This window comes from Callithrix jacchus, chromosome 3 (assembly GCF_049354715.1).
Source record: "Callithrix jacchus isolate 240 chromosome 3, calJac240_pri, whole genome shotgun sequence".
NCBI lineage: Eukaryota > Metazoa > Chordata > Mammalia > Primates > Cebidae > Callithrix > Callithrix jacchus.
This window is the reverse complement of record NC_133504.1, coordinates 178,717,251-178,789,339: the sequence shown is the minus strand read 5'-3', so window position 1 is coordinate 178,789,339 and position 72,089 is coordinate 178,717,251. Positions and strand designations below refer to the sequence as shown.

The 72,089-nt window shown below is 40.7% G+C and overlaps 1 long non-coding RNA gene across 2 annotated transcripts; it reads left to right on the top strand.

The window, feature by feature from the left end:
- Positions 1 to 25,126: 25,126 nt before the first annotated feature.
- Positions 25,127 to 60,806, top strand: LOC118152105 (uncharacterized). 2 transcript variants are annotated; one of them, XR_013533302.1, is made up of 4 exons: positions 25,127 to 25,191; positions 29,889 to 29,954; positions 32,926 to 32,978; positions 60,424 to 60,806. It is a non-coding gene; the product is annotated as an uncharacterized LOC118152105 (long non-coding RNA). The 2 variants fall into 2 exon arrangements; XR_004740458.3 differs by lacking the exon at positions 60,424 to 60,806 and adding an exon at positions 34,015 to 34,586.
- The last annotated feature ends 11,283 nt before the right edge of the window (positions 60,807 to 72,089 follow it).

Below are 72,089 nucleotides of genomic sequence, written 5' to 3'. Positions count from 1 at the left end.
CTGCTGGCTTTTGAATTTTTTTGATCTTGCTCCTCTAGCTCTTTCAATTTTGATGATAGGGTATCAATTTAGATCTCTTCTCACTTCTAATATGGACATTTATTGCTATAAATTTCCCTCTAGTCACTGCTTTAAATGTGTCCCAGAGATTCTGGTACATTGTGTCTTCATTCTCATTGGTTTCGAAGAACATCTTTATTTCTACCTTCATTTCATTGTTTATCCAGTCGACATTCAGGAGCCATTCATTCAGTTTCCATAAAGTTGTGCAGTTCTGAGTTAGTTTCTTAATCCTGAGTTCTAATTTGATTGCACTGTGGTCTGAGAGACCCTTTGTTACAATTTCCGTTCTTTTGCATTTGCTGAGGAGTGCGATTTACTTCCAATTATGTAGTCAATTTTAGAGTAGGTGTGATGTGGTGCTGAGAAGAATGTATATTCTGTGGATTTGGGGTGGGAAGTTCTGTAGATGTCTATTAGGTCTGCTTGGTCCAGAGCTGAGTTCAGGTCCTGGATATCCTTGTTAATTTTCTGTGTCATTGATCTGTCTAATATTGCCAGTTGAGTGCTAAAGTCTCCCACTATTATTGTGTGGGAGTCTAAGTCTCTTTGTAGGTCATTAAGAACTTGCTTTATGTATCTGAGTGCTCCTGTATTGGGTGTGTATATTTTTAGGATCCTTAGCTCTTCTTGTTGCATTGATCCTTTCACCATTATGTAATAATGCCCTTCTTTGTCTCTTTTGATATTTGTTGGTTTAAAGTCCATTTTATCAGAGACTAGGATTGCAACTCCTGCTTTTGTTTTGTTCTCCATTTGCTTGGTAAATCTTCCTCCATCCCTTTATTTTGAGCCTATATGTGTCCTTGCACATAAGATGGGTTTCCTGAATACAGCACACTGATAGGTCTTACTTTTTATCCAACTTGCCAATCTATGTCTTTTGATTGGGGCATTTAGCCCATTTACATTTAAGGTTAATATTGTTATGTGTAAATTTGATCCTGCCATTTTGATGCTAGCTGGTTGTTTTGCCCATTGGTTGACGCAGATTCTTCATTGTGTCAATGGTCTTTACCACTTTGTAGATTTTTGGTGTGGCTGGTACTGGTTGTTTCTTGCGATGTTTAGTGCTTTTTTCAAGAACTCCTGTAAAGCAGGCCTGGTGGTGATGAACTATCTGAGCAATTGCTTGTTCATAAAGGATTTTATTTCTCCTTCCCTTATGAAGATTAGTTTGGCTGGTTATGAAATTCTTTGTTGAAATTTCTTTTCTTTAAGGATGTTGAATATTGGCACCCACTCTCTTCTGGCTTATAGGGTTTCTGCTGAGAGAGCCACTGTGAGTCTGATGGGCTTCCCTTTGTCGGTAACCTGACCTTTCTCTCCAGCTGCCCTTAGCATTTTTTCCTTCATTTCAACCCTGGTGAATATGGAAATTATGTGCCTTGGTGTTGCTCTTCTTGAGGAATATCCTTGTGGTGTCCTCTGTATTTCCTGGACTTGAATGTTGGCCTGCCTTGCTAGGTTGGGGAAGGTCTCCTGGATAATATCCTGAAGAGTGTTTTCCAGCTTGGATTCAATCTCCCCATCACATTCAGGTACACCTATCAAACATAGGTTAGGTCTTTTCACATAATCCTGTATTTCTCAGGGGCTTTGTTCATTTCTTTTCACTCTTTTGTCATTTCTTTTTTCAATTCTCTAATCTCGCCTTCTCATTTTATTTCATTGAGTTGATCTTCAATCTCTGATATCCTTTCTTCCACTTGGTTGATTCAGCTATTGAAACTTGTGTATGCTTTGTGAAGTTCTTGGGCTGTGTTTTTCAGCTCCATCAAGTCATTTATGTTCTTCTCTAAGCTGGTTATTCTAGTTAGCATTTCATCTAACCTTTTTTTCAAGGTTCTTAGTTTCTTTGCATTGGGTTAAGACATGTTCTTTTAGCTCAGAGAAGTTTGTTATTACCTACCTTCTGAAGCCTTTTTCTGTCAATTCATCAAACTCATTTTCCATCCAGTTTTGTTCCCTTGCTGGTAAGGAGTTGCAATCCCTTGGAGGAAGTGAGACATTCTGGTTTTTGGTGTTTTCATCCTTTTTGCGCTGGTTTCTTCCCATCTCTGTGGATTTATCTTCGTGTGGTCTTTGTAGCTGGTGACTTTTGGCTGGGGTCTCATGACATTTTTGTTGATGTTGAAGCTATTTCTTTCTGGTTTTTTGTTGTTGTTGTTTGTTTGTTTTAGACAGAGTCTTGCTCCGTCTCTAGGTACCAGACTGGAGTGCAGTGGTGCAATTTCAGCTCACTGCAACCTCTGCCTCCCAGGGTTCAAGCAGTTCTCCTGCCTCAGCCTCCTGAGTAGCTGTTACCCACAAGCCCACACCACCAAGCCCAGCTAATTTTTTTTTGTATTTTAGTAGAGACAGAGTTTCACTGTGTTGGACAGGATGGTCTTGATTTATTGACCTTGTGATCTGCCCACCTCAGCTTCCCAAAGTGCTGGGATTACAGGCATCATCCACCACCCTCAGCCCGTTTTTTAGTTTTCCTTCTAACAGTCAGGTGTCTCTGCTGCAGGACTGCTGGAGGTTCACTGCAAACCCTCCTTGCCTGGAAATCACCTGCGGGGGCTGCAGAACAGTAAGGGTTGCTGCCAGTTTCTTCTTCTGTTATATTTGTCCCATAAGGATACCTGCCAGATGTCAGCCAGAGCTCTCTTGTATGAGGTGCCTCTTTGGATATATGGGGATCAGGGAGCTGCTTGAGGAGACAGTCTGTCCCTGATTAGAGCTCAAGTGCTGTGCTGGGAGTTCCGTTGTCTTGTTTATGGTAATGTCTTGAAACTAGATATACAGATTCCTTTCTTTTTATCCTTCTTTTTTTTCAAAATTGTTTCTGCTGTTCTAGTTCTTGTCTTTTCAAATGCATTTTAGAATAATCTTGTAGGCATCTACAAAATATCCTGCAGGGATTTTGAGAGGAATTATGCGATACTTGTATATCAATTTGTGGAGACCTGACATTTTACTATGTTGTCATCTACTCCATGAACACAATATGCCTCTCCATATATTTAGATCTTCTTTGATTTCCTTCATCAGCATTTTGCACCAATCTACTAGCTTTTATCATACAAGTCCTGCACATGTTGTCTTAGATTTAATATAAATATTTATTTTTTGTATGAATGTTTGTAAAGTATTGTATGTTTTATTTTGATATTCATGTGTCAATTGCTAGTATATAGAAATGAAGTTAATCATTATATGTTTATCTGTGTTCACCTCTGTATCTTTACCTGTATGTTACCTTTGTATGTTTACCTTGGTACCCTGTAGTTTTGCTGAACTTTCTTAAAGTTCTAGAGATTCTTTTGTTGATTCCCTCAGAATTTTTTACATGACAGTTACGTCATCTGCAAATGAAACAGTTTAATTTCTTTCTTCTGATCTGTATGTCTTTTATTTTATTTCTTGCCTCATTGCACTGACTAAAACTTACAGCATTATTCTGCATGAGTGATGAGTGTGAACATTCTTGCCTTGTTTTTGATTCTAGAGGAAAATTATTGTCTTTCACCATTAAACACAACTTCAGGCTTTTTTCTAGATGCTCTTTATCAGGTTGAGGAAGTTTCCCTCTATTCCTATTTTTCTGAGAGGTTTTTATTATTAATGTGTGTGGAACTTTGTCAACTGCTTTTTCTGCACCAGTTTATATGATCCTGTGATTTTCTTCTGTAGACAATTAATATGGGGATTATTTAATTAATTTTTGAATATTCAACCAATATTATATCCCTGGAAGGAATCTTACTTGGTCATGGTGTATAATTTCTTTTATATATTTCTGAATTATCTATAATATTTTGTTCACAATTTTTACATCTATAATCTTGAGGAATATTGCTCTGCTGTTTTCTTTTTGCATGGTGTTTGTCTGGTTTTAATACCACAGTAACAGTAGCTTCAGAAATTGAATTGAGAATGTTTCCTCCTTTTCTATTTTCCGAAAGATATTACATAGAATTTATGTAACTTCTTTTAACATTTGGTGTAATTTTTCAGGAAAACTTTCTAGACATGGAGATTTCTTTGGGCATGAGGAGTTTTCAATCACAAATTTAATCTCTACAATAATTAAAAGGCTATTCAATTATTTTTTTCATCTTGAGCAAGTTGTGGTTATTTGTGTTTTGAGGAGGTCATCCCTTTAGGCTGTGATTTTTGCATAGATAGAATGGGTCAAACTGTTTTCTTGTTATTCTTTTGACGTCTTCAGGGTATGCAGCGGCAACCCCTTTGTCATTCCTGATATTGGTAATTTCTTCCTTCTTTTTTGCTTTGTCACCCTTGATAGAGATTTGTCAATTTTATTCTTTTAAAGAATTAGGTTTTTGCTCCATTGATTTTTCTGTATTGCTTTTATGTTTTCTATTTAATTAATTTCTATTCTAATATTTATTTCCTCCCTTATTCTTGCTTTGAGTGTATTTTATTTCTCTCGGTTCATGAGGTGAGAGCTTAGATTATTCATTTGAAGCTTTTCCTCTTTTCTAGTGAATAAATTTGGTGCTATAAAGTTCCCTCTCAGGACTGCTTTAGCTGCAGTCCAGAAATTTTGACATATTGTAAATCATTTTCATTTGGTTTAATTTTGTTTTGTTTTTTAATTCCCTTCAGACTTTTTCTTTGTTCCATTGATCATTCAATTGCTTAGTTTCCAAGCGTTTGAAGATTGTCCTGTTATTTTTCTGCTGTTGATTTTTAGGTTGATTCAATGGTAAATGGAAAACACACTGTAAGATTTTATGTCTTTCCAATCTGTTAAAGTTTGTTTTACAGTCCAGGGTATGATCTATCTTAGTATATGTTCTGTTTGCACTTGTCAGCTCTATTTTAAGGATATCAAAAACAAGCCTCAATACTCAAGACTCCCTTGTATGATTCTTGGCTCTTGGCTTGTGGCAGGTTATGTCTTCTTCTGGGCCCCCCTGGTTCAGAGCTTGCCTTTCATCTGCATTGTTTCAGTGTCTCAAGAGCCCACATTTTCAGTCTGTTGTTTTTCTGCAATTCTGTTTTACTGTCAGCCTACAACCTCACCAAACTGCCTGTAGGCGCTGTCTTAGGTATCTGCCTAAACATCATTTATTGTTTAGATAATTCCGTTTACAAAGTTGCATAGACTTTAAGTACTCTGCTCCAAGCCTGTTATTCTCCATAATTTCTGTTATTTTTAGTTCATGATTTACACTCTTTTTACTCCGTTATCACTATTCAGTGATAGTGAACACCAATGTCATCTCCACCCAAGTCAAAAAATAAAGTATTACCAGCACCCTGCCTCACTCCTCCTTTTCAAATATAACTCTTACCCTAACTTCTAAAAGCAAAAGTGTAATTTTAAATATTATACAAATGAAATCATATAGGATGTTCATTTTCCTTCTGAATCCCTTCAGTGTTGTTTGTGAGAATCATATGTGGCTGTGTTCTGTTCATTTTCTTTGTAATAGTATTCCATCATAAGAAAAAACACCCATATATGTATCTGTTCCTTTGCTGATAGGCATTTGGTTTGTATTCAGTCTGGAGCTATGATAAATAAGGCTGCTGTGAACATTCTTGTACAGGTCTTGGTACACAAATACACATATTTCTGTCAGGAAGATACTTAGAAATAGGAGTTTAGGGTAATGGGCATTGCTTATATGCAACCTAAGTTGTTGCACTATTTTCCAAAGTCATTGTGACAATTAATATTCCTGCTAGCTGGGTACGCAGTCCCATTGCTTTACAATTCCACCAAGACTTAATATATCAATCTTTTAAATTTTAGTCTTTATTATAAGTATATAGTGGTAATTTATTTTGATTTAATTTTATATATTCCTAATGCCTAATGACAAACACCTTATTAGCCATTTTGATCTCTTTTTTTGTAAATGCCCTTTTTAAAAACTGTTGGTGTTTTTGTTATTACTGAGTAGAAATTCTTTATGTATTTGAGCTCAAGCCTTTTTTATATACATAAATTGCAAATGTTTTCTCTTATCTATGGCTAGGCATTTCATAAGTATTGTTATGTATAAAAGTAGTTAATTTTAATGTATTCTAATTTATCATACTTTTTAATTGTTGTATCATTTTGTGACCTAGTTAAGAAAATTTTAACTCTTCATATATCATAAAGATATGAGCCTATATAGCATTCTGAAATATTCAGTCTTTCAACTTTTCTGTGTATCTCACCAATTCACCTGAACATCTTTTATATGGTGCAAGGTAGCAGTAAAGATTTTTTTTTATCTAGTGAATATCCAGTTGAATTGCCATGCATATTTTGAAAAGCCACTTCCTATTATTCTGAATGTCACCTTTGTCATACATCAAGTGCCTATATGAGCATGATGTAGTTTTTGGGAACTGAAATGCATTTGATTGGTCTGTTTGTATAATCTTGTATCATACTATATGCAATTACTGTAGGTTTATAGCAAGTCTTGATATACCTTAGAATAAGTTTTTTAACATCTTTATTTTTTTATGTTGTAATAAAAAGCAATCAGCTTATTTCAGAAGTAATCTTCTTAAGATATTGGGGAAATTCAATTACATCTATAGATTTGGAAAGAATTGACTTGTTGGAATTATTGTCCACCAATCCACGAAGTTGGTATATCTCCCAGTATTCAAAGACTTTAATTTCTCTCAATAATGTTTTATAGTCTTTTGTGTAGAAGTCTGCATATCTTTCATTAAAGTCTAGATTAATTTTTATTTTATGCTATTATGATATCTTTGTTTAACTTTTTTATTCTAATCTTTTAATATAATATAGAAGTTTTATTGAATTTTGTTTATTGATTTATCATATCCAGCAACTTTGCTAAACTCACTTATTAATTTTGACAATTTACCTGTATATTCTTCAGATTATATAAAATCATATCATCTGTGCTAATAAGTTTTACTATTTTCTTTCACCTTAAAAAAATTTATTTCTCACTTTATTGTATTGGTTAAGACTACCTGTAAATAGTAAATAGCAGTAATGAAAGTAGGTATCCTTATCTCATTTCTGATCTCAGACTGTCTTAGTCTATTTTGCATTCCTATAACAGAATTACCAGAGGCTGGGTAATTTATGAAGAAAATAGGTTTGTTTGCTTATTTATTCCATGATTTTGCAGGCTGGGAATTTCAGGAGTATAGCCTTGCAACTGGCCTGCTTTTAGTGAAGGCCACTTGCTGGGTCATAGCATACTAGAGAGGCAGAAAAATGAACAGGTCTGTGCAAAGAGATCACATGATGAGAAAAGAAGCAAAAGAAGAGTCTGGGAAGCTGAACTCACTTTTATAACAACCCACTCTCAAGGTAACTAATCCAGTACCACAAGAGTGAGAACTCACTCACTCCAGAGGGAGGGCATAACCTACTTATGAGGGATCCACCTGCATGATTCAAACACCTTCCAGTAGGCCCCACTTCTCAATACCACCACATTGAGGATCAGATTTCAACATGAGTTTTGTCAGGGACAAACCATATTCAAATCATAGCAGAGAAGAAAAGCTTTCAATATTTTTTATTATTAAGTGTATGACTGCTATATATTCTTTTATTTGTAGATACTCGATCTAATTAATGTAATAGTTTTCTTCCATTTCCAATATACTGCATGCGTTTTTACTAAATGGACCTTGAGAGCTTGTTTGGCAGTTCTAGCAGAGGAGCACAGCTACTCATATACCCGTGACCGAAGACCAGTCCCCCTCCATCAGGGATGGTAGTCCTCTTTGACCCAGTGGGCAGCCTTGGGAGGGACGCACATGGAGGGGTGAGGGAGGAAGGGGACACCCGCCTAGCCAAGCTACATCACCCAAATCGACCCCGGCAATCAATGGAGTGACAGATGTTGCAGCCAGATTGCCCTCACATTTCTATCAAATGGATGTCCAATTTTATCAAATGATTTTGCTATACCTGTTGAAGTGATTATATTATTTTCCCCTTTGTTCTGTTAATATGTTGCATCACATTAATTGACTTTAGATTAGAAAATCCAATGTAGTTTTGACTTGCATTTCTCTAATGACCAGTGATGATGAGCATTTTTTTCATATAGAATGGTAATCATTAAAATATCTGGAGACAACTGATGCTCAGAGGATGTGGAGAAATAGGAACACTTTTACACTATTAGTGGGTGTGTTATTAGTTCAACCATTGTGGAAGACAATGTGGTGATTCCTCAAGGATCAAGAAATAGAAATACCATTTGATCCAGCAATCCCATTACTGGGTATATACCCAAAGGATTATAAATCGTTCTGTTATAAAGACACATGCACATGTATGTTCACTGCAGCACTGTTTATAATAGCAAAGACCTGGCACCAACCCAAATGCCCATTGTTAGATTGGATAAAGAAAATGTGGGACATATACCCCATGGAATACTATGCAGCCATAAAAAAGGATAAGTTCTGGTCCTCTACAGGGACATGGATGAATCTGGAAACCATCATTCTCAGCAAACTGACACAAGAACAGAAAACCAAACACAGTATGTTCTCACTCATAAGTGGGTGTTGAACAACAAGAACACATGGACACAGTGAAGGGAACATCACACACTGGGGCCTGTTGAGGGGTGGGGGCTAGGGAACGGATAGCAGGGAGTAGGGGGATTGGGGAGGGATAACATTGGGAGAAATATCTAATGTAGGTGACAGGGGGATGGGCACAGCAAACCACCATGGCATGTGTATACCTATGGAGCAATCCTGCATGATCTGCACATGTACCCCAGAACTTAAAGTATAATTAAAAAAACAAAAAGAATAGAAAGTCCATTCAAGGCCAGGCACATGGCTCATGTCTGTAATCCCAACACTTTGGGAGGCTGAGGTGGGCGGATCATGAGATCGAGACCATCCTGGCCAACGTGATGAAACGGTCTCTACTAAAAATACAAAAATTAGCTGGTCATGGTGGCATACGCCTGTAATCCAAGCTACTCAGGAGGCTGAAGCAGGAGAATCACTTGAACCCAGGAGGCAAATGTTGTAGTGAGCCGAGATCACGCCACTGCACTCCAACCTGGCAACAGAGCGAGACTCTGACTCAAAACAAAAACAAAAACAAAACAAAAAACAAAGACACAAATCTACACATCAGCCTAGGCCTGCACAGGGTCAGGATCATCAATATCACTGTTTTCCACCTTCCACAACTTGTTCCACTGGAAGGTCTTTGGGGCAATAACATGCATGGAGCTGTCATCTCCTGTGATAATGAGGCCTTCTTCTGGAATTCCTTCTGAAGACTTGCTTTATAGTTAACTTTTTAAAATATATAAGTAGAAGGAGTACATTCTAAAATAATGATAAAAGGTACAGTATAGCAAATACATAAACCAGTAACAGAGCCAATTATTTGTATGAAGTGTTATGTAAGGTACGTAATTAAATATGCTATACTTCTATACAGCTTGCAGTGTGATAGGTTTGCACCAGCAGCATCACAAATGTGAGTAATGTGTTGTACTAGGATGTTAGGACAGCTATTACACCACTAGGCTATATAAATTTTTCATCTGTGTTATAATCATATGAGACCACCTTTGTACAGAAAATCTGTCATTGACCAAAATGCCATTATGCCATACATGACTCTACCTCCCTTCCATTGCAACCACCATGGTTCAAGTGGCATTACATTTCATTTGAATTACTGCTGCAGCTTCCTCAATACTGCTCCTGTGCACACCCCATCCCATCCAAACACCAACTGCATAAGGCAGCAAGAGAAATTTTAAAATTGTATAATTCCCATCTTCAAATTCTTGCAATAACTTCCTACTGTTCTTGAAATAAAACCCACACTTAATTATTTCATGTTGTACAAGAACATTCCTGAAAAAAAAAAAAAAAAGAATAGAAAGTCCATTTTAAATGGCTGGAATTAGCCCAACATAGATGTTATGTATTATTTATTTTTGTTTTTGTTTTTGTTTTTGTTTTGAGACGGAGTTTCGCTCCTGTTACCCAGGTTGGAGTGCAATGGTGCGATCTCGGCTCACCGCAACGTCCGCCTCCTGGGTTCAGGCAATTCTCCTGCCTCAGCCTCCTGAGTAGCTGGGATTACAGGCACGCGCCACCATGCCCAGCTAATTTTTTGTACTTTTAGTATAGACGGGGTTTCACCATGTTGACCAGGATGGTCTCGATCTCTTGACCTCGTGATCTACCCGCCTCGGCCTCCCAAAGTGCTGGGATTAGAGGCTTGAGCCACCGCACCCGGCCTGTTTTAATATTAAATGATTATGTCATGATTTCTGCTCAGGATTATACTTGCCTTTGAAAAACTATTATCTGAAGGAAAAGATAAGACTGGCATAACTTTTTCTTTAAATATTTGTTGGAATTCACGGATTAAAATTTCTGGATCTGGATTTTTCTTTGTGAGGAGACATTTAATTACAGATTCATTTACTTTTTTTTTTTTTGAGACAGAGCCTCACTCTGTCACCCAGGCTGGAGTGCAGTGGCACCATCTCGACTTCCTGCAGCTGCTGCCGCAGTAAAAGTAAAAATTTTCAAATTTACTTGAATAAATAGTCTTTCAACAGTTTTTAAAAAGGTTGATATAGGATACAAAGTTTTGTTCCCCTTTTCATTTCTGACTATGGTTATTTCTGTTTTATTCTTCCCCTTTGTTTTGGACAGAATCGTATCTCCCACAAAATGTAAATGATGAAGCCCTAACCCCCAGGGTGGCTGTGTTTGGCGATTACGGCCTTTAAGGAGGTAACTAAGGTTAAATATGGCATAAGGGTAAGATTCTAATCCAATAGAATTAGTGTCCTTATAAACAGAGGAAGAGACACCAGAGTGCTCTCTTTCTCTCTCTTCAGGCATTTGCACAGAGAAAAGGCTGCATATCTTTTATTAGATTCTAGATTTTATTCTATTATATGCTATTATAATGATATCTTTGTTTAAATTTTATTTCCTAATCTTTGTTAATCTAATATAAATGTTTTATGGAATTTTGTTTATTGACCCAGTATCCAGCAACTTTTTTAAACTCTCTTATTAATTTGTAAGGACAAGGAGAAGGCATCATTGACAAGCCAAGGAGAGAAGCCTTCTCAGGAACCAACCCTACTTACACTTTGATCTTGGACTTTCAGCCACTAGAACTGTGAGAAAATAAATTTCTTTCAGTTACACCACCCAGTCCATGATATTTTATTTTGGGAGCCTGAGCAGATTAATACACTTCTATTTTTCTCAATCAGTCTAACCTGAAGTTTATTAATTTTATTAATTTTTTCAGATACCTTACTTTTTTCTTTACGCCTCTCTGTAATATCCTTGTTTTCTAAATCACAAATTTCTGCTTTTATTTTTTTTCTATCTTAGAATTTCTTCAATTTATTTCACTTTTATTACCTAACTTTTAGAGATGGATGCTTTGCTCACTGATTTTGAGTCTCCTGTCTTTTCTACTATATGAACTTAAGGCTATAAATTTCCCTTTTAAGCATGACTTTAATGTAGTCTACTTTAGTTTTAATTTGTATTATATTCAGTGCTATTCAGGTAAAACATCTTCTAATTTCCACTGTGCTTTTTTTCTTTGATTGTTTTTAGAATATATTTTATTTAGAGGTAAAATTCATAATTTTATATGGGAACCATAATCACTTTTTATTATTGATTTCTAGTTTAATTGTAGTGGGGTCAAAGAATACACTTCATTTGATTTCCTTTTTTAAAACTTGAGACTCCTATGGCCTAGCACCTGGTCCAAGTATATAAATGTTTTGTTTTATTTGAAAACGATGTATCTTTTTTGCAGTTGTTGAATAAATGTTTTAAACTTGTCAGTTAGACTAACTTTGTTAATCATGACATTGAAATATTCCACATATTAACTATTTTTTGACTATTTCTTTCAGAATTATTTGATTAATCTTATACTTTTCAGTTTTCTGCCAAAATTCTCAATCTTCTTCTTTCTTCTTAAACATATTTAGTTACTTGAAAATCCATGTCTAATAACAACATTATCTGAATACCTATGGGAATCCATTTTCTGTTGCTTCTCTTGATATTTTGAAATTTTCTTTCATGTTTTTCTGTTTCCTTGTATGTCTGATTATTTTCTAATTAAGATCAGATATTGCTAAGGATTGAATGGTTTGTGTGCCCCTGACATTTATATGTTGAAAAGCTAACCCTGAAGCTGATGGTATTAGAAGGTAGGGCTTTTGGGCAGGTGATTATGTAATGAGGTCTCCACCCGCATGAATGGGATTAGTACCCTTATAAAAGAGACCCAATGAACTGTCTAGTGGCCATCTATGACACAGGAATTGGGTGTTGACCAGACACCAAATCTGTGAGCATCTTGACCTTGGACTTCACAGCCTTCAAAATTGGGAGAAATAAACCCTTGTTTGTAAACCACCTAATCTATTACAATTTGTTATAATAGCATGAAGGGACTAAGCAAGTTATTGTATATAAAAATTATACAAATGATTTGAGGCCTATGATAATTTTATCTTTCTCCAGACAACATTTGTGTTGTTTTAGCAAGCAGCTAGGGCACTAACAATCTGGGTCACTTTTATGTAAATTAAGTGACTTTTGTCCCTTTCAGGGCCTGTATACTTCTGGTTTACTTGAGGGTGGTTTTCAGGGCTTTCACTCATTTGCACACCTTAGATTGTAATGTTTGTCCTCCTCATCCCACTAAACTATCAAAAGTGTTGCTTTGCTTCTGGAATCAGCAGACAACCATGGAGAAAAAGTAGCCTCAATGCCCACCCAGTTATTTGAATTTCCTAGATCTTGACCTTGTATTTTTTTTTTTTTTTTTGAGATAGGATCTTGTTCTGTTGTCCAGGCTGGAGTTTAGTGGCATGATCTCGGCTCACTGGAATCTCTCTCTTCTGGACTCAAGCAATTCTGGTGCCTAAGTCTGCAGAGTAGCTCGAATTACAGGTATGCACCACCATGCCTGGCTAATTTTTGTATTTTTAGTATAGTTGGGATTTTGCCATGTTGGCCAGGCTGGTCTCGAACTCCTGGACTGAAGTGATCCACCCTCCTTGGCTTCCCAAAGGGCTGGGATTACAGGCATGAGCCACTGCACCCAACTCTCATAATTCCTTACAACTTATTGCTTATTAGCTCTTCAAAGATTAAAAGCAAATTTTTTTAAAAAAAATATTCTGTCTGTTATTCCCAATCTGTTAAGTTATTCTTAGTAAGGGGGTTGATGCAAATTACCAGAATTAGTTTGTACTTTTTAACCAAAGGCTCATGTCTGTTCTTCAGTTACTCAGCTATTATCTTTTCAAATAGTGTCTTTTGGCAGTTTTCTCTGTTTTGTTGTTAGGATTTCCAATAACACCTGTATGAGCTTACCAGTCATGTCTCTTATTTCATCCTTTCTGTTTCTTGATGTCCCCCTGCTGCATTCTGTATGTGTTTTCGTACTATCTTCTAATTCACCAATATATCTTTGGGTCCTATACTTGATCCTTCTATAAATACTTTGAAATTTTTGCTAATTATATTTTTTCTCTTTCAGAATTTCTTCTGGGTCATTAAAAAATATCATTGTTTAAGTTAGATTGCTAATAGATATCCTTGATATAATGTGATGAAAGTGGCATTTTTACCCCTGTGGTTTCCTTCCTCAAAACATATTAGCCCTTGTTCTAACCACACACAAAAATATCAGACAAATTACAGCTGGGGGATAATCCACAAAATAGTTGACAAGTATTCCTCAAAACTGTCAAGGTCAGGAAAAAAAAATGGAAAGTCTGAAAAGCAACGAAGAGGAGACTAGGAAAAGATAAATAATAAATATAATACAGTATCATGGATAGAATTTTGAAGCAGAAAAAGGACATTAGGGAAAACTGAGGACTATTTGAATAAATATGGTTTTTAGATAATAATGATGTATTATATAAACGTTGGTTCTTTAATTGTAACAAGGTACTAATATGGTTTGGCTGTGTTCCCATTCAAATCCTGAATTGTAGCTCCCATAATTCCCACATGTCATAGGAGGAACCCGATGGGAGATAATTGAATCATGGGGGTGGGTCTTTCCCCTGCTGTTCTCATGATAGTGAATAAGTCTCAGGAGATCTAATGGTTTTACAAAGGGGAGTTCCCCTGCACAAGCTCTCTCCTGCCTGCCACCATGTAAGATGTGACTTTTCTCTTGGATTGTCTTCCACTATGATTGTGAGGCCTCCCCAGCCACATGAAACTGCCAGTCCATTAAATCTTTTTCTTTTTCTTTTCTTCTTTTGAGATGGAACATGGCTCTTGTTGCCTAGGCTGGAGTACAATGGCATGATCTTGGCTCACTGCAACCTCCATCTCCCAGGCTCAAGCTATTCTCCTGCCTCAGCCTCCCTAGTAGCTGGGATTACAGGTGCCCACCACCACGTCTGGCTAATTTTTTGTATTTTTAGTAGAGACAGGGTTTCACCATGTTGACCATGGCTGGTCTTGAACTCCTGACCTCAGGTGATCCACCTGCCTCGACCTCCCAAAGTTCCGGGATTATAGGCGTAAGCCACCGTGCCTGGCCCAAACCTCTTTTTCTTTACCCAGTCTCAGCTATGTCTTTATTAGCAGTGTGAGACCAGACTAATACAGGTACCATACTAAGATAAGATGTTGATTTTTAAAAACTGGGTTTGGGATATAGGGGAAATCTTTGTACTATTATCCCAAAATTTCTAGAAATTTAAAACTCTTCTAAAATAAAAAGCTTGTCTTAAAAAGACCACTCCCTCCAAAAATCCATCTGCTCTTGATTAATATCTGCCTGTTTTTATTTTATAATTTCTTGTTCAGTCTTCATGGATACTACATTTTTAAATATTCTTTTGAGGATTTAATCCACATGGTGTAAAGTCTACTTAGTTACTCAGTGATAATTCTCCCATCTGTCGAATTGTGTACACAGTCTTTTCTGATAATTATTTTGACCACATACTTTGTAGTTTTTCTTTTCAGATCCACCTTGAGTAGAAGTTTCTTACAGTTTCTCTTCCCAGTCTTATGATGCTTAGCCTTTTGGGTTTGGTGGTTTTACATTGCTACCCCCTAGAACATTGGATTCTCCAATTCAGAACCAGATTTCATTTTGGCACCATGGGTCTCTTCATTGTTGGAGCATTCAGAGATGGAGTTTCTGAGAGAGAAGTTGGTTGGCTCAGATCCCAGTTTTATGGGCCACCCAACAGGAGCTGTAGCCTCAGGTAGAGTGATACAAATCAGACCTGTGGTGACCTTGCAAGGAGGGACTCAGGGGAATAAATACACAGTATTTGCAACCTGTTATACACAAACTCGTGTACCCGTGTACCCTTGTCCTGACTGAACAATCTTATGTAGGTTTCGGCCTGTTTCAGGCTGGCAGTACCTCATCTCACCTGTCTGTTGCTCCTCCCTCTTTTATGCTCCACCCTCCTTTCTGCCAGGTCTTCTCTGATGCCTGTGGCAGTCTGCTCAGCACTCATTCTTTAGTAACAACTAAATGTGGGCAATCAGTAGCCCTTGGGGACTGGAGACAGTGGTGAATTGCTTCTCCCTTTTACCCTTCTGGTGGACAATGCTGAGTGAGGCATACTTAGAACCGTTGAGATGCTGAGATTAAATACCTTATGTTCACTGCATTAGCCAACTTAGATAATAGATCCTTATATTGGTTTTGTTGCTTCCCTTATCTGACTCACCCCAGTCCTGCACTCTTGCTTTCTATTATCACTTCTAAAACCACCTGAACATGAATCCTATTCTTGGACTCTGACTTTAGGGAAATCCGGGATGAAATATATCCTGGTCTCACTGAAACCAGCAAAAGGTCAGAAGTCAACAGCGGCCAGTGATGGAATCTATAGTAGTCAATCTCTACTCAAATAGCAGGGCGGAGGCAGGTTAAGAGTGAATCCTAAAGGACAGATGGAAAACACTAAAATACTCTCCAAAAGTTTATTACCTCTTCAACCTTAGGACTAAATAAATAAATTTACTCAGCATGGCATGCTCTTCTGGGCAAAATGCTTGTATAAGTCATACGAATTTTCTCATTTAATGACATATAAAGACGCTATAAGGAAGTGATACACCCACTGCACTCATGTAGAAAGAGTTTTAAACAAAAAAGTTGTTCAAATTTGGAATAGGTAGGTTATGGCATACAGTCAAGGCAGCACAAGGTCACCACTTGGCATTAATATCATCCAGTGTTCTAAAGCATTGGTAAGGAGATTCACAAGATGGTCTTTAACAATTCTAATTCTAAGTCAGAGCATCAGTGTCTCTTTCCATGAGGCAATGTGAGTAATCATTATTGGAATGCACTAAAATTTTTTGGAAGGAATATATTTCCTAACTGAGGGTTCCACTAACAGAGTTATGCCATTCAATAGGAAGCCCTACCATGCAGTGGTAGAGGAATAGAGGTTTTAAAGCAGAGCTGCAGTATATGTGGCAAAGGGCGGGTTGGGAAGAGGTGCATAGACTTCATTCTCCAAAATTATGTGCTCATGTGAACAGCTACAACAAGGAGAAATACGAAACAGAATTTGACCCTTGGTTTCAGCTCTCTGGTAGCAAAATCTAAACAGAGGCTTTGTTCAGTACTTGGCACATCATTCCCTAGGCAGCAATGGTCCATTTTGAGAAGACATATGACACTCTCAGGGAAACAGGACTTGGAAGAAGTAGAAGGTCCAGCTCATCCAGGAGAAACAGAGTGATGGTGTGTTCTTTCCTTGGGCAAGGCTACCCTGTGCACGCCAGGATGCCTCTAACAAACAAAGGTCCTTTGGAAAAAGAAAGAGCAACTCCTGGCTGTTCTTGGTCATGAGAAAACTCTTTTATGTGCAAGGGAGTTGTGAGAAATTGGCTCCTATCAAATGTCAGATGATTGTGTTTGTTTGATTTCGTGTAGTGGCAAAATTTATAAGAAGTCAAAAAATATGAAGAGCAGTATGCTGACTTGGAGCCAGAAGACCTGAGATTGAACCTCAGCTCTGATAATAATATCAGCTCCGCTCGTAATCACATAGTTGCATATGAGCAGAGCAACTTCACAAGACAGCTGCTGTTCTTAGCCCCATTCCACAGATCTGTAAATGGAGGCAAAAAGAGGTGGAGTAACATTTCTAAGGTCACAAAGCTGGTAGTAAGTGTCAGACTTGAGACCCAAGCCTGTCAAAAATTTAATCATTATGCTTTGCTAGTCCTCAGCAAATTCACTTACTCCTTTTGAGTATCCATTTTCAAATATTTTAGATATACCTTAATAATACTTACAGGATTTAGGAGAGAAGCAAATGACTTTTTTTTCAACAAGCGTTTCCTTGTTGCTGACCCCATTGGTTCTGTTTCTCAGAGAACACTGATGAATACAACACCTTCCAAGGCGATTACTCTGATTTTTAAGATTATTCACTAAAAAGGTAGCATTTTAAAGACACTTGGAAAGTTAAAAAGAGAAAAAATTGGTAATCTCACTATTCAAATCCAACTATTGTTTCATTATCTTGCATTCCTTTCCAGCATTTCCCTACATAGACCATTGTTGATGTTTTTCAAATATTAAATTATACTGCTTATAACTTTATATCATTTTTTCATATTAAACCATAAATATTTCTCATTATTTGGTCTTCATCACCATAATTTTAATGCCAGCATGAGAGCCTTTGTGATGTAATTGACTTAAATATCTCCTGCATGTTGCAAATCTAATTGGTTTCTATTTTTCATTATTACAGTAATAAACATCTGCTTGCATAAAGAGGTTTACATATTTAAAAATTATTTCTTTAGGATATATCATCAAAGTAGAATAATTGCATCAAAGTGTGCAAATTTACTTAAGCCTCTTACTACAAACTTTCTTTAGAAAGGTTCTTCCAATTTATATTCCCCCAGGAGAATATGAAAGTATCCATCACACACACACTGACCAGCATTAAGAGTCTAAAGTTAATTTTTGAATTTTGTGATTAAATGAGACAGCATAAATTATTTTTATCTGCATTTCTTCCGTTGTTAGTGAGGTCCACTCTGAACTCTCCATTGTGATTAACCTGTCATACCTACTAGCATGTGAACCACAGTCACAGCTTCATGTATTCTAATATTTTGTGGGGCTGGCCATAACAATACATTTTTTCCTCAGAAATGTTTGTTTATGCTGTTCATGTTTCTAGGTGAATTTTGGGATGATGGGAATCATGTTATCAAGTTTCTAAACGAAGCTTCCCTTTGGGATTTTGACAAGGTCAGTATTAAGTAAACGAGGTTGTCCCAATTACACCCAGAAAACCCTTGAAGTCACCCAACTACATACATTAGCATCTCACTGCAGGAAGCCTCAGGAAGCCCTACAGTCTCCACTTCTAGTATCCCTGCTGTTTCCTGAGGCTTTCTGCCCTGAGCAACAAAATGCCCAATAATGAAGTAGTCTGTTACGGTTTCGCTGTGTCCTCACCCAAATTTTATCTTGAATTGTAGTTTCCATAATTCTCACGTGTTATGGGAGGAACCCCACAGGAGGTAGCTGAATCATGGGGGCAGGTCTTTCCCATGCTGTTCTCCTGATAGTGAGTAAGTCTCATGAGATCTGATGGTTTTATAAAGAGGAGTTCCCCTGCACATGCTATCTTGTCTGCTGCCATGTGAGCTGTGGCTTTGCTCCTCCTTCATCTTCCACATTAATTGTGAGGCTTCCCCAGTCATGTGGAACTGTGAGTCCATTAAACTTCTTTCCTCTGTAAATTACCCAGTCCTGGGTATGTCTTTATTAGCAGCGTGAGAACACACTAATACATATAGTAAACATGAGCAAGAATTTCTACCTTCACCAATAGAAAAATCCTGAGGCAGGACTTTCCTGGGTTTAGGCCCCTAGAACTGCACAATGTCTCCAAGGCTTTGTGTTTTCCCATTTGGTCCACCCTCAGGTGGGCAGCTGGGATAGCTACTTCAGTTTCAGATCATGTCTCATGTTTTCCTTTCACAATTTCCAGAGTCACAGAGGGCAGTTTCTTTTTCAATATTTAGTTTTGTTTGGTTTGTTTTTAATTAAGGAGGAAGCCCCTTCCTGAAGGTTCTCCCACAGACCTCTCATACATTCATTGGCCAGGTTGGCAGCACCTGACCTTGCCTTTACCATTCAGTGGTGCGGAGAAGGGACTGCCATTGGTTCTGGAAAATCCAGTCATATGATGGGGCTGGACATGACCTCCTTGCTTAGTATGAAGAGGGTGAGCATCAGAATAAAATTGTAGAAAGAGGGAGGCAGGAGAAAGAGGGTATTGGCAGCTGAGTAACAATGGCTACCACACAAGGATTTGTCTCAAATTGCATTTTGGGAAACACAAATTACAGAGTTAATTCTTTCTCTGGGTGTCCAGCTATTTTAAGTATTGAATCTTATGCTATTTTGGGGACACTCTTTTTAAAAAAAGAATAGGAGATATCTCATACAAAATTATGTGGAAGGACATTCATTTAAAAGGAAAATAATGCAGCAAATTACCACAGATATCACAAACTCTAGATAATATTTTAGTTATCTGCCCTGCTCACCTATATTTTTATAACTGATAATTCTGAAGAATAGACAAAATTAGGGTATATACAAAAGTAATTCAAAGCATTTTACTGAATTACATAATTATATATAATCAAATTACTATTGTAGTACATACACTGACTTATTGATGAACATGTCTGGGACTTTTGTTACTGTACCACTTGTGAGTTCAGAATGCTTCACTTCACTGACGGCAATTCTGAATGCTGTTGTATCCAAAAATGTCCACTTTGTCAGGGCAAGACATATCAGATCTGTGCAGGCTGCATATGGCCTGTGACTTCTCATGCAGATGTATTTACTGTTTGGTACTGTAGTAGTTTTCCCTTGCTGTGTAACAAATCACCACAAACTGGGTGACTAAAAACATACAAATTTATTAACTTCAACGTATGCAGGTCTGAAGTCCAGACACAGAACAGCTGGATTCTCTGCTTAGGGTCTTATCAAGCAGAAGTTAATGTGTCAGTCAGGGTTACAGATCTCATTTGGGATTCAGGGTCCTCCTGCAAGCTCTCTGATTTTACTGGTTGCTGATACAATTCATTTCCTTGCAGCTGTGGGACTGAGGTCTCCATTTTCCTGCTCGTTGCCAGCCTGAGACCACTAGCAGCACCTGGAGGCTTACCTACCATGTGACCCCAGTAGGAAGTTTACAACAGCAACGTTTGCTTTTTTCCCCACTGCAAAACAGTTAGGAGCATATCTCTATGTCTTTTTCTTCTGCGGCCAGCAGATCGCTCAGCTTTAAAAGGGTTCATGTGATCAGGACTGCCCCTACTCCTTTTCCTACTTGCCATGTTTTACAGTAAACTGAGTTGAGAGCTTAATTACATCTGCAAAATCCCTTCCTAGTAGTACCCAGATTATAATTCAGTTGAATAACTAGAGAAATGTGTGTGTAGACTAGGGCCAGGAATCTTGGAGGTCCATTTTGTAATTCTGCCTAGCAGAGGCATTTTTATAGGTTTGTGCCTTACAGATGCGGTGATTCTGATACTAGGGTGATCCTCTTCAGGTTATAATTTTATATGCTGCATTATTATATATACATATTCCTAGCAGAAAAACTTGTTTTTGACTAGGCATTAATGAGTGCAAAATTGTTGGCAATTTCACATGACAAGACTGAAACAATTTTCCAAAGATTATCTCTAGTTCTGAATATTTCAAAGTTTGTTTCCTTTCTGCTACCATTGACTGTCTTCTGGGAAAAAAAATAATGTTGTCTGGTCAAATAAGTTTGAAGTGCATGCAGATGCCCATTCAGAAGACTAAGGACATACGTTCATATAGAGATCCTCAATTGCCTATCAGCAATTCTGAAATTCATAAAACTCTGAAGCCAATGCTTTACTTAACTAACATGGTGGCAACACCTAACATGAACTGAAATAAGGCTACCAATGGTCATTATTGATGTTATTGTCTATTATATATGTCTATTAAGTATATGTAGAAATATTAGTCATTCACTACAAGATGCTGCCAAGACTTTTAGGAGTCTTAAGTTACAACGTTCTAAAATTTTTAAATTAAAAAAATAATTAGGCCTTAAGGATTTCAGATAAGGGAGTGTGAACTATTATTAAAGGTTAGAAGATATAGTATTTAAAACCATTTAATAGGCAAATAATGACAATTATTTGCTCAGGGAAAGATGTTTTCCATATATTCTAACACCAACTGGTATATTGCCATTCAATTCTGGCTCTAAGCACCCAGAATTAGGGCAGACTCCATCAGTCAAAGGGCATGGTTCCCAACACCACTGTCTTCACTTCAGACGCCAGCTAAAAACCGGGCCTCAAAGCCACCTGCACTTAGGACAAACTAGCTACAATTCAGGCATTTCCATGACCATTTCTAGTTCAATAATTTGCTAGAATGACTTGGAGAACTCAGAAATGTGCTATACTCACATTTTTATTAAAAAGGCTGCAACTCAGGAATCGCCAAAGAAAAAGATACACATGGAAAGTTCTGGGAGGTCCTGAATATAGAGCTTCTATGCCCTGTCCCCATGGAATCAGGACACATCTTCTTCCCAGCACATTGATACGTTCACCAACCAGGAAGCTCCCAGAAGCTTCAGTGTCTAGTGTTTTTATTTGGAGTTTCATTATGCAGGCATGACTGATTACATCATTGGCCACCTCACTGAATTCAGTCTCCAGTCTCATGTCACCTCCCTGGAGGTCAGGCTGCTTCAAAGTTCCCGCCCTCAAATGATACAGCTAGTCTTTCTGGTGAGCAGCTCTCATGCAGAAGCTATCTAGGGGTTGACCGTGAGTTATTAACACAAAAGCAAATATGGTCTACGAGTCTCATGAATAACAAAAACACTTTTCATCACTGGGGAAATTACAAGGGTTTTAAAAGCTCTGTGCCAGAAACTCTAGACAAAGGTCGGAGAAATTCTCTACCATACAGCACCATTGTATATGACTATTAGCATTCCTAGCCTGTTCTTTCTTTATCACTAGGGGCTGCTACCTGAGATGAAGGCCCAGTTTCTGATGCTGTTCTTTTGTTAATGTTCATACACAACAGGAAGAGAGTTTTCCCCGTGGGTTAATGCTTATCTTCAATCCCCCTTCTATTCCTGGATGGGAACAGGGAGCTTTTTATTCAAATCATATGTATGTTTTAATAAAGATAGGTAAACATACATATCCACACACACTTCTTTTGGTCTAATTTATTGCCTAACATTTTATAATTAACTGCTGGCATATACTTGATATGTATTTTTCTTATATTTTCAAAATAGTAGTTGCTGACTTAGAGGAATGCCACTGATTTTTATGTATTTATCTCTCTGATCTCTTTTACTCATAACCCTTATTAATTCTAATAGTATTTTGGTTGATCGATTTGGATATTTGTAAGTAGTAAACCATGTCATCCTCACATAATGATATCCTTTCTGACACTGATGTCAGTCAAGGAAAATGACCAAGACGTATCTCAATCATTTTAGGTTTACTTGCCAAAGTTAAGGATGAGCACCTGGAAGACAGGTCTATGCCTTTTTCTGAAGATAAATTTGAGGGCTTCGACATTTTAAATGCTGAAGGGGAAAGTGTGGGATATTGAGAAATACACAATTCTCACATGAAATATTCATGCCTTTGTCTGGCTCAGTGAATCTGCACTTTTACATAAGATAATGTAGAAAATGGGGCAGAAGAAGGAATCAGATGCGCGTTTGTTTCAGGTGGGCAGACTGATGATTTTCAGTTCTGTCCTGTGCCCCTGCACCTGTGAGGATAAGCGATCAATGGACATGTCCATGGTGAACTTTAGCAGAAATGCTTTAGGGTAAAGATCTTGGGGACCATGAGGAATTTCCTTGTGGGCAAAATATGAGTAACGTATGTAGCTTTTAATCTTTGTAGCCATCTAATTTAGAAAACCAAACTGAAAGGCAGGTTTGCCCGACTCCGTTCCCAGCTTGGCTTTTTCCTTTGGTTCAGTGAGTTTGGGGTCCCAAGGTTTATTTTCCTTTCACACTTACAACACCTGTTTTTGTTTCGGGTCTTATTAGAATGTCCAGGATATTCAAAATACACATAAAGAATTACGATGATACCAGAAGCTCTGTTTAGTTCTTAATTTCAATGCAGAAGTTCCTGGTATTTTATTATTAACCGTGATACAGTATTGGCTGTTTTGGAATATACTTTGTCATGCTAATGATGTAGACTTCACGTTTAGAATTTTTATTGTGAATGGATGTTAAATTTTATATATGACCATTTAAACACTATTAATTTTTTGAATATTATTTATTTTAGGAGACTAATAACAGAATCCACTTTGTGTGTGGGTTTTTCTTTTTGGTATTAAAGTATGCCTCAAGTTCTCTTTATATATATATATATATATATATAATAAAATTGCACTTGAGGTTCTCGGGTACATGTAAATAATACGCAGGATTGTTTCATAGGTACCTACATGGCAATGTGGTTTGCTGCCTCCATCCCCATCACCTATATCTGGCATTTCTCCCCATGTTATCCCTCCCCAACTCTCTACCCCTAACTGTCCCTCCCCTAGTCCTCCCCATCCACAGACCTCCGTGTGTGATGCTCCCCTCCCTATGTCCATGTGTTCTCATTGTTTAACACCCACCTATGAGTGAGAACATGTGGTGTTTGATTTTCTGTTTTGTGTCAGTTTGCTGAGAATGATGATTTCCAGATTCATCCATGTCCCTAAAAAAGACACAAACTCATTGTTTTTTATGGCTGCATAGTATTCCTTGGTGTACATGTGCCACATTTTCCCTGTCCAGTCTATCATCAATGGGTGTTTGGGTTGGTTCCAAGACTTTGCTATGGTAAACAGTGCTGCAATGATCATATATGTGCGTGTGTCCTTATACTAGAACGATTTATAATCCTTTGGATATATGCCCAGTAATGGGATTGCTGGGTCAAATGTAATTTCTATTTCTAGATCCTTGAGGAATCACCACACTGTCTTCTACAATGGTTGAACTAATTTACACTCCCACCAACAGTGTTGGCCTGCCTTGCTAGGTTGGGAAGTTCTCCTGGATAATATCCTGAAGAGTGTTTTCCAGCTTGAATTCATTCTCTCTGTCACATTCAGGTACACCTATCAAACGTAGGTTAGGTCTTTTCACATAATTCCATATTTCTTGGAGGCTTTGTTCATTTCTTTTTACTCGTTTTTCTCTAATCTTGCCTTCTCGTTTTATTTCACTAAGTTGATCTTCAGTCTTTGATATCCTTTCTTTTGCTTGGTCAATTTGGCTATTGAAACTTGTGTATGATTCACGAAGTTCTTGTGTGGTGTTTTTCAGCTCCATCAATTGATTTACATTCCTGTCTAAACTGTTTATTCTTGTTAGCATTTCATCAAACCTTTTTTTCAAGGTTCTTAGTTTCTTTGCATTGCGTTAGAACATGATCTTTTGCTAAGAGAGTTTGTTATTACCCACCTTCTGAAGCCTATTCTGTCAATTCATCAGACTCTTTCTCCATCCAGCCTTGTTCCCTTGCTAGTGAGGAGTTGTGATCCCTTGGAGGAGGAGAGGTGTTCTGGTTTTGGGAATTTTCATCCTTTTTGCGTTGGTTTCTTCCCATCTTTGTGGATTTATCTACCTGTGGTCTTTGTGGTTGGTTACTTTCAGATGGGGTCTCTGAGTGGACGTCCTTTTTGTTGCTGATGAGGTTCTTTCTTTCTGCTTCTTAGTTTCCCTTCTAACAGTCAGGCCCCTGGTTGTAGGACTGCTGAGGTCCACTCCAGACCCTGCTTGCCTGGAGATCACCTGCAGTGGCTGCAGAACAGTAAGGGTTGCTGCCAGTTTCTTCTTCTGTTATCTTTGTCCCAGGAGGATACCCGCCCAATGTCAGTCTGAGCTCTCCTTTATGAGGTGTCTCTTTGATTATGAGGGGGTTGGGGAGCTGCTTGAGGAGACGGTCTGTCCCTTATGGAAGCTCACGTGCTGAGATGTGAGCTCTGTTGTTCCATTCAGAGCTGCTGGGCAGGTAAGTTTAAGTCTGCTGCAGCAGAACTCATAACTGCCTTTTTTTTTCCCAGATGCTCTGTCCCGGGAAGGTGGGACTTTATTTATAAGTTTCTGTCATTCTGCTGCCTTTTGTCAGAGATGCCCTGCCGAGCAAGGAGGTAGCCTAGACACAGTCTGCCAGTAGAGGTGTTGCTGAGCTGCTGTGGACTCTGCCCAGCTGCTGTGTGAACTTCCTTGCAGTTTTGTTTATAGGGGTATAGTTAGAACTGCCTTGTAATGGCAGTCTGCCTCAGTAACAGGGAACTGTCTCTGTAATGGTGGACTGTCTCGGTAATGGCGGATTGCCTCGGTAGTGGTGGACTACCTTGGTAATGGCAGGTGCCCTTCCCGCTACAGAGCTGGACCACTCCAGGTCCAGCTGCACTTTCTCTGAAACTCAATCCAGTGTTTCAGATTGCTGGTCTTTGTGGGAATGGGACAGCCAAGCCAGATCACCTGGCTCCATGTTTCAACCCCTTTTTATTCAGGTGAACTGGCGACTCTGTCTCCCAGGCGTTCCAGTCACCAGTTGAAATGGCACCCGGATTTGTGTGAGTTTTTGTGCAGAGATCTGCTGCACCAGCAGAAACAGCCACACTGGAGACTTGCCTACTTTTCCACCTGGGGAATCTCCTGGTCAGTGGGCAGTAAAAATTCATTTTGAAATACAGTGATCACTCACCCTCTGCATTTTCCCTGGGAACTGCAATTGAGAGCTATTCCTATTCGGCCACCTTGGATCCTCCCATGTTCTGCCTCAAGTTCTTATTCTAGAATTCTAGAATCATCTGAAAAAGCTAATGTTATCACCCTTATTAAGTCTCAGTTACAGAATCCCTCCAGATAGTTTTATTGCATGGACCTTACCTAACTATTGGACTCAAGATTCTGATACTTGAATTAGAGAAGGCCAGGTAGCTATGTGTTCTACTTTAGCACTTTGTAAACATCTGTGAATATCATGTAAGACAACCATGTAAGCTGCACTTTGGGGAACAAATGTTCTATCAAATCAAGGGTTAGAAAACAGAGGTTCATAGACCAGAACCACCCCTGCCCATTTTACCCCCCACTTTTTTTGTAAACACAATTTTATTGGAACACAGCCATGCCCATTTATTTATGTATCATTGATGGCTGTTTTCATGCAATATAGCAGAATTTGGTCATTGCAACAGAAACATATGGACCACATAGCCTAAAATATTTAGCATCTGGCCCTTACAGAAAAGTGTGCCTAACTCTGTTCTACATACTAACCAGTATTCTGAGGAAAAAAAAGTTAGGAAGGCATTCCACTGTTAAGGAAGTTCAAGAAGTAGTATATACCTTCATGAACATTTAAATTTTACTCTATAAGTAAAAAAAAACTCTAGAGTCCTACAGAAATACACACACACACACACACACACACACACACAGTTGGCCCTTGAACAATGCTAAACAATGCTGAGGGGAGGAATGTTGACCCCCACCATGTAATTGAAAATTCACATGTAACTTGATTCCCCCCAAAACTTGACTACTAATAACCTACTGTTGACTGGAAACCCTACCAGTAACATAAACAACACATATTTTGCATCTGTATTATACACTGTATGCTTAGAAGAAAGTAAGCTTGGGAAAAGAAAGTGTACGTAAGAAAGTCATAAAGAAGATAAAATATATTTGCTATTCATGAAGCAGAAGTGGATCATCATAAAGTTCATCCTCATAGTGTTCTTGTTGAGTAAGCTGAGGAGGAAGAGGGAGGGTTGTTTTACTATCTCAGGTAGCAGAAGCAGAAGAAAATCCCCATATAAGTGGACCCACACAGTGAAAACTCAGGTTTGCACTATAGGTTAACTGTATGCATATATAAGCTCACACATATACAGCAATTTGATTTTTTAACCATTATTTTACATGCTTTTTAAACTTCCAAATCTATTTTTCATTGAAGAACTATTAATATTTCTTAGCACTCTAGAATTTTGTGAATTCTACTTGGGAAATGCTTGATGTAAGGTGCTATTTATTTTCTTATCACTGCTGTAGAATTGTCTATTTCTGCATTTCACCTCTCCTCTCCTTTGGTTCTGCTTATCTGATTCAAAGATTATTTGCAATGTGGTTCGGCTATGGACTCATTTGTAGTTCAAATTTGCTAGACAGAATAGTAAGGATGAAGTGAGTCTGTGACTGATGGCTGTATCTACAGTCAGTTTTCATTCATAACAAAGGTTATTAACTGCAATGATTTTATGGCAATTGTGTGAGAGGCCACAGGTACAAAGGGAATTCATTTGGAGCCCAGCAAAAGTGCACTCCCACCAGCACTTTGAGCTGTGGCAAGTTCCTTTGCTTCCGATTAGCTGAATTACCTTTTTTTATAAACTAGAAATAAGAACAACTACTTAAAAGATTACCAGAATAATGTGAGTTAAGGCTTATGAAGTAGTCTGGTTTCTGCAACACAGCAAGTGTTTCCCAAGGGTCAGTTCTTTTCTACAAAATTGCTGACACAGTTGAGAGAGCGTTTTAGATTGAGGTAACCCTTGTGAGGGAGGCAATGTACTGCAGTGGTTGAGAATGTGGACTTTAGAACCAGATATATTCCAATTCCCTCTTTTCTCACCTCTGTGACACAAGTGAGTTTCTTAGCCTCTCCTCCCACCATGTGACTGTGCCGAGTTCTTATGAGGATTTAGTGAAATAAATGTGCAAGATGCCTGACGTTAAATAAATGGAAAAGATAATAAGTGCATTCCCAAGGTATTAGCATGATGGTCATAGAGGTATCATGCTGTGAAAAGGGAATAACCAATAGGAAGTTGAAGGATTCAACTTGTAGTCCTAGAGTGAGCCACTAACTTACTGGTTAGATAAACAGTAAGATAATCAAGTAAGGTTATCCAAGTAAGATTAACCAGTAAGACACCCAGGAGAACTGCTAACTTACTGGTTATCTAACCAGTAAGATAACCTTGCTTAGATAACCAGTAAGTTAGCTAGCTTGGTCTGGTTACGTAACCTCTCTGGGCTTCCATCCATCATCTTTGCGGTCTTGGTCTAGGTGATATTGCTATATATTGTAGAGCACTTTAAGGGCCACAATATATTTCACACACTTTATTTCACTTTGTAGTCATAATCGTATATCCCAGTTTCTGTGAAGTAAGACTTTATGATGACAATGTAACTAGATTAGAAGCACTTTCTTGTTTTACGTCCAGCCTCTTCCATGATGCCATTTCTGTAGCCAAACTGTTTCCAATGTCTGCAAAGGGGGTCCTTGTTAGGCATTATTTTTATTAGCACACAAATGTCCCAACTCAATTGGCTTCTGGGCTAATGAATTTAACTTGACAGGGAAATTAATCAGTTCTAATTAGGTTTCTAAATTATTCCTTGTGCCTTTATGTTTCCTTGGCTTGCATTCACTTTTCCACAGTCTGGTGTTGCTGGGGCTTTTCAAGCCACTTTGGGTCAATGAGACAGGCTTCATCACTAGCCTTAAAGCCTCAGTCAGGTTCATCTTGTGGTTATCCTGTGCTGGGCTGGAGGTATTGCTGGATTCATGCCCAACCCCCAGCATAACCAACAGCTCTTTCTATGGGCTGGGCTTCTTTGGTTCTTTAAGAAACTTTGGAATGGGCCAGGCATTGTGGCTCACACCTGTAATCTCAGCACTTTGGGAGGCCGAGATGGGCAGATCACCTGAGGTTAGGAGTTCAAGACCAGCCTGATCATCGTGGAGAAACCCCGTCTCTACCAAAAACACACACAAAAAAATTAGCCAGGCGTGGTGGTTCATATCTGTAATCCCAGCTACTTGGGAGGCTGAGGCAGGATAATCGCTTGAATCCAGGAGGTGGAGGTTGTGGTGGGCTGAGATGATACCATTGCACCCCAGCCTGGGCAACAAGATCGAAACTCTGTCTAAAACAAAACAAAACAAAACAAAAAACTTTGGTATAAACAGAAGCAACTTTGAGACATGGGAAAGTAGATGAGAAAAACCACTGGGAAAGGGCAGATTTGCGGATGGTAAAAGCAAACCAGTAACAGCAGCTCCCGGTGAAATTTACCTCTGAAGTGTCTCAGGCCTACCTTGTCATCACACATGTTTTATAGCCCTAGCAAGCATCCAACCCAATTTGAGACATACATCAGTTCACCTGCTCAGGAAGGATGTTCCTTCTTGGAATAATAATGTGACATTGATCTGTGGCGAGACAAGAATTCCACCCAAAAAACTCTAATGCAATATTGGATCAGCATTAAAATAATTGAGAAAAAAATTGTTGTTGAATCTCTGCTAATGTAATATTCCTAAATATATGTGAACAGGGTTTCAGTTAAGATCAATGTTACCATGTCAATTTTTTGTTACCTTTTTCCCCTAAATTCTTTTGGGTCAGAAAAAAAAATTCAGAGTTATTGTGGAGTTTGGGAGTGTATTCTCTTTTGTCGTTGTTGTTGTTATTTGTATAGTATCTTAGGGTAGCAATTCCATTTTAAGGATTTTTTATTCCTGGGGAAGTAATCATAGAAATACTAAAGATAATGATAATTAACAGGTCGTGTGCTTATCATTTGCCAGAGATTGTGCTAAGTGCATTATCAGCATGATATAGTCCATTTTCAAAAAAATGGATTAAATTGAAGGTCAGTGTTCTATTCTTTTTATAGATGGGGAAAGAAAGTTTGGAAAGGATAAGTACATTGCAAAAGTCACACAGCAAGGTAACTAATAGGGTAAGAACTTCCGGTTTATCTAACTCCTAATTATATGACACATTAAGTCATGTTGCATGTAACTATATATTGTGTTTTTAAATAAAATATAAATGTAAAGAGAAAAGACTGGAAGGATATGTGCCAAACTATTAGTGTTTGGTTCTAAGTAGTGAGATGACTTTTCTTTCTTAGTTGCCAAGTTTTGTTAAGTAAAAATGTGCTATGTTGCACACAAACACACACACACATATACACACACACACAAATGTTTCTCTCCAATTTTCCATTTCAACAAATGGCTTCATCTCTACCCAAAACAAAACAGGTAGCTAGGAGTTGTCCTTGATTTCTCTCTTTGCCTTAACCTCAACAAGTCCTTCCAATAAGATTATATCACCAACTATATCTATTACTCACCTCTTCTACTTCCAGGGACATTGCCATTATCTTTCTTGACTTCTACCACTGTCTTCACCACGTGACAACAAGAGAGATCTTTTGAAAGTAAAAATCAGAATGTGTTTCCTACCCTCTGAAAATTGTTGGTAGCAGGTAGAATAAAATCTATGCCTACCTCACACTCCTAACTTCCCTGGATATGATTGATTCCTGCTTTCTTCTCCAGTTCTCCTTCTGCCATTTCCTCAGCTCTCATAGGCTCTGTGAGGGGTTTACCCAAGCCCTTAGGCATGCTAGAATTTTCTTTCACATGTCTTTTGGTGGTCAGGACCCTCTTCTCCTGCCTCTTGAGGGGAAGATCTGGTCAACTCCCATTTCCTTCCTTCCTTCCTTCCTTCCTTTCTCTTTGTCTTTCTTCCTTTCTCTCTCCCTTCCTTTCTTCCTTCCTTCCTTTCTTTTTTCTTTCTCTCTTTCTCTCTCTTTCCCTTTCCTTTCCTTTCTTCTTTTTCTTTTTCTCTTTCTCTTAAATAGAGACAAGGTCTCACTCTGTCTCCCAGGCTGAAGTGCAGTAGTGCAATCATAGCTCACCGCAGCCTCAATCTCCTGAGCTCAAGCCATCTTCCCACCTCAGCCTCAGCCTCTGGAGTAGCTGGGACCAAAAGCATCCACCACCATGCCTGACTCCATGCATTCTTCATTTCTCTGCTAAGATGCCACCTTCACAGAAAAAGGTCCCTGTTCATCTTATCAAACCCGGGAGAATAAGATACATGAGCTCCCATCTCTCACTGAGTGTCTGTCTTTTGGAAAGTGTGCTGGTTAATTTTATGTGTCAATTTGACAAGGTTAATGAATACCCCAGATACCCCTCATTCCATTAACTCTCCCAAAGAACCCTGTTATTTTCTTCTTCAGATAATTCTTTATGGCTGAAGGCTGAAACTGAAACACTGAAATTGCTTCAGAGTTTTTCACTTTGTTTCCTTCTTCATGATCTATCTCCTTTTGCATTACTCAGGGTTCTCCAGAGAAAAAGAGCCAATAGGATAGATGAATAGATGGATGGATAGATGATAGATAGATAGATAGATAGATAGATAGATAGATAGATAGATAGATAGACAGGCAGATAGATAGACAGATAGATAGACAGATAGATGAGAGGACCTTTATTATGAGATTGGCATACAAGATTACAGAGGCTCTGAAGTTCCACAATATGCTGTCTGCAAAGTGGAGAACCAGGAAAGCCAGTGATGTAGTTCAGTCCAAAACTGAAGCCCTGAGAATCTGGTAGGGGCTGCTGGGGCTGCTGATTTGTCTTGGAGTCTAAAGGTCTGAGACCCAGGAGCTCTGAAGTCTGAGGGCAGGAGAAGATGGATATGCCAGATCAAGAGGGAGAGAATTAACCCTTCCACTGTCTTTTCGCCCAATCTGGGCAGGTCTCCTTTACTCAGTTTACTGATTCAAATGCTAATCTCTCCTGGAAACAGCTTCTTAGGCATAATGTTTTTCCGGCTTTCTGGGTATTCATTAACCTTGTCAGGTTGACACATAAAATTAATCAGTACACTTTCCAAAAGACAGACATTTCGAAAAGATGTCCAGACTCCGTGAGAGATGGGAGCTCACGTATCTGATCCTCAGTCCAGCACAGTGCCTAGCACCCAGTGGGGTGCTCACTAATTATTAATAGCTAAAACCTAGTAAGCTGGAGACATGGACTGCCCTGAGGCAAGCTTGAACAATTTCAAACCATTGCAAATTTACTATTTAACCAAGGACATGTAGCTGAGTTCCTGGGATTCAGAGACTAACTGTATAACTGGGAATCTTCTGAGTTAAATTTTATATAGAACTTATCATTTATTAAAGCATAAATAATTAAAATGTGATGATAAAATGTTCATATATATTTAAACTCAATAGTAACTGCAGAATTGTTTCCAATTTTGACCAGCAAACATTTTTTTCAGAAAGAAATATTTGATGACTGACATTGGATAGCATTGTCAGACAAAAAGCAGAAAACTTCTTAGTCACTTTGAGTATTGTTAGGTTATCTTTGGATAAGGGACCCTTTTATTGCCTGATCCAGGATGGTCACCTCTCACTGCTCAGATGAATTTGGTACCCAGTGGCATTGCACAATTTCTGAAACTGTGGGTTGTGACTGTGTCTTTATTGACTAGAAGTTCTCAGACACATGCTTTCCACTTCTATAAAATGGGTACATGAATGGCTTACTCATAGAATCATTGTGAGAATTGGGTAAGAAGAGAGTAGAATATTTTAAGTGCTTGTTAATGGTCATGCCTTCATTTGCTTAAAGATAGAGATGGTCTTCTTTATCTTTTTATTTTCAGCATAAAAATAATGACAGGAGTTTCACTGCGTTTGTAAACATGATTGAATTGAGGTTTTTTAGCTTTCCTGTCTATCAGGGCATCCTTAGGATCGCAGAAAATGTTTGTCCCCACCCAATCTTCTTTCAAATTTTCTTTCAGACAAGCATTGTGGTTCCAGGGTTGGGTATGAGGCAGGCAGTAAGAAAAGAGGGCTTATAATATTTTCTTTTGCTTTGTTTCAGCTTTCTGCTGAAAAAGCAAAGTGGGCAGAGCAAGAACCTGAGAACAGCGAGATGTGAGTTCCAATCACAGCACCTCTCCTTAGGAGCTGTGTGACTGTGGGCATGCTACTTAACATCTCCGACCTTAACTATTCGATGAGTGTAATATACCTCTTTTAATGGGATTGCTGTGGGAATCAAACGAAATAGCATTGTATATCTAACATGATAGTTTGAACACAGTCAATACTCCATAAATATTCATCTGCTAATGTCTTATTTCAAGATTTTTGTGTAAGTGTGGGAAGAGAATGGGAGAAGGAGAAAGGGAAGAGGAAAAGAGAGAGAAAGGGGCTCAAAAGACAGACCAGAACACAGCAGGTTTCTTGGAAAAGTCATAAAGAGCAAGAAGCAGTATTCAGCCTGGGCTGTGTCCATGACCACGGGCTCAACTCTGCTGTTAGCAGATGGGGAAATTCTTGAACTGTAAATATTAGACCAAAGAAAACGTGGCTTTTGTGAATTTCTTTTGGGCTGGTTTCTGAGAAGGGTGGCTTTCTGTGCCAGCTCCCCACCTCCACGTCTGTTCCCTGGCCTCCGGAATGTGGCCCCCATGGCAGAGCCTGAATTGTTACCAGGGTGATGAAGATGTCCTTGGCTCTAAGTTTGCTGACTAGGGCCTAAAAGGCTGGTCAGTACTTAGTGACCAGGGACTTCTAATGCTCAAGGGCAGCTCTGGCATCAAGATGGAATGAAAATTGGCAGCCCCATAGAAGCTTGCCTACCCCTGCTCCTCATTCCAGATTTCCATTTATTTACAATATTTCCAAAGCATCCAGTTCATGGTATTTGGTGGCATAACTCTGACCTCAGGAGACCCTCCATAGAAATGTAACATGTGTTTAATGGGTTCCAATTTTAGCTCTGCTACTTAGTTATGTGACCTTGGATAAGTCCCTTTATTTCTGAGTTTCATTTCCTTTGAAGGGTAGAGGGGACAGGGAAGAGAGAAAAGAGGGTGTTGCACTTATATCTTTCCTGTGTGACAAACCACTTCAAACCTTAGTGGCTTAAAACAACAATTTACTATTGTTTTTTATGGTTCTGTAGGTTGACTGGCCTCTGCCGGGCATCTCTTCCGTGGGGTGTCTGGAGATGCAGCCATCTGAGGACATGACTAGGCTGGATGTCCAAGAAGGATTACTCATATGGATGGCACTTGATGTGGGCTGTCATCTGGGAGCTCAGTTGAGGCTGTTGACCTGACAGACAATATGTGGTCTCTCCATGTAGTGTGAATACAGCTTCTCACTGTATGGTGAATACATTTGCAAAGAAAATGCCCCCAAAGAGAGCATTCCAAGAGGTTTAGGAAGATGTTTCAAGACTTCTTACAACCTAGTAATGGAAGTTCTAGAACGTCACTTCCACCATATTCTCTTGGTCAAGCAAGACTGGGCTGGGTTCAAAGGGAAAGGAAATAGATTTTACTACTGAATGAGATAGGGGCATGATTACAGTGAAGAGCTTGTAGGATAGGAGGTATTAGAGCAGCAAGCTTTAGAAACTACAGTCTTCCACAGGAAAAGGTGGATGAGCTAGATCCCCTGAAAAAGTGGGGAGGAAAACCTCGTCACTTCTAGTTCAGTTTGATTTTGTCTGCCCCCATCATTTGTAGCACTGTGAAGATAGTGGATGTGGATTTAGTCTGGTGACCCAAACCTTTATTCACTGAGTAACCACTTAGAAAGACAATGGTGGCTCCTTTCAGCCTCCACGCCAGACCAGACGTGGTCCCTCCTCACTTGGTTGCTATTTGGGGCTTCTCCTCACTTGTCTCCTCCTCTGATTTTTAATGTTCTATAGAGCTCAGGAATCATCAAGACGTTCTTCCCCCTTCTCTGAGAATGGGGGAGAGCTGGGGATAAGGTCAGAGATGCCCTCCATTTATACCTAAGCACACTATACCATTGTCCAGAATCTGTAAACCTCCTGAACTAAGGAAAAGTCAGATGGGAAGCAGACACCATGAACTAGATTTTAAACATCTTCTTTATGGCATTTATTAATTTTCTATGGTATGTAAAAAATTGCCACAACACATGTATACACCATGGAATACTATATGCGGCTACACAAAGAATGAGATCATATTCTTAGCAGGGACGTGGATGGAACTAGAGGCCATCATCCTTAGCAAACCAACACAGGAACAGAAAACCAAACACCTCATGTTCTCACTTATAAGTGGGAGCTAAATGATGAGAACACCTGGACACATAGAGGAGAACAACACACACTGGGGCCTTTTGGAGGGTGGAAGGTGAGAGGAGGGAGAAGATCAGGAAACATAACTAATGGGTAGTCGGCTTAACACCTGGGTGATGGAATCATCTATATGACAACCCCCATGACACACATTTACCTTTGTAACAGACCCGCACATGTACTCCTGAACTTAAACTAAAAGTGTAAAAAATTGCCAAACATAGCAGCTTAAAACAGTACCTACTTATTACCTCACAATTCTGTGGGTCTCCTGTCCGGGAAGCATTCACTGGGTTCACTCCTCAGGCGATCACGAGACTGAATTTAACGAGTTGATCAGCATGAACTCTCGTTTGGAGGTTCTGGGGAAAATTCACGTTGAAGTCATTTCAGGTTCTTGGCAGCGTTCCGCTCCTTGCAGTTGTGAGGCAGGGGTCCTCATTTTCTTGTTGTCAACTTGGTTCGTTCCTAGTTTCTTGAGGCTACCTGTGTGCCTTGCCATGTAGCCCCCTCCATCTGACCTTTAGATTCAGGTGTAAATGTCTCAGGTGATTAGGTCAGGCTTGAGGTACCTCCCTGTCTTAAGGCAAACTGATTTGGGAACTTACTCATAGCTAAAGAAAAATCCTTCCCATGAATACCTAGATTCGTGTTTAATTGGTAAACTGGGAGAAGGTGTGTACACGAAGGCCCTGGAGTCTAGGGAACCATCTCAGAATTCTGCCTGTCACACCATGTCTCTCCAATAGCCACATCAAAGAAAGCCTAAAGGTTCTGTAGTTTGGCCACACCTGGTTGGCAACTGAGAGGCCCCCAGCCTCTGAAATTGATGCCCTTAGAGCACCCACACCTGGTTTCCAGGGAGGGGAGATGTCTCATCCTAAACAACACTGTCAGTTCTTACAAGTCTCTCCTCTTCAGTGCTCCCTTCTCATTTTCACAGCTTGGGGAGTGCTGGGTGTGGTGGCTGGTAGTGAGGTTAACTGGCCCACTTCTTTGGAAACCTTGGTCACAATGCTCCATCCTGGTGTCTGTTGGAGGTTTTGTTTAGAATATGAGCCACTGGAGCCTCTTTGTCCTCCAATTGCAGGGTTCAGGAAAAATCTCACTCAACGTTCTGTGCCATTGTTCTTAAATGGGATGACTACCTTGGAATTGGTGTTCAGGGGAATGAGAAAAACTATTGTGTCATTCTTACCCTCAGGCCTTTAGAATGATGGCCTGTTTTCTCTACTCGGAACAATTACTCTCTCTAATTTTCACTTAGATCCTCTTGTTCATCCTTCCTATCATATCACTTTTTCAGTTTTTTCAAAGATGTCAGCATGCCCTTATTATATTATCTCATGAATATGTACAACCTTTAAGAGAAACCAATAAGAGAATTTAAAAAGAGCATATAACTTTAAAAGCAGTAGGATGTAAAAGCAAATGGAATCTAAAACTCAATCAATTTAAAACAGAAAAAGGAAAATAATTAGAAAAAAACAGGATGTGGAAAATTCTTTTTATTTTATTTGTTACTGTTAAATGTTTGTAAGTACATAGTAGGTGTATACATTTGTGGGGTACATAAGATATTTTGGTATGACCATGCAATGTGAAATAAGCACATCGTGGAGAATGGGGTATCCATCTCCTCAAGCATTTACCCTTTTAGTTATAATCCCATTACATTATTTATTTTATAATATATAATTACTATTGACTATAGTCACCCTATTGTGCTATGAAATAGTAGGCCTTATTTATTTATTTATTTATTTATTTGGTACCTATTACCATCCCCATCTACCTCCCAGCCCCCACTACCCTTCCCAGCCTCTGAGCCTCCTTCTACTCTCTATGCCCTTGAGTTGAATTGTTGTGATTTTTAGATCTCACAAATAAGTGAGAACATGCAATGATTGTCTTCTTGTGCCTTCCTGGAAAGCTGTAAATAGTATGAGAGAAATAACTTCTGACAGATCATAATTGCAATATATAAAAAGACACAAATCTTCCAGAAATAGAATGGGTAAAAATTAAAATTGAATCTTACAGAAGACATAGTTAAAAGAAGAGAATGCACGAAGTTTGAGAGTTAATGGTTGGAAAAACATACCAGGTAACTTCAATTCAAAAACAAACTATTGCAGCTGTATTAATATCAGAGAAAATAGACCAAGGAGGGGAAAAACCTTTCAGAGATAAAAAGAGTTATTATTTAATAATAAAAGGTTGTAATCACTTGAAAGATATAGTAATTCTAAACCTGTATGCTCATAATATTACAGCAAAAAAATAGGAAAAACAACTGTGAGGAGAAATGACAAACCTACCACCCATACAATGAGATTGAAACTTACCTGTCTCAGTAGCTGACAAACCAAACCATAAAATACCACAAGAAACTAGAATGTTTGAGTAATGCAATTAAACAGATTTAATAGATATAGCGAATCCTGTGCCAACATTAAATGAATATACTTTTGTTCAAGAACGTATAGCATATTTATGAAACTGACTGCATGCTAAGCCATCCAGCAAGACTCAAACAATGTCAAATAATTCATGTCACAGAAACTATATGCTGTGACCACAATGTAAAATAAGTTAAAAATCAGTTAAAATAACAATTAAAACATGCATTTATATCTATATTGGTTCAAAAATTTAAATCAGTAGTACAAAAATCTATAATCTAACCCTGCTTTGCCCCCAAAAGACATAAAAACCTTGTAGAAGCAAACAAATGAAAGAAGTTATTCTAAAGACCTCAAGTGTGAGAATAGCACAGTGATCCTTTTTATACTCCTTGGACACATTTCCAAGAGAGTCATCTTCCTATTTAACAGCAATGTAATAGGATGTGAAGTGGAATTGTATCTGGAACTGGAAAGTGGTGATGAAAGCCCAAAGCTGAGGACCAAGGAGGCTTCTTAGCCCACATTCTAATCAGCCAGCCCTCAAATTTTCTAACAGTTTGCAAAGTTAGTCTCACTGCCACCAGCCCCACAACATCATACAACCTGAGCTGTGAGAATAAGGGCAAGAGAGCAAAGAAGAAAAAGGAGTCTTAGGCACAGTAAACTTTGTGTTATGTGTAATACTTCAGATGAGATGCCGTCTCTCTCTGAAAGTCAAGTGTATTTTTATCATCTTTAATTTTGAGCAAATTCTCCTATGTTTTCTTCTAACAGTTTAAACTTTGGTTTCTTACAATAACGATCTAACTTTTCTGGAATGGATTCTTGTGTGTAGTGTGAGGTAGGGATCCAATTCTTTTATTTTCACTTACAGATAACCAATTGTCACTGTGAAATATATTGAATGGCTTATCCTTACTGCATCATCCACAATACCAGGTCTGGTAAATATTAAGTTCCCATCTTTGCTGTCTCTTTCAGGGGTCTCTTTTCCATTGAAGGGATGGAGATCTCAGGGAGGGTTCATGGGTGAGCTAAGGAAGAAGCAGCACAGAGACCTGAAGCCTCAGTTTTCATTAGAGAAATACCATACATTATGCCTAAAAATGAAAAATGAAGTCATTTCAGCATATTATTTAGAGGTCGTGAGGTATTATGATAATAATTAGCTAAATGATTGGTAAGTTATTATCTGTAGGAAGAGTAGTACTATGAAAGAAGAGATGGGGAATTTTGAATTTTCTTACTGGGCCACATAGACCCTAGAAACTGAAAAGATACATGACCTTGCTAAAAATGAAAGCAACAAATAAATACAACCAGACAACATGCCTTTTTGCATTATGGAAGGCTAGGAAACCCTAAGCTGACTTTTTTTTTGCCATGTGGCACCTTGAGACAGTCATTTCTCCTCTATTCTTTACTTCGTGAACAAGATTCTCAATTGTCAGAGGGAGAGGTACCAACTGGGTTCTCCTATTGTATCAGCAATGCTTCATTTTTTTAACTGGTATATGATGTTCACTGTGTTTTTTTTTCTATGCTTTTGTATGCCTGAAATATTTCACAGACATTTCTTACCCTGGGAAAATGTCTCTACAGGGTCCTATAATATTACATTAACTTGATTAGGTCTATTTTCTTTACTGAGCTGCAGATCAAAAGAGGACCGAGTGACTCACCTCAATATCCTAACCACAAGCACAGTGCCTGACACACAGCTGGCTGTAAAAATTTTATTTGTGGATTAAACGGTGCCCTTTAGTTTGGCAAGCTAGCACAGCATGCTCATTCTCATTCTCCAAATTCTACCCATGCCTTAAAGCTGAGGTGAGAACCCTCTCCCCTGACTCCTTCCTGAGCCTTTCACTGGGGACCAGTGTCATCTCTCTGAATATATACATTATTTGTAGTCTGTACTATAAAAGAGGGAGAAAAAAGAGAATAGACATCTTATTGAGCTCTTAGAAACAGACATTTTTTTTCTCATTTCATCTTCCCTTCACTTTTGTAAGGTATATATACCTTTGTTAGAGTTTCTTCATGCCAATAGAATTTAGTAAGAACTCGTTATTAACCATGCATTTTAGAAAGCTCTGGAAGCACAACAACAGGAAAAAATGCAATAAAACACTGTCCTTTTCTTCAAGAGGGTTACATGGGAAAGAGGAAAATAAGAAACTAATACTCATAGAGGTCTATGATCTTCTAGCATAGCTGGATCCAAACTTAGTAACACAACTTTCATGGTCTGTAATATACTGGGCATTGTGCTAGGTGTGTTTCCTGTTTTTCTTTATTTACTTGCACAATAACCCAGTCGTGTCGCACTTGCATATTTTTAAATGAAAGAACACATTCTCTGGGACACTTATACAAATAGCAAGAGATTGTATTACATTGAATGGTGCCACCACCTAAAAATCTATTCTCACTGTGAACCTCAGAACGTGACCTTGTTTGTAAGTAGGACCTTTGCAGATGTACTTAGGATGCAGTCATACTGTGTTAAGGTGGGTGCTAAATCCAATGACTGTTGTTCTTATAAGAAAACCATGTGAAGACACAGAGGGTCATACAAGATAAAGGTCATGTGATTGTACAGGTGGATACTGAAGTGAGGCAACTGCAAGCTATGAACACCAAGGATTGGCTGGGCATAGTGGCTCATGCCTATAATCCTAGCCCTTTGGGAGGCCAAGGAGGGAGGATCACTTGAGGTCAGGGGTTTGAGACCAGCCTGGCCAATAAGGGAGGGGAGGGAGGAGAGGAAATGGAAGGGGGAAGGGAGGAAAGGGGTGGAGGGCAAGGGAGGAGGGGAGGTGGGGAGGGGAGGAGGGGAGAGAGGGGAAGGGAAGGGTCGGCAGGAGGGCAGGACAGGGCAGGGAATGGCAGGGAAGGGAAGAACACCAAGGATTACTGGTCATTGCCAGAAGCTGGGAGAGAGATGCTATGGGCTGAATGTTTGCATCACCTGCAAAATTCATATGTTGAAAGCTAATTCCCAATATGATGGTATTAGGAGGTGGGTTTTGGAAGATAATTAGGTCATGGGAGTGGGCCCCTCATGAATATTATGATAGGGGATTGTTATTTTATCATATCATTATGATAAGGGATTATTGCCTTTATAAGGGGCTAAAGACACCAGAGTTTCCCTCTTCTGCTATGTGAGTTTATAATTAGCAGCTGGCCATCTCTGAACCAAGAAGAAAGCACAACTGTGTCAGTGTCTTGATCTTGGACTTCTCAACCTCTAGGACAGTGGGAAATAAATTTCTATTATTTATAAGTCACCCAGACTATAATATTCTGTTAGAGCAGTCTAAATGAACTAAGACAAGGCATGGAACAGATTCTCCCTCCGAGCCTCCAGAAGGAACCAATCAGAAGAAAACTTTGATTTAGATTTTCTGGCCTCCTGAACTGTGAGGCGATGAATTTCTATAGTTTTAAGCCACCCAGTTAGTGATAACCTTTCACAGCAACACAGGAAACTATTCTTTTGTTTCGTTATATTTTGTTTGTTTTGTTTTTTGAGACAGAATCTTGCTTTACTGCCCAGGTTAAAGTGCAGTGACAAGATCTCAGCTCACTGCAACCTTTGCCTCCCAGGTTCAAGCAATTCTCCTGACTCAGCCTCCCTAGTAGCTGGGATTACAGGTGTGCACCACCAAGTATGGCTAATTTTTGTTTAGTAGAGACGAGGTTCTACCATGTTGGGAGGCTGGTCTCAAACTCCTGACCTCCAGTGATGCGCCCACCTCAGCCTCCCAAAGTTCAGAGATTACAGGCATGAGCCACCACACCTGGCCAAGCCACAGGAAACTAATGGAGAGACTGAGACAGAATTCAGGCCCATATTTGGTTCCAGAGTCCAGACTCTTGATGGCTGCTCTGTCCTCCTTCACACAAAGCTAAGGAGAAAAGAAGCTGATGCAAATATGCTTTGAAAATCTCAAAGTATTCCTCAAGGATTATGCATTTTATTGTTATTATTTTAAGAGACTATTCTCCAAATTGCCAAAGAATTCAGTGAAATGTCATTAGTAAATAAATTGAGATACAGGACATAGTCCTTTTTCCATTAAGTCAATTCTTTAAATGACATTTCTGGGATTTCTCTTGCTTTCATTCTGTGTCCCATTCTGCTCAAAATAATTCCCTGGTTGTTTATGCCAATAATTTAATGAGAAAGCCCATAGGTAAGTATTTAAAAACAGCCTATACTCAACTGTAATAAATTACACTAGAATGCACAGAGAGCTTTATGGCTTAGGACAGATATAATCATGCTGGACTTGCTAAAACAACATTATATATAAATCTAGATGCTATGTGTATTAGTCCGTTCTTACACTGCTATGAAGAAATGACCAAGACTGGATGATTCATCAAGGAAAGAGGTTTAATTGACTCACTGTTCTGCATGGCTGGAGAGGCCTCAGGATACTTATAATCATGGCTGAAGGCAAAGGAGAAGCAGGCACCTTCTTCACAGGGTGGCAGGATGGAGCGAGTGCAAGCAGGGGAAAATGCCAGACACTTATGACACCGTCGGATCTTGTGAGACTCACTATCACAAGAACAGCAAGGGGGAAACCACTCCCATAATTCAGTTACCTCCACTTGGTCCTGCCCTGGATATGTGGGGATTATTACAATTCAAGGTGAGATTTGGGTGGGGACGCAGAGTCAAACTATATCACTATGGTCTGAATCTTTGTGTACCCTCAAAATTCACATAGAAAGATGAAGAGAACAGCTGAATTTGTATAGTGATGTTACTTGGGTTTGAGGTCTTTGAGAGGTGATGAGGATATGGGTAAAGAGCCTTTATGAGAGAGAGTAGTGCTCTTCTTAAACGGGACCCCAGAGAGACACTCACTCCACATAGAAAGATGAAGAGAAGGTGCTATCTATGAGGCAGAAAGTTGACCCTTATCAAACACAAGTCTACCTTGACCTGGGACTTCCCAGACTCCAGGAAAGTGAGAACTAAATTTCTATTGTTTATAAGCTACTCAGTTTAGGGTGTTTTGTTATAACAGCCCAAAATAGACTAAGACCTTGGTGTTAGATTGCGTTGTTGTTCAACAATGACTTAAAAAGTCACCTCTGCATGAATTCAGGTCTTTTAAGATTTTCTTAAAGCGAGAGCTTTTTTTTCCTTGAATATTTGAGTCCCCTCATTCCTACCACAACCGCACATACAAACATGCACACACTTGCATACATATATACACATACATGTTAGTATGCATACACATGTGCAGGTGCACATATAACCTACACACAGACACAGGAATGTGCACAGATGTCTAGACATGTACCTGTGCATGGGCGTATATATGCATGAGCACATGTACATAAGTATGTATACACACATAGGCACACACACGTACATGCTCTTTAAAAAGAACTACGTGCCCCATATTTTCTTCAGACCTAATTGTCTCCTTTTCTGTATCTTCATTTTTAGCCTCTCTTTTTACTAATATTCAATAATGCTAATGGTAAAAGCTGAATTTGTATAGTTTACATGCTACACATCTTTAAGCCCCATATTACAGTTCAGTAAGCAGGAGTACAGCAAGGTTTTGCAAACTGACCCAGCTTTACTCATGGGTTGGTCTTGGATACTCTCTACAATCCTCCTCTGTACACTTGCTCATGTATTTTGGTGATTTTAAATTCTACCCCTTTGCTGATGATTCCAGGATTTTTACCCCTAGCCCTGACTTTGTGCTCCAAGACTGCGTAACTGCTTAACTGCCATCTTCACTTGGAGGTCTTAAGCATCTCAAACATAAGATGATGGGAACAGAACACCCTCCCTTCCCCACCCCAATACACTATGAACTGTTCCACAGTTGTGACCTACTCTGCCTGCCTCCTTTCCTGCTCAGTAAATACACCATCATCCATCCATGCAGTTACTTGTCCAAAAACAAAAAAATCCCATACTTTTGCCCTTTTCGTGTCTCCTTCTCTATCACATGCATTAGCATATCCTGTCAACTTTGCCTCCAAAATATGCCCCATTTAAGATACATGCCTCCATCTCCATTAATGCCACTCTTCCCAGACCTGCTGGAGACAGGGTCTCCTGACTGGTCTCCTCACTTCTGCTCAGTCCAAAGTATCCCCTTATAAACAAATACAATTAGATATTTTCTGAGATGGCCCCTGTACATCATGTCATCAGAGCATATATTTTTTGATCAATGTTAGAAAACTGAGGGGAATTTTCCAATTATGGGCTGAGAAATGTCGCTGAGTGTTATTTGCAAAAACCCTGTTACCACCAAATTTGATCGGTTGTAAATACTGAAAATAAACTGTAGCCCTGAATGACGGGGGATGGATGAGCCTCATGGGCTGCCAGTTTGCATGTCCCTGGACACCACTGCTGCACCTGACCACTGGGTACTTGCTAGCTCATTCAGCTCTCGTCTGCATACTTGGAGCCAATGACTTCCCCATCACCCTGGCAACCAACCCAGTTTCTGCTGTGGTGGCCACATTCCAGAGGTGGGAGGACAGGAGCAGAGGAAGAGAGTTAGTCCACAAAGCAGTGTCAGACCTAATGGGGCCTCTTAAGTCATGGTGAACGGGTTGGATTTTTTCCTGGCAGTAAAGCAGAGCGGGATTCTGTGTGACCCTCCCCAGCTCAGGTGAGCATTCACTTTTGTGAGCAGTGAATGGTATTTCATTTGAGGTTTTGTCCTGTGGGGCAGCAGAGACACACTGCCCAAATCCCAGCCAGAAGGGCAGGCTGGGGAGCAGGCATGAAGGTAGTCACTGGGAACCCTGGCATCCAAACAACAGAGTAGGATGTAGGTATGGCCAGAGACCATGAGAAAGATCAATTCAGTGAATTTGACATTTTAAAAATCTTTAAGGAGATCCCTGGGCAGAGAATGAGTGGCCAACATTTTAGGCAGTGAATGCAATGTGCATAAAAGCCACAGAAGCAGAGGCACACTGGTAAAGAACAAGACTCTAGGGCTGGTGCAGAGGATGAGTGAGTTTTGATGGGAGCCTGAGAATCAGGATAGTCCAGCTCATTGGTGATGTTCAGGGGAGTCTGATTTGTAGTGGAAAGATGCTCCTATTCAGAGATGTCAGGCTTGGTAGGAGAGCAAATGGGTAGAGGAATGGTACAAAGAAAGATAGCTCAGTATCCACTTCTGAGTTCCCCAGTGGGTGGTGTAAGGCTCTTCCCTGTGCTCCTAGAGTGTCTTATTCTTACCCCTTCCATGACACCACCTGTGGCTGTCACTCTGATTTTATGTGTATTGTTTCATAATGACAGAATCTAACTTTCTTTTCAGGAGATTCAGAACATGGAGATGAATTATTAAAACAAAACAAAATTATTAACACAAAATAAAACCAGAAAAGACCTTGCTGTGGTTTGAAGGTGTCCCCTCCACAATTCAGGTGTTGCCAATATGACAGTATTAAGAATTGGGCTTTCAAGAGGTGATTAGACAATGAGGGCTCCTCCCTGTGAATGGGAACGCTGTTCGGAGCCTATGAAAGCCTTCATGTGGCATCCAGTCTCTTGCCATTTGGCCTTCCATCATGTGAGGTTACAACATTCCTCTCCACCAACGATGTGGCAATAAGTTCACCATCCTGGGAGCAGGGAGTGGTCCTTGATAGACAATTGCAGCTACAGCTACTTGGATCTTGGGCTTTCCAGACTCCAGGATTGTGAGAACCAAATTTCTGTTCTTTATTAATTGTCCCATCTGTGGGATTACATTGTAGCAGCCACAAATGCACTAGGACACACCTATACTCCAATCGCCCAAAAATAACCTCTGCAAACCATCTGGCAAATGCTCTTTGGGCACTTTTTTCTATGGTTGTATTTGTATTTTGCTGTATAACAAATGAGGTTCAAAATTAGCAAATCATTTCCTAGCCGGCTCTTTATACTCCATATGTAGATATTGAAACTACATGTCAGTGACCACACATATCCATCCATATTACAATGTTTAGTAATTGCCTGGCATTGATATGTTATATGCACATCACACAGTTTCTGCAACCGGCCTGTGGCCTTTGAGCATTTGGTCATCTCTAATTCTTGGCTTTTATAAATATGCCACAGTAAACACCGCAGTACTCACACCTTTTCAAACTCTAAGTATTTCTTTAAGATTATGTTCCCAGAAATAATTTTTTCATTAAAGATTGATACATTTTTAAGGATCTAGGATACATTACCAAATTGTTCTTAGGAAAGTTTATTTCTGTTAAGGGTGCCTATTTCCCCACAACCTGGCAAACACTGAAAATCATTCTCCTTTTATTCTCCCAATGTAATAGGAAAACAATGATATTTCATGATTTCTTTGCAATAGATTGTCTTTCTTTCATTCTTGATAAGAATAAACTTTTTAGTATGTTTATAACCACTTAATTTTTTTTCTTTTGAAAATGACCACCTCATATTATCTGCCTGTCTTTCTGTTGGGGTATTTACCTTTGATTTTTTTTAACCAAATAAAAATATTTTTATATAGATAAGTTTTGGTCATTTATTGCACAAAAAAATCAGTTTGTCTGATATTTTAACTTTGTTTACAGTATTTTAACCATTCAGAATCTCTTTAGCATGATGCAGCCATATTTAACCCTAGTTTCTTTTATGATTTCTGCCTTTGGGGTCATGCTTTCAGAGCCCATCACCACCCTGTGATTAGGTAAATAAAAGCCAGATGTGAGTGCAGTAGCAGTCGCTGCAGCTGTGGCATCTGCAGTTGCAGGGTCTGTGTGCAGGAAGCTTAGTCCATCCATTCACCAGTTTCAACAATAAATCCATTCACACCAATTGTTTTGTGGTGACTGGGGGAGGGCAGAGAGAGAAGGTTTTATGATGAAGGAAACATCACCATTTAGTACAAAGCATCCTATTTTTATTTTCTTTCCTTTTTTTTTTTTTTCTATTTGAGGCAAGGTCTCACTCTGCCCCCAGGCTGGAGTGCAGTGGAATAATCATTGCTCACTGCAATCTCAATCTCCTGGGCTCAAGCAATCTTCCTTCCTCAGCCTTCCAAATAGCTGGAACCACAGGCATGCTATCCTTTCTACTTTTCTGTCTCTGGTGAACTCCGAAAGTTTTTTTTTTTAATTGTGCAGAGCAATTAATGAACAGATTTTTGATGTGTAAGCATTCCTTAAATGTCTTGGTCTGAAACCCAAGCAGTTTATTAAATATGTCCTCCAAACAAACATAATACTGTCTTCCAAAGATTTTGGTGAACACATTTTTTTTCTCCAATTTTTTATAGAAATACATTGCTACATTTTCTTTTAGTGACTTACTATTTTTATACTTAATATATGATTATATATCTAACCCTCAAGTGGTTCTTGGATCAGGAGTGTAAAACTACAGATAATTTTGGGAATTCTTAACTCATCTGTATCAAACAACAATCACTAGCCTGAGGGCTACAAAAGGTGTGTGTGATTTGTTTGGTTTTGTATCCTCAGTTCTTTTCACAGAGTCTGATACATTGTAAGTACTTAATAAATACATTTCAAATGAATGAGGGAGGTGAAGTGACATGTTGAGGCCAGATTTAGACTTTCTCAAATTCAAGTAACACTGCCCCTTCCAAATGAAGTTCAAGAACATTTTCTCAATTGGACAAACTGAACGTTTTCGCTTTGGTTTAGAATGCTCTGTAGTGGAAGGCACGTTTTATCCTGCCTTGAGTCTTTTTCCGTTCTTTTGGCAACAGCATCCCGATACTCCTCTGTGGAACTGAGAGTGAGCTGGGAGGGTTATGTGTAGTCAATCAGAGCACTGTATCCCCATGGCCATAGTCATTGTCTCAGGGTTGAACAAATGACTTAAACTAGATCAATGAGAGATTCCACAGGCCTTTTGATGGAAGTTTCAGAAAGTGACGCAGGTATAAATGTGGAGAGATGACCTATAGAGCCCCTCTTTGCCACCCTAAATAAATATGCCAACATACGGGAAAATAAAACTGAGAGATAAAGACATATTTCTGAAAAGGTTATCTGAGCACTGACTCTATTGTGCAGAACTCTTTTGTGAGAACAAACAAATTTCTCTTTTGGGCTTAAACCAACTAGAGTTAGTTTGCTGTTTCCTGCATCCCCAGATTTTACTCACTATCTCGAAATTTAGACAGTCTAACATCAAACCCTCGTATGAAAGATCTGTGCTTATTAACACAAAGCTCTCAAAGTCATTGACAGTTCTAGTCATTGTTGCCCCAGTTTATCCCTATGGGCTTCCTGGGATATACTAGGATCCATAACCAGCCATCTTCTTGGGCTAGTGTATTAACTAGCATTGATTGAATTCCTAGTATGTATAGTGCATCATAAGTACATTCATTATCTCTATTCTTTCTACCAATATGTAAAATTGCTCATGAGGAACTGAGGCTTTTACTAGGTCCTATAAAATGTACAAGTCATACAGGTGGTAACTGAGGTGCAAGTGTGTGATAGTTATGAGTATGGTCTCTGGACCAACAATACAGACATGAAGATCTAGTTCTACCACAGACTAGCTCTACTGCAGTCTAGTTCTATCACCTAGCAGCTACAAGACATTGGAGAAGTGACTTAAATGATCCTTGTCTCACTTTCCTCATTTATAAATGAGAATAATGACAGAACTCATATTAGTCTGTTTTCATGCTGCTGATAAAGACATACCTGACACTGGGAAGAAAAAGAGGTTTTAATGGACTTACAGTTCCAGGTGACTGGGGAGGCATGACAGTCATGGCAGAAGGCAAGGAGAAGCAAGTCACATCTTACATGGATGGCAGCAGGGAGAGAGAGAGCTTGTGCAGGGAAACTCCTGATTTTAAAACCATCAGATCTCATGAGACTTGTTCACTATCACGAGAACAGCACAGGAAAGACCCAACCCCATGATTCAACTACACTCCACCAGGTTCCTTACATGACACATGGGAATTGTGGAGTTACAATTCAAGATGAAATTTGGGTGGGGACACAGCCAAACCATATCATTTCACCCCTGGTCCCTCACAAATCTCATGTCCTCACATTTCAAAACCAATCATGTCCTCCCAACAGTCCCCTAAAGTCTCAACTCATTTCAGCACTAACTCAAAAGTCCACAGTCCCAAGTCTAACCTGAGACAAGGCAGGTCCCTTCCACATATAAGCTGTAAAATCAAAAGCAAGTTAGTTATTTCCCAGATACAATGTACTTACAGGCTCAACACCATATAGAAGCTGCCAAGTCTTGGGTCTTGCACCCTCTGAAGCCACAGCTTGAGCTCTACATTTGCCCCTTTCAGCACAGCTGGAGCAGCTGGATCACAGGGCACAAAGTCCCTAGGCTGCACACAGGACAGGGACCCTAGGCCTGGCCCACAAAAACCACTCCTCTTAGGCCTCTGGGCCTGTGATAGGAAGGGCTGCCTGTGAAGACCTCTGAGTTGCCAGAGGTGTATGTGGCATTTTCCCCATTGTCTTGGGGATTAACATTTGACTTCCTTACTTATGCACATTTCTGTAGGCAGCTTGAATTTCTCCTCAGAAATGGGATTTTCTTTTCCATTGTACTGTCAGGCTATACATTTTCTGAACTTTTATGCTCTGTTTCCTTTTAAAACTGAATGCCTTTTTTTTTTTAGACAGAGTTTTGCTGTTGTTACCCAGACTGGAGTGCAATGGCATGATCTCGGCTCACCGCAACCTCGGCCTCCTGGGTTCAGGCAATTCTCCTGCCTCAGCCTCCCGAGTAGCTGGGATTACAGGCACGCACCACCGTGCCCAGCTTATTTTTTGTATTTTTAGTAGAGATGGGGTTTCACCATGTTGACCAGGATGGTCTCAATCTCTTGACCTCGTGATCCACCCACCTCGGCCTCCCAAAGTGCTGGGATTATTGGCATGAGCCACCGCGCCCGGACTAAAACTGAATGCTTTTAACATTGGGTGGGGACACAGCCAAACCATATCAGAACTACAGTACAGAGCTGCTTAAAGGACTCAGTAAGATAATACATAAATAAAAGAACAGATGGTAACATTTGGTAAGTACCCAATGAACGTGAACTACTTTCATTTCTTGGTGTTTCAGGGCCAGACTGGGAGAACAGAAGTCCATATCACTATGGAATACATATGGTCACTCTAATACTTCATAAATGACTAAAATGTCCTTAATATGGAGTTGCCAGGGCCTTCTTTTAGTTGTGGGACCTGGAGGCCCAGTACGTTTCCTCCCTGCCATTTTTCTGATCATCTTGACCTTAGAACAGGGCACTGGTGCTATTTTCCCCTTTAAGCAGGGAAGCTTGGCTGGCAAGGTAGGGAATATGTTGGTATGTATGAGAGAGAGCCGGAGAAAGAAGACCAATAACTTCATTTGAGCCCTTAACCACTCTTAGACAAAAGGCAGCTTGATCCCCTGGCTTCCCATTGTAGGAGTCAGTAGATTTTACTTTGCTTTAATCAAATCCAGGTGGTACTTCTGTGAAAATTTAAATAGCCAGGCAGATACAACCCTTCAGCTTCATGAAGGACTTAGTAGATAAATCTTACTCTCCTCTAACTTTTGACATATTCTCTCTCTCAGCCCTGATGCCTCACTGATATGGATTGGATTTATGTCCCCACCCAAATCTCGTGTCCAGTTGTAATCCCCAGTGTTGCAGAGGGGCCTGGTAGGAGGTGACTGGATCATGGGAACAGAATACCCCCTTGCTGTTCTCATGACAGTGAGTGAGTTCCCATGAGATCTGGTTGTTTAAAAGTGTCTAACCACCTCCACCTTTGCTCTCTTCCTCCTGCTCCAGCCATGTAGGACGTGCTTACTTCCCATTCACATTCTGCCATGATTGTAAGTTTCCTGAGGCCTCCCAGCCATGCTTCCTGTACAGTCTATGGAACCATAAGCCAATTAAACCAGTCTCAGGTAATGCTTTCTAGCAATCTGGGAACAGACCAATACAGCAGCTCACTTCTTTCTTTCATCCATTCATTCACTTCATCAGTTCTTATTGAGTACCCTGTGGTAACATGACTTACATTGCTTCTGCACAGGCTATGACATTAGCTTCATGGTCTCACTTCATCACTGTGAATGTCTCTCAGCCTCAGTACAATGATGCTTTACTGTGAATCTCTCTTGTCCTCAGTAGAATGATGCTTCACATCTTTAACTCCCAGGAATGTGTGGTGAGCAAATAAAAGCCATAGTCTGAAAACCCTGAAGTGTTCTATAAACACGGGATGATATCTGTATGTTCTGGTAATATGAGCAGGAAACAAGACTTCTGCAGTACTGTAAATGTGGGTTTTATGCTCCTTTAGGGAGCAGGTACAATATAATGGTTAGTTAAAATGTCTGCGGTAAATTAGACTTACCACAAGATTCCACATGTGAATTAGCAGAGTGGCACATGGTAATAAACATGTAAATCTGAAGTTGTCTATTGATTATGTGAATTTTTTCATAGACTTTCTAAAGTCTTGAAGGAATTATTTTAAAAGCAGAATAAAGTGATAGTAGGACATTTCATGCCCTTATAAGGCGGAACATGGAAAACATAATAATACGTTGAAAATGGAGTTTCTAATCACTATGTACTTGACGGTGCTAAGTACTGTATATGACGTTTTCAGTTCAATTGCGTACCACCCCATAAGTTTTTATCATTTTATAGTGGAGTAAACGGAGGCTCACAGAAGTTACATATCTAGCCCCGAATCATAGTGCCAGTAGGTGAAAGGCCAAGTTTACAGTAAAGTTGGCTTTCTTAATAGTTGTTGCTGGAGAAGGCTTTGCAGTAGGTATAACAACTGAGGCAGATATTTTAGAGAAGAAAGAAGTTGGACATGGAAAGATGGAAGCAAAGAATGGCTGTTGGCAATAAAACGAGCAAGAGTAGGTGAGACATAGATTTGGAGAGCAGGATGCTTGAAGGGGAAACAGAAAGCAAAATTGATTTGGAATAAGCTTTTTAACAAAGCAGTTTGAAGACAGATTGTGGAAGAATTTGAATGCAGGGTCAAGAGTCTAAAATTATTTTGTAGGCAACAGGAAGAAACCGAAAGGTAACGCCATGATATGACATCATCAGAATGCCCTAAGGTGGCCATTCTACTGTCCTTGTGCAGAGCAGACAGAAGAGAATAATCTTGGGTCAGGGAGGCTAAGCAGGAAGCTATCCCAGCAGGGCAACAAGACAGACTTCATGTCTACAAGTAAAATCTTCAGCGGAAATTTGATTGTTAATACCAAGGAGCCTTTTTTCTGATGACCTATTCAAGTTGTTTTGGTTTTGTTTGTTGGCTTCAATTTCACAGAGAATTGACTCTCTGGCTTAAAATCTAATAAAGCATGCGATTCTCTTCCACACTTCACAAACACATAGGCAGAGGAAAGACTACCCTCCCTGCAGCTTCTTGAAATTTCCTCATCCAAAGGCTCCCTCTCCTTGCCAAGAATGTGCATGATTTGAGCCAGCCGGTTCTGGCAACGTTCCCTTAATCCTTCTCCCAGAACCCCACCCCCACCGCCTCTTACAGGAGCCATAGCTCCCATCCAGTGTTAGAAAACCTGCTGACAACTCCCAGCCTCCCATCTGATCCCATTCCCTCCCAGTTCAACAAGTTTGGCCTTTTAGTTGAAAACTGGATATTTTGGACTTTGAAGCCAACATGCTCTATTTCTTCTGATGGCCTCTCCAGTGTGGAGGGAAATAGACTGGTCTTTGTTGCTCTGTACCCAGGAGAAGATTACAGGCAGTGCCCAAAGCTGGGGGTGGGGTGGGTGGCAGGAGGTGAGGTCTGGTCAGTTGACTTAGCATAAGGCTTGTATTGTCCTAAAGGCTTCTTTTAGAGAAACAAAAGTCTTCAAGGGGCTGAGCTGCCTAGTTGGTCTCAGAGCCTGCCTGATTATCCATTGCTTTTTCATGAATGTTCTTCCTTCTAGATCCCTCTTGGGCTTTGAACATAACTACAATAGTGGGATGCAAAGTGGCATCTTCTTCACAGGGGACATTTTGTGAAATAAAAGGTAAAGCAGAAAGACCTGGAGAATCTAAGGCTATGCATGTAGGTAGCTGATTTGACAAAGATGGGAACTGGGAACACGGAAAAGCCACCATTAGATAACAAGCATTCATGAAAGACCCGCTATGGAGCACATGAGGTACTAGGCATAACTTCAGTCTGAATCCAAGACCACCTCCTTCTGAACTCCATATTCTCTCCACTAACTCAGTGTTTTCTGTTTATTTTTGTTTAGCAGCAAAGTGCCGTTTTTAAATGAAATCTTACGTAGAGTGCAAATATGCAAACTATGACTAAAACTCTAAGTAACATGCTAATAGAAACATAATCTAATTGTTTTAATTTGTGTCATATTTTTAAAGACCATCATTGAAACCAATGAGTCATGAGGGCACGAAGAACAGTAACAGTTTTCTGTTAGCTGCAGTATTTACGTTATTTTTGAATTCTGTTTGTGTTGCATGGAATCGAACGAACTCCTTTTCTATGCAGATAAACAGCTGCAAAGAGTGGGCCATCTTAAACAGTTCCTCTTGGAGTCTCAGTATACTTGTTCATTAGCAAAACTAGTCCAAACGTTATTAAACTAAATAGCTATTAACATTGTACTATGATTTTGCATTCCTTATCATAAACTTAAATGTCCAAGTCGGACTGGTAGCCTGTAATGTCTCGTCAGTTAAGAAATTGTCTGTGTTGGAATTATGGTCATGACTTCACGTCATTTGTTTCAGTTTTGTTTGTCTGGTACATAATCTTGCATAGGGTTATTGCATCAATGTTTGTATAGACACAATTTTAGACGATAGGATCTAATTAAACCTGAATTGAAAAAATTAAAATGAACAAACATTAAAAAACGAGACTTTTTAAGTCAGGAACACATTCAAAAAAAAGTTCAAATACACAAATCAAGATGTCAGGAAAGCTTCATCATGAGGCTTTCCCCAAAGTAACATAATCTGGCGATCCAAAGTCACTCACTGGTGGCTCAGTTAAAATTTAATCTGTAAGACATTTAAATATGTGTTGTATATTAGTCCATTTTCATGCTGCTGATAAAGACACACCAAAGACTGGGAAGAAAAAGAGGTTAAATTGGACTTTCAGATCCACATGGCTGGGGGAGTCTCAGAATCATGGCAGGAGGTGAAAGGCATTTCTTACATGGCACCGATAAGAGAAAAATGAGGAAGATGCAAAAGCGGGAACTCCTGATAAACTGATCAGATCTCACGAGACTTATTCACTACCACAAGAGCAGCATGGGGGAAACTGCTCCCATGATTCAATTATCTCCCACAGGGTCCCTCCCACAGTATGTGGGAATTATGGGAGTACAATTCAAGATGAGATTTGGGTGGGGACGCAGAGCCAAAGCATCATGTTGTTTTTATATGAACAGTTTTAACAGTAATTAAAAATGTATAAGAAAAATAATTAAAGAATTTTGAAAAAATTCCTATAGTATTTTTAAAACACTTCCCTATATCCCAAAAGTCTCTCTTATAGTCTCCAAACTGCTTTTAAAGACAAGGATAAGCAGGAGACCTAGACACGGCTGCTTTTAAGTGTAGCTCTGAAAACATGAGCACTCATTTAACCATCGGTTTCTGAACAATCTGTTCAAGAGCCTTACATCATGACAAAGGGCCACATTGATGCAGAGGTGAGTGACCTTGTTGTCTTGGAGCTTAGAGTCTGGATTCACTGAGTCAATAATCACTTCCTGAGCACCTATCATGTGCTAAACTACATACTTTAGATTTGGCCAGTTGGAGGCCTCTCAAAGAACGTAATACTCAATTTTTCACACATACCACACATACACACATGTGTATCTTTTTATTATGACATCTTTTAAGCATACACAAAGTTTAAGGAATAATATAATGAATCCCCAGTTACCACCAATTTGATAGTATTTATGGTGTTTAGTATTTTGACAACCTTGTTTTATTTATCTGCATTTTCTTTCCTCTTCCCCTTCCCTTTCTCCTTCTCCTTCCCCTTCCCTTCCTTCTTTTCATTCGTTTTCTTTTTTGAGACAGTGTCTCACTCTATCACCCAGGCTAGAGTGCAGTGGCATGAACACAGCTCACTGCAGCCACGACTTCCTGGGCTCAAGTGATCTTCCCACCTCAGCCTCCCAAGTAGCAGGTAACAAAGGTGCATGCTACCACACTGGGCTACTTTTATTGTTTTAAGAGATGGGGTCTTGCCATATTGCCAGACTAGTCTCAGACTCCTGGGCTCAATCAGTGCTCCTGGCTCAAACCTCCTAAAGTGTTGGGATTACAGATTTGAGCCACCGTATCCAGCCTTTGTTATATTTTCTATACCATTTTGTTGATGTTGTTAGAATATGTTCTCTCAAATCCAAGACATCATATCATTTCTCCCATAAACACTTCAGCATTTCTAACAAATAAAGATTTAAAAACACCAAGAAATTCACTAAAGCATTAACACATCTTAAAAATGAACAAGTAGGCTGGGCTAGGTGGCTTACACCTGTAATTCCAGCACTTTGGGAGGCTGAGGCAGGCAGATCATGAGGTCAGGAATTCAACACCATCCTGGCCAACATAATGAAATCCTGTCTCTACTAAAAATACAAAAATTAGCTGGGTGTGATGGCACGTGCCTGTAGACCCAGCTACTCGGGAGGCTGAGGCAGGAGAATTGCTTGAACATAGAAGGCGGAGGTTGCAGTGTGCCAAGATCGTGCCATTGCACTCCAGCCTGGGCAACAAAGTGAGACTTTGTCTAAAAAAAAAAAAAGAAGTAATATTTAATAATTTTCAACACCAAAACTATTGTCAAATTTTCCCTTATTTTCTCAGCAGTATCTCCTTTAAGTTGGCCTAATCAGATAAAATAAGAATACAGAATTTAAACTGAGATTCTAAATGGCAAGGAAGAAGAAGCACAAGACATAGGAAAAGTCCACCAAAACCCCAGGAGAAGCCAGTGGCAAGGCCTGAGGTGGGTGCTCACTTGGTGTGTGTGGCACCAAAAGAAGGCCAACGTGGCTCCAGCACATTTACAGAAACCTGACCCACAGTGAAAAATGTCAACCCTAAAGCCAGAGCCATTAATTCTTCATGGTGAGAATATAATCAGTATTACAAATAGCTTAAGGTCAAGGTCAAGGATACTGGCATGGATAACAAAGGGGTACAAATTGCAGAAGACAAAGACAATGGTGTGAGCCTCTCAGAGACTTTGAGAAGTAAGAATTCCAAGTAAATCTTCCAAGAAAGACTTCCTAGATGGGGTCTTGAAGTTGTACAAGGACTTTAATTCAGTTCTGCAACCATATGTTTATGCAGAGGGTATAAATTTCATTATCTTGATGGTTCTGGCAAGTCAAGTCAATGAGTAAAGGAGACCGAGGGTAAACAGATTCTCTCTATAGCCTCCGAATGTCCCCCACCAACACCTTAATTTTGAATTCCTAATCTCCAGAATTGTGAGAGAATACATTTCTGCTGCTTTAAGCCACTGTGTCTGTAATCACCTGTTATGGCAGCTATGAGAAACTAATACATCCTTCTCACAGTGTTGTGTGGATTAAATGGCACATGGTAAGGACTAGGTGGAGTTAAATCTTCTCTCCATCTATTTCTTTCCTGTGAAATGATGTGAGTACCACTCACCTGGAAACATGGCTGGTCACATGCAGAGAAGGATTTGCCCTGAAGGTAAGAAAAAGATATTTCTCATGTCATCTGTTTTTGCAGAAATTAAAAAAGGATGATACCTTAGGATTTTCATTCCCAGAGAACCTTCAAGCTATACAAGCCTCAGGCTTCACAAGCTGGATCTATCTCTGGTTGTTGGTCATGTGGACTGAAAATCTGTACTCCTCAGCAGGTCATCAAGTGGATACGTACCATGTACCTCCTCCATGCCAGGCATTGTGAGGCTCCCTGGAAGGGGAGGGAAGAGAAAGAAAATGTGGTTCTTCAAATACACTGTAACTTCTGCCCCATCTCTAAAAGATGGGACTTGTTTATATCCTGTTTCGTTCCACCAAAGTTTTGATGTGGTCACAGGAAACAAACTCAATAAAACTATAAACATTAAAAAAAAAAAAAAACTGGAGTCAGTAAAAATACCAGAGGTAGGACATAGGTTTTGTGGATGCAGCCAGTTACCTTGGTCCTATTGTCTGTGAGGATGAATAGGAAATCGTCAAGGTTGGGAATTATACTACAGAGAGCAAGAGCACTACAGTCACTGACAGGTCCACAGCAGCTGGAATATCACTCAGAGGGACACACTGCAGTCACCAGGTCAGCAAAGTGGTCAAGGGCAAGGTCACATAGACTATGGATACCTTGCTATAGAACTTGGACTTTACATGTTAGCAACTGGGAGTCACCCAGGTGTCTGTAAGAACAGCGGCGATGTAGGGTCACTCACAAGACTACTTGTGTTACGTGATTTCAAGCCATTCAGAAGTCCTCAGTCCTCCATGTATGCCTTTTCCTATATCTGACTGTCTGTCTGCACCTGGCAACAGATCCTTCTTTCCTAGCTTCCAAGGGATCACATGACCCAAGATTGGCCATTTTTCCCTCTTGGGAATTTGGATACTGAGGCCCACAGATGTGGCAGAAATGGATGGTAGAGCTGTGTACTGCGATTGCAGTTTCAGGAGAGAAGTTTCACCTATCCTTATTGTTGAGACCCCCAGAGCTGCACAGTTCATATTTTTCCTGAATCTTAGTTGTTGATTCCTTATTTCTGTATGATTCCCCTGTTGTGTTTGGCTATTTTGGCATTGCTATAAAGAAATAACTGAGGCTGAGTAAATTTTAAAGAACAGAGGTTTCATTGGCTCATAGTTCTGCAGGTTTACAAGATACATGGTACTGGCATCTGCTCAGGAAACTTACCATCATGGTGGAAGTTGAAGAGGCAGTACACATGTCACACGGTGAGAGCAGGAGTAAAAGAAAGATAAGGGAGAGGTACCAGACTGTTTTAAATAGAACTGAGCGACACCTCACTTATCACCAAGGAGATGGTGTTAAACCCTTCATGAGGGATTTGTTCCAATGGTTCACTCACCTCCCACCAAACCCCACCACCAACACTGGGAACATGTGAAAAGAGATTTTGAGGAGATGAAGATCCAAACCATATTACCTGTGTTCTTCAAACAGATTCATTTTGTGCTAAAGTGAGTTGGAGGTAATTTCTGTTTCTTGCAATCAATACTTGGCAGCTGTACGCCAAACCCTAATCCCTAATCTCTCCATATGACTGCCTAATATAGACCATTTATTAGCTTTAGGTTTTATCCCTTACGAGTAAGAAAAGTGACTCTGGGAAGAGAAGACTGTAAATTCTAAGAAGTCATTTACATGTTAGTATGAATTAATATTATCCTTTCTTAAAGAAGTATTTTGAGAGTACAGAAAATGGAGGGTAGGGAGAATGTATCATTGAGCAAGAAAGAGAAAACAGAGGTTCTGGGAAGCCCATTTAACAGATTCTAGAGTTCTATCTCACGTTAAACTCATCTTCCTCTTACCGTTCTCTCTCTTATTTCCCTACTCTTGACAACATGTTCTTTTCAGCCTACTGGACATCTCTAAGAAATTCTGGGACTTGTTGATGGTCACTAAGAGAAGCCAACATTTCAAATAATTCAGACTTTCATGAACAGGGCCCACTGCTCTCCTGTCTCTACAGGTGGCCATGAGGCATATGCAGGACCCAGGTACAGAAAGCAGCTGTCCCTCTCAGCAGTCAATCCCTTTGAAGATTAGTGTTTACCCGAAGCTAAATTCAACTTCATGTATAGTTTACCTATTGGCTAGAAGTTTTTCTTCTGAAACCAATGTGCTTTATGATCAACATATCGGCCTTCAGACACTGGAAAACAACTGGAACATAAAGATTTCACTGAGCAAAATGTATCCAGGTCTCACAGGCACACATTTAGATTTGTTGATGGGCTTCCCATGCTGGGTTATTTCTCCATCTTGTCATTGTCTCTTTGAAAATGTAAGGCCCGAACTGGGCATGGAATGAACTCCAGATACAGTCAAATCAGTGCCGAAGAATGCAGGCCTATAACCTCCCTTGATCTGGAACTTAAACTTCTGTGAAATTGTATGAGATTGTATAACATTTTGTTAGCTCTCTGAATCATTGGTTTGTTGCAAGCTGTTTATTCAGATGAAAGATAATTATGGAGTTAAGAATGGAAAGTAGAAAGAAGTCACAGAGGTTTATCTACTTGCTAAGGTATGTTGACTTTTACCTGTGGATGACGAAAAGCCTGTCTGTAGCTAGAACAGGTCACATCTGTCCTAAGTGCTATATTTCTAATTCAGTTTTTTAACCCAAATATAGGACTTCTCTTTTGCCCTGCATATCCTGGATTGGGGCTGCTCCCTCTGTGGTTTGACCCAGTGGGAGCTCCTTGCTACGGAGGTGCTGGATCATGAAGGAAGTTGTCTTCCTCCCTCCAAGGAGGTTCCCATTTCTTTTTTTTAAGCGTAGCTCTCTACCCCCACCCCCACCCCTGCCCATCTTGGAAGTATTTGAGAAAGATAGTGGTTGATTGCATCAAGAAATGTGAGGTCAGAGAAGTGGCCATTGGATCTGGCAAGCCCAAGGTCACTGGTGACCTTGAAAAGCGAAGTTCCTGTGGAGTGAAGGGGGATGAAACCTCTTTATATCCACCACCACCACCACCACCACCACCACCTTGATTTGGACACTTTTCATCTAGCTCCTGGGTGACCTCCCTCTCCTAATCCCCCTCATCAACCCATCCTGATATCGCCACCATCCTGGGCACAGACCCAGACATAACTGTTTCCTACTTACATCTTTGGTGCCGCATTTTCTTGATGACAAGACCTTTCACAATCAAGTCCCCATAACCTTTCTTGCCCTGTCTCTGACAGCTCGTCAACAAATCTCAATGTGTGCCTGAGACCGAGATAGTTACTCTGGACTATGTCTTGTTTCTCAAGTCGTGTGCCTGCTACCTCTGTGGTTTAATCATTTAGTTCCTTTTCGCAGCAGGCAGTTTTTCTAAGACTTTGCTCATGGAACCATTTAGAATCTCCCCAAACTGCCCCTGCCTCTCCTTCTTCTGCTTACTTGGCAGAGTAGGGAGAGGTGGCAAGCTGAGATATGGGGGAACCTCACTTATAATTCTGGTTCTGCCACTTGAGTAAAGCCCTTCTTTGCTCTGGGCCCCAATGTCCTACTCTCTGAAATGAGGGGGTTTGACTGCAGTGGTTTTAAGGGCTCTTTCATCTGGAATGTTCTCTGATTCCAAGGTCAGTGGTATAGATTACATGCGGGACACCTACCACCAAAACTGCAGAAAGAGGGGCTATTCAACTCTGTTAATTAGAAACCAACCTGGTCTTTGGCTAAATGGAGAAGAAGGTGGTGGTGGGGGCTTCTATGGGGAATCTGCTTTGCTGACTGGCTGTCCACACCTAGGTCAGAGGAAATGCATCTGACAGGTAAACTTGGCCAGTGTTCAGGATTGGCCAATGGACGCTCACTGAGTCAGCATGGCCAGTTTCAGGTTTCAAATACTTCAAATTCCCAAAGCTTTGGGGACTGAAATAGAATTTTATTTTAAACCATTGTTATGTGACGGTAAAAGTGTTCCTCATTTTGAGATGCCTAGTGATGACTCGTTTTATTTTTACACTCACCATTTCCTCTTGAAGAAATTAAACAAATAAACAGATGCCACCCTCTCTCCCTCTTCTCTTTTTTGGCTTAGGTCCTCCGACAATGCAGTGCTTTCTGTACCATCTGCTGGCTCTGCAAAGGTAATTAACAAATGCATACTATTCCCAGATGAGGCTGGCTTAGAAAGGACAAACCACGCCAGGAAAACGGAGAGGAACAAAGTAAAATCATGGCAGACAAACAAGGCTGCTGCAGTCCTGGCTGTCAGTGGAGTGTGTTGTTAGAGCTTCTTGTTGAATTATAACATCTAAAAATGAATTCAAACAGATTCAACCAAGGACATAGAATTTCACCCCTGCTGGGAGCCTTAAAGAAAGGGTGAAGAAAATTGTAGGGTGCTGAGTATTTTCTGACTCCCAGATCTTATATGCTGTATTTATAGTAATTTTTAAAAAAGGAGAAATAAAAACTAATGCCAATGAAAGCTCACAATAAAAGGTTGTGTGGGACATTGGACTTTCGATCAGAGGCAGGCAGATTCTGTCTTTTACTAACTCTCTGGTGTTCAATATGTCATTTAACTCCCCGGAGCCTAATCCCCACACCTGTAGGTTGGGAACAATAATAACCCCAAAACTTCAGGGCCATTGTAATAATCAGTGAAACACAAATTTAGGTCAGATATTGTATCCAGCGACAGGCTAGTACGAAGCCCATCCTAAGTAGTAGTTGTTAACATTCTCCTTATCAGGTGAGGATTCATGACAGATGGCCTCATCCACCCTTAGCGGCAGGGAAGTAATAACCCTTCTAGCAAGATTCACGTTCTAAAAGCAGCGGAAGCATTGGAAATAAAGTGAGAGAACAGAGGGGTTGACTTTACCGAAAAAGTAAGACCTAAAAATGTGTTCGGGGGCAGAAGGCATAATTATAGCCGCTACATATTTAAAATACAGAAATCCCAACAAAGTAAGTGTTCATTCAGATTAAGATTTACGGCTTTAAATAGGAGCTATGTGGTGGAAATATAAAACGTGAAAAAAATAAAAATATAAAGATACGTTGTAATAAGATCAAAATGTTAATTGCAGAAATAGAGAACCATCTTCCTGAGAATGAGGATGTCCTTACTTGGCATGTTTAAAGTCAGAGAGCACCAAATGGAAGATGGCTCTCGGAAGACAGAGACTGCCGTGATGATGATGGTGATAGTAATAGTGATTGCTTCTTTCTTCTCTTTGCGGGTGTGGTCAAGGCTCAGGAACCTGTTTCTGGTTTCCCAGAGGAAAAAAATCCCAGATAATGCTGTTTTATGAGAGTTCCAGTCTTCTAAAGGCAGTCAGAAGGTTGGTGTTTGTTTTTTAACAGCAACAAAAGATGTCTATAGTGAGTAAAATGACAACACCTGTCAATAGTCCACAGTCCCCTCACCGATGGCTGGAACTCAATGTTTATGGAGCAAGTGAATCTTAGTAAATATCAGATTAACCCACACTTGCCACTGGCGCCAGAGCTCTTAAAATGTCAACGTGCCAAGGGACACCTGGCTCATTGCCCTAGCCACCGGCCGGCAGCCCAGCCTAGAGGAACAAAAGACACAGCGATCCTGGTTTATTTGGGGGACTTTATCATCTTTAAACTCAACAGGCTTTAATATTGACATTCTCCCTGGTGATGGCTGGGAATCCTAGCCACAATAACCTAAATGCATACAACTTTTCCTTTGAAATCCAGCTCAGATACTGTCAATCTGTGATGTGTTCCCAGAGACTATTATCAGCGACAGGGAGTTAAATGCTCCTTCCTTTGTTCCATGTTATGTCAGGGACATCCTGATATCATCATTCAGCAGACCAACTTTCTCCTACTAAAACTCACAATTATAGTAGACGGTACCAGGTATGGGTTGGTTAGTAGGACAGGTGTTGGTTCAGAGAGGCTCACATGACACCTTGCCAGTGCTGGGAGGGATCGGGTAGGGGGGACTTGATGGGTTTGGCTATGTCTGTGTTCTTGTTTGCCTGGATGGAGGGTGCAGGAGGTCATTGAAAAGAAAGTTGCAAAGGTAGGATCAGAAAGGGTTCTGCATGGCACATCAGGGAATGTAGACCTTATCTTGTGGGTTCAGGAAGCCATTTAAAAGTTTACAACAGCAGTGACAAGATTATACCTGTGTTGGAGAAGATCCTGGGGTGGATGGATTTGGAAGAAATAAGATAGATGCACGGAGACCCGGGCACTGGTTATTTCAATCATCTCTATGAGAAAGGGGAGGCCCTGAAATGGGGCACCTGCATATGGGTGGGAAGTGAAAGGTCAGTTTGAAAAAAGAGGCATATTTGACCAATTCTAAGGCTAGTTGGCAAAGAAAGGTTTTGAGTTCTGGTGCCATGATTAGAATTCTGACGCCACTCAGTAGCTGAATGGCCTCACGCACATTTCTCTTATGAGCTTCTGTTTTAAAGTCACCAAGGCAGGCTTGTTTTAAAGATTAAATAAAATAAGAAGCATAAGAAGCACTTGCACTGAAAGTGCTCACATGACACCTTGCCAGTGCTGGGAGGGATCGGGTAGTGGGGATTTGAGTTATCTGTGGCCATTTATCTTCATGTCTATAATTCTTCCAGTAAAGAGAGAGAGGTTTAAAGATAGGATAGTACCTCGTTTGCTTCAGCACGTCCAGTGCTTTCTTTGGCACCCTATTCATGTTTCTGGAATTAAACCTAATTATTGAATTTTATCGAGTATATTTCGGGATATGACTAGGAGGAAGAAGGTATCAGGGTGGCAAATACAGGGCTTAGAGAGTCATTCGGCACTTTTCAGAAAGATGGGCTTCCTTGGTACTCACATCCGAATGGTTAGAACAGAGGCTACTGTTTTCTTCCCATCATACAAAAGGGAGATTAAGTTCTGACAGATGAAGTGATTGTGCACAGTTGTGCTGCTAGATAGTGGCAATGCTGGGAGAGCCTATTGGAATCCCAAGACACAGCTTCTTGGGGTGGGAGCATCTGGCCCAGCAGTATTCTGCAGTTCATGGCACTGCGGAGAAGGCAGACGAGGCAGTGGCTCCTTGAACAATATTCTCGTGGGCAGCGCTTCCCTCTCCACAGAGCCTGGCTGCTGTCTGCAGAACATTCAGATACTGAAATTTGAGTTGGAAATCCTACAAACAGCATCACTGGATGCAAGACAAAGGAAGGGCATTTCTGGAGCACACAGGGGAGAGTGGCCAACACCAAGCCTTCTCTTTGATCATGCCAGCTGAGATCTTCAACTACCAATAACATGGTCTATCATACAATCTGGACCCCTTTCCACCAGCTTTCATCAGCTTTCTTTCCTGTGCCCACCCCAGAAATGGCATTCCAGTATTTTCTGGAGAAAACTCAACTTCCTTGGCCTGACACTGGAGAACTTCTCCCAGCCCCACCTGCCTTTCCTTTCCAGCATTGTCTATCTTTCTGCTTTTACAAATTCCTTCTTTTATAGTCAAAGAGTCTGGATGACCTGGGGCTTTCCTACTGCTGGGTCTTTGCCGGTCCCTAAAATGCCTTCCTCTGAGGTCAGATAAATTTGAGTTGGAGGACAAGTTCTGTAATTAATTAGCTCAAGGTTATACCTTGAGCAGGTTTGCATAACATCCCTGAGCTCAGTCTGTTCATCTTGACAAAGGGAAGACTTGAAGACTTGTGCTGAGGACTAAATCAGCAAGCATATGCCAGGTGTCAACACATGGTAAGTATTCAAAACTGTCTGCCCCTACCCTTTAAGGTGAGTTTATGTCCAGCCTCCTCCATGTTCCCGACCATCACACAAGCCATCTCCCTCCCCTCTGCCTCCTAGAAAAGTAATAATAGCTGAGACTTACTGAGTATTTACTAAGGGCCCAGTACTATTTACGTGGATAATCTGTTCTGATGTGTACCACAGTCTAATGAAGAAAGTCTCCTTATTATATATATTTTATATTCTTAGACACTAAAACTTAGGAAGATCCAGAAATTTGCCTCAGGCTGGCAGCTGAAGAGAAGAGGGTGGATTCCCACTTACGCATTCTGATATAATGTCCACATTACTAGATATGAAATGCCTATGTCCCAAAATGACATCCCTGTGAGACTTATCCTAGACAGCCGTGTACTATATGTGCAATTAAGCAGGCACTTGTGGGATCCCTAGCTTTCCAGCAAGTGTGGTCAACATCCCTCAGTCTGCAGAGATCAGGAGGGTTTCATGGAAGAAGTGGTCCTATGTCTTCCCAGCTGAGCCCTTCTCAAGATTTGGCATTTCTGGGTTGTCCTTTGCCTTTCAACAACTTTATCCTTTCTCACCCTTCATGGGAGAAAATCTTCAACAAAACCTAGTAGATAAATTGGCAGGATTCTGTGAGCACAAGAACAGGGTGAAGCTCTGCAATAAGAAGGGAAATTAACATGGGAGAGCACTATTTGTGCAGTGGGTGCTGCTCTGTGAAGACTATGGGGGAATCTAAAGCTTGGAGGATCCAACCTCACCACTGCGGGCTGGAGAAAGAGGGCAGGCAGGAAACCTCCAAGGTCTGTTGCAATCCCCCGTGGGATGCAAAGACAGGGGCTACTGAAGGGAAGAGGGAGTCTTCAAGAGAGAGGAAAACACTTAGAAGCCCTTCCCAGGTTGATTCTGCATAAGAGGACAGATAAACAATGGGAAAATGAAGTCACCTGTTGCATTCACCTGGACTTCTGATGTGGGTGTGACCAGTCAGACTCGCTTTCTGGAATGAAACTGACCATGCTCAGGTGCCCTCCCTGACACAGTGGGTATAATTAAAGAGACTGAGAGAGCACATTCTTCTTAAAGTCAGGAGCCCTGTTTTGTTCATCTTTTTCACTTTGCACACAGTAAGTGCTTCATGTTTCTTTCATGTTTGAAGTCAGTGGATGTTTCTGAAGTATTTTCTGAGCAATGACTGATCCCTCACAACCATGAGCCCAGCTACTCACTCCCCAATGCCCCCCGTGTTTCCTCGTTCTGGTGATCTGCATTTCAATGCTAAACCTCCAACTTTAACCTCCACACAGAGTCTTTCCCTCCCATCCTTACTAGAGCTCACCACTGCTCTCCCTGTCCTTTGTTGGGTCTCCTCACCACAGTTTTTAAGTTTGAAAGTTGCAAGCTCTAATCTGTATGGTTTCTTCCCAGAGGGTACCTGATGCAGCCTGCCCTTCCCTCTTAGCACTACAGTGACCAATGCTCTGGAGCACCATGGACAGCTTTATGGGTGAAATGATGGAGAGAGCATGAACTTCGTGTGCAAGGTCTCAATCTCAACCCGACTCAGTCACTTAATTTTAAGGAGACTTAGGCAAGTGTCAATGTCTTGCCTAAGATCTCTTGCTAAGTCCAGACTCTCTTCTCCCATAGTTTTATGAGGGTTAACACCAGAAATGTGCTGGCTACCACTGCACACACACCTCCTGAAACTCCTGATAGACGAGCTCAAAGTGACATCAAAGCACGGTGACTAGCAACCAGGGCGCCATCTGGGGCATTGTTTGCTGAGAAGGAGAGGAAAGGTGTGCAGCTGTGAGGACACCAGGCCCTTCCAGGCAAACAAGCCACTATAAACCTGCTACGCTCTTTTGCTCTTTTTCCCAGTCACCCACCCACAATTAGGGAAATTAAAGTTGTCTTTAGGCTGTACCCTTCTCTCAAAGTCCCCATGCTTCCCCGCTCCTTCTTAGAACCTCCTCAGGAACAGGGGGCCCTTGTGCCGGTGACACAAAAGGTTAGGATCAAAGAGGCTAGTGATTCATTTGAGGTCACCAGGAAAAGGGCATCAGGTCTCTCTCTGGGTTCTTCTCACCTGTCCCTCAGCCTATTCTCCCCAGTCCTACTCCTCATCTGTGCATTCACTCTAGCTGGTAAACCAACACCATTTTCTTCTTCTGTGGGCAAAGGGTTAGGGAAACATGGTTGTGAGGGAAATCTTCCATGAGGTCCCCATCCTGGAGGATTTTCCAAGCTGAGCAAGGGCAAACTGACAGATGCTGTTTGACCACTCTCAGTGGTGCTAAGGGCTGTATGGGAAGGTAAGGCTGGATGGGAAGATAAAGCTGAGAAGTGCTGAGAAGGAGGGTGGAAATCACACAGCACCCTGACGGTCTGGGGACATTGTTGGAGCAGCCGCCAACTGCTTCTCTAGGGCCGTCTTCCACCATTGGCACCTCTCCCTATTCCCACAAAACCAGGGCTCTAGGTGTACTTGCCCTTTCTGAAACGTCCCTGGCTGTTTCCTGCCTCCCTGATTTCACATGTCATTGCCTTAAACTTAAACTCCCCTTTCTGCTCATGTCTACTGGAAGAAGAAAAGCTTGGCTCAAGCCTCTTTTCCTCCACAAAACAGACCTTTGTTGGTAAAGATGACTACTCCTCCCTCATGACCTTATCTACATTCTAGTAAAAATAACAATGGGTTCTTCAGGGCTTTGTATATACAGTATTGGCATGCATCCGAAATACATATTTGCAAAATGTGTATGTCAAATATACATAGATAAATTGCTAGATACACTCTCATTCAATTCCCACAGCATCTCTGGATTATTATCCCCATTTTATCCCCAAGCTTCCTGAAGAGAGGCTTAGAGAGTTTAAGCAAGATTATTCTGCTCCTAGTTTGGACCAAGACTCAAATTATTGCTTTCTCTTTCAGACACTACAAAAGGCTTTCTATAGTGCAATGTCTATGCTCTCTGATTCGTTTACCTAACTGCCTCCCCTTCTATCAGGGCCTGGCTCTTAGTAGAAATCCAATGCACATCCATTGAACAGAATTGATTTGAAGAGAGCTGGCAATTAGGAGACTTGGAAGATGGCTCTCAGATGATGGGACAAGGGGCTTCAGAATGAAAGATGAATTAGGTAAGCAGGCACCAATTAGCAGAGGATGCTACAGCCTAGGATAAGGAGCTTTAATTTGATAGGAGACAATTGGGAGCCATTCATCCTGCAGCTCGGAGAAAGGCATTGACAAGCTCCTAACGACACTCAGGGGCCTCTGAAACCTTTAATTGCTAACTGCAATTTTGCTATTTCCGTGTGGAAGTGACACAGGAGGATGAGCTCGCAGCCGCCACATGCACCAGGCTGCACTGCTCACAGCAAGGTCACTGTAGGAGCATCCTTCCTGTCCTCTGTGCAGAGCAGGAACACCGCAAGTGAGCCCAGGTCACTTTCCTTATGCATCCCTGAACCCCAGGTAGAGGCCCCCTGCCTCCCATATCCCCACACTTTACTTACATGGCTCTTGGGATATAAGGAGCCCTCATGTCACTGTTGCTCTTCTGCAATTTCTCCTCCCTACCTTTGCCTCACTTGTTAACCCCCAGGTCTCCACCCAAAGAGAGCATTCACAGCTTCCAGAATTTCAGTTCCAGTGAGGCAAAGTGCCCCTCTTCCTCTCCGGTCACCACTTTAAAACACCACCAGGGCAGGACCAGTGTGGAAAAAGAGGAAGGAGGCTATGAAATCCTGCTGATAGAAAAGTCATGGTGGGCTGGTTTGTGTTTTTATCTTTTATTTTTCCAAGGTTGGGATCCCTTCCCTTCTTCCATCTGGCACAAAAAGCACTTGGAGGCCAGTAACTGGACCTGGCCTTCAAAAGCCAGTGAGCATCAACAGGAAAACGAATTCCAGACACACGGGACAATGGCCTTTTCAAGGCACAGAATGCTGCTCAGTATTGTACTGTTTGCATGTGATGCAGCTCTTGAACGCACACAAACACTCCCATTTGCACCAGCCCTGTGACGGTGACTTATTTACTGCTGAAGATGCGGGAGCCGATTCGAACTGCAGACATCTAACCCCACCCTAAAAGGGAGGGGAAAAAAACAACTGACAACAACAAAAAGCCGCGTACGACAAAGGAAAAGCCGACCACTGTGTGACTGCGGGACTGGAACTCTGAAGTGGGCACCAGGTGCATTAATTACACTTGATTGCGTGTTGGTTTATGACTGCGGTCACTTGTGTGTTATGTTCTTGCCCCACAGCATCTGTGCCGAAGGATATCCTTGATATTTCACTAAGCAAGATGAATATTGGCCAGATGGTGACTTCATGAGGACATAATTCACATATCATTTTCCTGCCCCGACACAGATTTCTGTGAAGGAATCTTGAATGCCATGCTGAACAAAACAGGACAAGAAAACTCAACACCCCTAGAAGGCTCAACCAGAAGTTGAAGATTAATGGTCTCCACAGTGACGCCGACAGGAACCCAAATGGCAGCCGGATCCCAGGCTCATGCTGCAGTTCCTGCCAACCCATCTCTCTGTCGCTTGCAGAGTGAGCTGACATCGTCTGAGGCATCTCCAATTCACTCGAGGGGGGAAGAGCATTCCCTGGGCCCCAAAAAGACACACCTTGGAAAACTGGGTCATTTACCTTTCTTTAAATAATTTGTTTTGTGTAGTGACAGGCTTTGTCAGCACCTGCGTGCTTGGTAATTTGACTTTGACGGTGACCAAGTAAAGAATGTGTTCTGGGCTCCAGCAGCCTGCTCATTCTGGTGCACTAGAAGAGGAGAACGGGAGAAAAGCAAATCCCTCTCCTTGGAAACTCTTAGAAAGCAGCAGTGAGAAGCGCTGGTATTATCAGGCCACCAGCTAGCAAGCAAAATGGCCCAGTTTTGAGTCGCTTTAGGAAAGTTCTTGCTCTTTGAGAGTACTATGTATCTGACCCACATGGAGTTAAAATGGTAGGCGTTACACACTTGTCAGTGGTATTTTAAATGTGGTAAGCTCTGTCTGTCTGGAATTTGTAAAATCTCTACAACCTACACCCTTGAGTCCTGAACCATGAAATAAAGATATGGAGAGTGAAGGTCATCCTGCTGCTAAACAAAGTCAGCCCAAGAGAGTCAGAAAGCAATAGAAGCAGGGGCTTGGGGTGTCACATTCCTGAGATCTCTGTGTGCAGATTGCCCCTGTCCTAGTGATGTGGAGCCAAGACACAAGTCCTCAAGCAAGACCAAAACCATCCCTGCAAAATCATATCACCATGTTGAGTGGTTGCTGTTTGCTTGTTTTGAAGGAATAAACAGGAGTAATAAAAGAGATGGAGGCAATTTCTTATACACACACTGCAGGTGAGACTCCCTGCTGCACACACCCCAATAACTCCTGCGGCCTCCTGTGAGGTGTGCCCATCAAGAGATTGTGCCCCGGCATCAGACTGCTTGCTCTGCCACCTACTGCTGCGTGACCTCACACAACTGACTTAACCTCTCTGAAAGTCAGTGCCCTCATGGGTTAAATAGAAATAAGAGGAGAGTCTATTTCACAAGCTGGTAAGGACTGAATGAGAAAATGCTTTGAAAGCTTGGTAGAGAGACTGGCATACACCAAGTGCTCAAAAAAGTCAGCAATCAGTATTACTCAGCAGGCGTAGCTGTGAACGTGAAGCCGACTCTCGCAAACTCCACCAAAGGGCTCCTCATTCTTACGTGATAAAAATAAGACCAGGCCCTCCTTGGTTGCTGCCTCCTGCCTCCTGCTAGGATGCAAATTCACAGCCAAAAGACCAGTGACAGCAGTTCCTCCTCTATAGGCACGATTTGGCAGGCCAGGCTTTGGCAAACAGCCCACCATACCCATGAAAAAACCCACGATTGTTTCCGCTGGAGGCTTTTCGATCCCCTTAAATAAAACATTACCACCCTCCCCACCCCACCCCCAGGACAGAATCAGCCCTGCAGCCAGCTCCTCCTGCTGGGTCACTCCAACCAAGCAGGCCAGGCAGGATGACTCAGCAAATATGGGCCTGCTGCAGGGTCCGCCCACCCTCGGGTCAGCTGCGGCCAGAAAAGGAAGGCCTCTGTGAGGCAAACAGAAAAGGACACTGCTCAGGTCCACTGGGTGCAAAGCGTCCTTTGTCTGTGGGGACTTCAGACAAGAACCGCCCATGTTGACATTTCAGTTGGCAGAGCAGGCTCAGCCTGGCTGGGAGAGTCAGGAACTCCTGCAGAAGCTGCAAAAGATAGTCCACACTTGTTTAGCCCAGCCAGTTGCCACAGTCCCTGTCCTGTGTGCACATTAATGCACATAACCTCAGACATTTGAATTTTCTATTATTTTCCTTATTTTTGAGATGGGGACACTAAAGCACAGGGAAGGCAAATAACTTGTTCAAGGTAAGACAGCCATGAAGTGGGTAAGTGGGGCTTACGCCAAAGAACTGTGGTTTCTAAGCAGGTGCACACAGCATCCAGGTCTGTCCTGCTGGCTGCATGTTATTGCCTCCTTCTCTGCTCTGCTGCTTCTGGGGGAGCCCAGAGCTGAAGGCAGCATTTCATGGTTTCTGGAGCCTGGCTCCTTTCCTCTGTCCCCTTCACTGCCCAATAAAAGGACTCACCCTCTCTTCTCTGGATGCCATCACTACCTCCTCACCAGTTCTCCTGCCACCCAGCTTCACTCTTCCTGACCATCTCAGCTCCCATTTCATGCTCCAGCAGTAAATACTGATTGGAGGACCCCCACAGGCAGAGCTGGCATCACCCATGTCTTGGCTGGCTCATGCTGTCCTGATTGCCCAGAACACACCTTTCTTTCCCATCCTCTGCATGGTCAACTGCTCCTATAGGACTCACCACCTTCAGGAATGAATTTCCCTATCCTTAGCCCAGATGAAGTGGCTGGTTGAAGCTCACAGAACATCCAGCGCATATTTCTTGTGTGGCATTTGAGGCCCGAGAGCTTGTCTATGACTTTGCATCTCCCATGCTGGGCATCATTCCTGACATCTAGAAGGTGCTCCATGAAAGTCTGTTACGCAATGCAAATGAAGGTGGTCTCCATCAGTCCGACCAGAGTCAACATGCTCTACCACTGCAGATCCATGGAGGGTGCATGTGGTTACTGAAAATGCTGCTCTCTACAAACTTCTAGTTCTCTGCCTTCCAGGCCCACAGTAGAATGGCCCTCCCTTGCTCTGTGAGGTTGGGAGAGGGCCATGTGGTCAGCTCAGGCCAATAAGATGTGAGCGGAAGTGAGCGATGTTACTGCTGTTGAGCATTCGCTTACGTACGGGGTGAGATCCTCAGAGCAGCATTTCCTCTCTCATGGTGACCCCACATGGGAGATGGTGGCTGCTCCATCAGCCCGAGGCCTCAAGTTATTGCAAGAAGCAAACCTTGCAATGAACATATAATGTGACCAGGATATAAAACCTTTGCTGTTTTGAAGCTTCTGAATTTATTTTTCAGCATAACTTATCTAATCCTGAAGGAAATAGCTCGAATCTGTTATTAACTCTTATGTGTTACTTTAACCATTTGCCAAGAATGGTCTTTCAGGTAGAAGATGGGATGCAACACCTACCATTCATTCCTAATAGTAAACACAACAAGAACTAGCAAAGATTAATGAGTGACTCAGAAACAAATAAATGCTCATGGACATTCTGTGTATTTCTAATGAGTACATTTATCTACCAAGTACACTCAACCCTTTTATCCTTTCGCTCCTCACCACAAGCCTGGGCAAGACTCAGGGCATACACGGTCCACCCCATTTGGAGAAAACTGTGTCCCAGAGAAGATGTTAACTCCCCAAGGTCACTCAGCAAGAAAAGTGAAATCAGAGCTGGATTTTCTGACTCTTAGCCTCCACCTGACCTCCAGATGCATAGGGTTTAAAATATTATGACCTGTGAAGTAAAATTTGAGCCAATCTAAGGGAAAAAAAATCGAATGCTAATTCATTC